Below are 72,089 nucleotides of genomic sequence, written 5' to 3'. Positions count from 1 at the left end.
CACAATAAAGGTTTTACAGTGGAAAAGGTATATCTCATTTCTAATGGAAATTACATGTATGCCATAGTCCTTTGTGGACTTTATACGTGAAAATCCAATTCTAAACTGGATTTGATTCATAAGTCTTTCATTAACATTTTATATATATACTTTATATAAATAAATATTAATTATATATATTCCATATATATTTTAACCAAGAGATATAATTTAATTTTCTATTCCAAATAGAAAATTTTAATGTGTTCACAATATTAATTATATCCTCTGTGCTAGCAAAGAATATAATAATATTTCATTTGGACTAACTAACTAAATTTATTTGACTAATTAAATTATTTAATTTAATTAACAAATAATAAAGTAATTAATCCTTTAGCAAAGATCAGAACACTCGTTAGTGTGCGACCCTATAGGTTCAATACTAAATCGATAGTAAATTGATCACATCAAGGGTGGCGTCTAGCAACACTCCATAACGACCGGATAACATGAAGTATACAATTTACTCTCAAGAACCAGTAGAAAAATAATGTAGTAATTCCTTCTGTCCTTATAGCTCTAGATCACCCTAGGATATGGTTCAACTATCAAATCCTAATAGGCGACTAGCTATGTGTTCATGTCAAATATAATCGACCATTGAATAACCTAAGAAACTCTTTTCTTCTTTCATTCAATTGCCCTGGCCAGGGTCTTAATTTGGTCGTTTATAATTCATGACAACATGGAGCTTAAACTCATTATCAAGAGTTGACAGATTCCATCTTGATCAATCACTAATTCTACAAGTATTCAATTGTACCCAATATCCTTTCAACTATCGCCCTAGGGCCCTAAGTGTCTAGTATTAAAGTACAACAAATAACTTGTCAATTACTATGATGATCTCAGGTCAAAGGAAACTCTTACATCACATTCTTCAAGAGAATATCTTATTGACAGTTTATGGTAATTCTAACCATTAGGAATTATCCAATGAGTCGGTTCAATGATCATATCTCTATATGCATCATCTTTCTATATGATTCAGTTAATGAGATCAACTAATCTTTATCCCATAAAGACAATTACATAAATATTGATCTAACCGAATTACTAATATCCAAAATAATAATCCTACGATCAAGAACAAATTTAGATTAAATTGTAAGAGACTTTGCTCTTATTATCATTATCTCTATCACGATGACAAATCTCAAAATTTAATAAAGGACCTTATCAAATTAATCAAATAATTAATAATAACTATGATAAAAGAGTACCATATATTTTTATATCAAATAACGTTCACAAAAATATGTTTAAATCATCAAATATGAGTTTGTGATCACGCCCAACTATGCCTTATAAAAGGACAATGCTGACGTTGCAAATATAACCTGAGTATTTATGCCCAGAGTCGAATCCACAGAGAATTAACCTATCAATTACTTTCGTTGGACTTACTAAATTCTTTATAATCAACTTTCCCAAATGTTGTGAATAACAGTTGATGGTATATTTAATAACTAAGATTGAAAGTCAATAAACAGTTGTAAACTAAATATGCTTAAGTTGTGAACAATAATGAGAAGGTTCTAAGGTAGTGATTTCCCTATTGATGGAATCCCTTCTGTTTATGTTTCATATAGATTTACCAACACATCTCTATCAACCATGAACACTCTTTTTACCGTGAATATCTCCCGAGTAATCACGATAATTTACTAGACGCACTCTTCCGAGATATGCTAGCTGGCTTTGTTTATTACAGTTCACTTTAGATTGCACCCAAGACTTCGTTATCCCTAATCCCACCTTTAAACCCGCAGTTATAAATCCCTCTTATACTTTGGGAGTGGTGTTGTTCAACAATCACCTAAATATGCACTCTCTCCCGAGTTATGCATACTAAATAGGCACAGCTAATTGAGGATCCTGTCAATTAACTACAACAAACACGTAGTTGAACAAATAGAGATTAAATTGGCAAACTATATTAACATAATCAAGAAGTTCATCCTTCAAAAGGTTACATCAACACCCTAGACAAAAGATTTAGCTACTCATGACAATGGGTAAATAAACTATGAAAATATTCATGATCAAAATTGCAAGAAAAATAAAGAGAAGAAGAAAATATGATGTTTTGGGTGATCTCTCACACTTGTTTCTCTTGCCAAAGTACTTTCTAAAACATTACATGCCTCCCTTGGACGAGTTCTATTATTTAATATAGGATTTTGGGCTAAAAATCCCGTGTTTTGCACTTCAGTCCCTCAATTTTTCGCTTCTTATCGCGGTTACGCCAGGACCGCGGCCAACTAGCTTCTCAGAATCCGCAACAGCCTTCTGCCGCGGTCAGACCGCGGTTACGCCGGGACCGCGGCAATCCATCTCCAGTTCTGGTTTTGCTGTCTTCGCGTGGTACACTTAGCGGATATTGTAAGATTGGCCTCTTTTTCTCTGTAATTGATCCCAAAAGTACCCCATAGACTTCTTTTATTGTATATAGCCTGCAAAGCATGAAAAGCACTAATCAGAGCATTTTGTTATCACTTTTTACCATAAAAACTATACAAGAAGGTGGTTCTTTAGGGCCTAATTATAGTCCAATTCACCTATTATCAGTTTGGATCTAGGGCATGTCTACTATATCCCTAACAATCTCCCACTTGCACTAAAGTCAATCGCTCTTGTACTTTATTCCCAATTTTCACTTGTGCTTGTCAAACTCCTTTGCACCAAGAGCTTTAGTGAATGGGTATGGAGCATTTTTCTTTCCATCAACCTTTTGAATCTAGACGTCTCCACGTCCAATGATTTCTCTTATCAAGTGATCCCTTGGCATAACGTGTTTGGATTTTTTGTGTGATTTTGGTTCTTTTTCTTGAGCAATGGCTCCAGTATTGTCACACAACAGTGGAATCGCACCTTCTATTGAAGGAACCACACCAAGTTCAGTTAAGAACTTTTTCATCCATACAACTTCCTTAGCAACTTCATTAGCTGCTATATATTCTATTTTAGTCACTGAATCAGGTACTGTAGCTTGTTTAGAACTTTTCCAACTCACTGCACTTCCATTTAAGGTAAATACATAACAAGAAATAGACTTGCTATCATTTTTATCTGAAGAGAAACTTGCATCACTTTAACCTTCAAGTTTCAACTCAGAATATCCATAAATGAGGAATTCGTCTTTAGTCCTTCTTAAGTACTTAAGAATGGTCTTCACCACCTTCCAATGTTTCTCACCAGGATTTGCATGATATCATCTAGTCACTCCAAGTGCATAAGCCATATCAGGACGTGTACATGTCATGGTATATATGATAACTCCTACTGCACTAGCGTATGGGATCCTACTCATGCGTTCTCTCTCTTCAGGTGTTTTAGGACAATCCTCCTTACTGAGAGTAATTCCAGTGCCTATCGGTAGATAGCCTCTTTTGGAATTATTCATATTATACCTTTTCAAAATGGTATCAATGTACAAAGACTGGGAAAGTCCAAGCAACTTCCCTGATCTATCTCTATAAATCTTTATTCCTAATATATAAGCTGTTTCTCCCAAGTCTTTTATGGAGAACTGTTCAGATAGCCAAATTTTGGTACTTTGCAATTCCAGTATGTCATTTCCTATGAGCAATATATCATCAACATATAATACTAAGAATATAATTGTGCTCCCACTAATCTTCTTGTACATACAAGGTTCTTCTTCGCATCTAACAAAATTGAACTTTTCAATTGTCTTGTTAAAGAGAATATTCCAACTTCGAGAAGCTTGCTTTAGTCTATAAATGGATCTTTGTAGCTTGCAAATTTTATTATGATTAGACCGAGATGTGAAACCTTCAGGTTGTGTCATATACACATCATCTTCTAGCTCACCATTAAGGAAAGTAGTTTTCACATCCATTTGCCATATTTCATAATCAGAACTTTGTATAGCTTCTTTATAGGTCTTTGGATCATCATCATTATGATCACCCTCATTTGATACATCATCTTGTACCATTAGATTTAATATAGTTGGTACATGACGTTCTCGTGTAGACCTTCTAAGAGGTTCTTGTACAACTTTTTCACCTTGTACTGGATTTGGTTGTTGTTCTATTTGGTTTAGAACTGGTTCATTAACCTGTTCTTGAACTAATTTAGTTCTTGAACCTCAACCGTTGAAGATGGCAACTTCAATGTCAACTTCAAAACATCCAATTAAGGTTCTTCAACTTGTGTCTCATGATCTTGATTTTGTGTCGATTCATTAGTTTCTTGAACTTCATCAAGTTCTATTTCTCTACTATAATTTCCTTCCAAAAGAAATTCCCTTTCCAAAAGGTTGCTCCTCTAGCCACAAACACTTTATGGTCAGAAGGGTGATAGAAATAATATCCCATTGTTTCTTTGGGATACCCAATGAACCTACATTTATCAGATCTTGAGTCAAGTTTATCAGACTGCAGTCTCTTAACATAAGCTGGACAACCCCAAACTTTAATGTGTTTAGGGTTACGCTTACACTCTTTTCATATCTCATATAGTGTTGTAGAGACCGACTTAGTGGGAACTTTATTAAGTAAGTATGTTGATGCTTCCAAAGCATATCCCTATAAATTTGTTGGAAGATCAGTGAACCCCATCATAGATCTCACTATATCTAATAAGGTTCGATCTCTCTTTTAGACGCACCATTTTGTTGTGGTGTTCCTGGAGGTATCCACCGTGAGAGAATCTCATTCTCTTTGAGATATCTGGTAAAATCTTCACTAAGATATTCTACACCTCTATCAGACCTTAGTACTTTGATACTTTTACCAGTCTACTTCTCAACTTCACTACGGAAACTTTTGAACATTTCAAAAGATTCAGACTTATGTTTCATAAGATATAAAAATCCATATCTTGACATATCATCAGTGAAGATGATGAAGTAAGAATATCCACCTCTACCTTGAATTTTCATGGGCCCACAAATATCTGTATGAATTAGTCCCAATAATTCAGAAACTCTTTCTCCACTTCCAGTAAATGGAGATTTGGTCATTTTTCCTTTGAGATAAGATACACAAGTTGGATATGATTCAAAATCATACTTGTCAAGGTACCCTTCCTTGTACAACTTGTTAGTTTTTTTCTCTCCAATATGACCAAGCCTACAATGCCAAAGGTATGTATAATTTACATGATCATCTATTTTCCTCTTAAGACTTGAAACATGCATAATCGAATTAGCATTTACATGAGGTAAGACATAAACATCATGTTGGAGATAGTCATTCACATATAAATTATCACCATAATTAATAGAGCAAATACCATTGCCTATAATAATGCGAAAAACATGTTTGTCTAACATAGAAGATGAAATTATGTTCGAAATAAATTTAGGAACGTAATAATAATCATCCAACATAAGTACTTTGTCCGTAGGCATTATTAAAGAAATTGATCCTACGGCTACGGCCGCAACTTTTGCACCATTTCCAGCTTGTAGATTAACTTCTCTTTTCTTTAGTTTCCTACTTATCTTGAACCCTTGCAACATATTGCAGATGTTATAACCACTACCAGTATCTAATACCCACAGTGAAGAATTAATAGTAGCTAAAGAAACCTTGAAAACATTTTTCATTAATGTCTCACCTTGTTTCTTGTCCTTTAGAGTTGCAAGATACTCCTTGCAGTTTCTCTTCCAATGCCCTTTCTTCTTATAGTGAAAACATTCCGCATCATATACTGACTGCAAGATCAAATCTTCAGAAAGCTCTTTAGCAAGCTTGTACCCCAACTTCTCATGTTCGTCGGTAAGAACAATCACATGATTGACAAGGGGTCCAACTAGAAAGTTTTTAATGTCCTACCGTGTATCAAACATCTTCTTAAGATACTCAATAATGGCAATTGGATCCATATTCTGATGTTTCCTCTGGAGTTTAGAACTCATAGAAGCGAGAATGATGCGTTTAATAGCAAGACATTCTTCCAAGTATTTCTGATAAACTTTGGTGCCTTGAACATCATTCTCTGGTGGGATTATCTTTGCAAGGTTATCGATCACATCAATGAGCTTTTCATGCATGAGAATAATTCTCAAATTTCTATACCAGTTATCAAAGTTTGGTCCTACCAACTTGTTGGTCTCAAGTATTTTACGCAGTGATATAACAGACATATTGAAAAATCTAAAATATAGAAAAAAGGCAATGATATAAGAATATATTTGCATATATCATAAAGATATGGACTTTTATCTAAGTGATATTTTCACTAATTATTTTAAACTATTTACCCTCATTATAGTTTACGAAATCTTTATTTTTATTAGTGGAGTAAAGGAATCCTTTAACAATATGTATGAGCCTCTTGGAAGTCAAGTCGTTTCTCACATATATTTTAAAGGTAGGTACTCTTACCAATTATATCCCCATACAATTTTCTTAAATAGCTCTATGTCAAATAGTCCCCTGGTAGTCAAGTCGATCTTATTGGCATAGTTGAGTTCAACCATCATGATAGCAAAGAACTTATTAAATTTTATACTCTCCGGGTAGTCCAGGCATCTAGTAAAAAATTGAATAATTCTTCCAATCTATGCATCTAATGCAATAAATAATTTTAACATATTCTCGAACTATAAGTCTCCTGGTAGTCAGACCGCTCCTTATAAACAAGAGATAAGTAAAATTATTTACTTTGATGGATAGCTCTATAATAAAATATCATATATTTTATTATTTAAGAACTCAAATTTTAGTAAGAGGGAATTGTTACTAAAATAGTTTTCAATAACATGAAGATCAAATCTTTTATAGCATGTGAATTTAGTTCAAATTGTCTACATGCTTAGTCCTAAATTAATTTACATCACATGTAATAAATAATTCAAAATTATGTAATGAACAAGCACGTGACATAAAAACAAAAATCAACATTCTTCTAACATGTTTAATCTATATTACATAAAAATAATTCATGCCAGAAAATTATTATTAATTAACATCTCATGAACTAATAATAATTAAAATAACAGTAGAATCCAATAACCTATTATATGATTTTTCAAATTCAAGTTACGAACTATCTCAATAATTTAACTTATATGTATATATATTTTATTCACAATAAAATTATATCAATCCATATGCATTCAAACAATTTGAATATTGCAGAATACACATGTATTACGGTTTGAACTCTTCATATATAATCTTAAAATATTTCATAAATAAATTTTGGACACAATAAACCACGGCTCTGATACCACTGAAGGATTGCATATAGGTGTTCATAACACGCAGCGGAAGACAATAACAATCCTAGGCAGATCTTATAGTGTTTAAAATTTATTTACATATCAAATATCGGATCTAAGACGTACCTGGTGAAGAGAGTCTCGTTTCAAAATTTCTTCGATAATGCGAAGACTCTATGCGTATCCACACCGAGACCGATCCTTGCTATCAACTCTTTGAATAATGAAACACGCGAACAAATTGATTGAAACCTTGTGCTGAATTTTTTTTCTTCAAAAGTCTCAACTCAACTGTAGAAAAACAAGAAACACTTTTTCTTATAATTGTATTTTCTCTCTTGGCTTTGTATTGTATTCTCACTTCACAAAGTGAGTTTTCTTCTTAAGAAAAATTGTACAAATTTTGTTCCATCACCCTTTATATAGCATCATCTATAAACCCTTTTCTTATTTGGTTGAAGTAATGATTTACTTAGGGTAAAAGTTTATTCCAAAAATAAACTTATGAAAAATTTGATAAATCAAGTTAACGTGACTATTGAAGATACTCTATTGACTTTTATAACTCCAATTCCAAGTTAAACACTTTTACAGTGGAAAAGGTATATCTCATTCCTAATAGAAATTACATGTATACCATAGTCCTTTGTGGACTTTATACCTGAAAATCCAATTCTAAATTGGATTTGATTCATAAGTCTTTCATTAACATTATAAAATAAGTGTTAATTATATATATCATTATATATATATATATTTTAACCAAGAGATATAATTTAATTTTCTATTCCAAATAGAAAACTTCAATTTGTTCACAATATTAATTATATCCTCTGTGCTAGCAAAGAATATAATAATATTTCATTTGGACTAATAACTAAATTTATTTGACTAATTAGATTTTTTAATTTAATTAACAAATAATAAAGTAATTAATCCTTTAGCAAAGATCAGAACACTCGTTAGTGTGCGACCCCATAGTGTCACGACCCGGATTTCAGACCCTCGAGAGCCGTGATGACGCCTACTGGTGAAAGCTAGGCAAGCCAAATTATCCTAATTACTTAACTTTTTTCCAGTTTTAAACCATTATCAGTGATGAATAGATATCATGCAAATAACAAAAATAATTAAGCGGAAGACAAAATCTGACAATTTATCTTAATACAAAACTTTGGAAGTCTAAATACAACTCTACCCAGAATTTGGTGTCGCAGCTTCACATATGGTCTAAGATACTACATACAAAGTCTGAAAGATAAAATAAATATTGTTTCTGAAATGAGTAAAGGAAACAGGATTAAGGAAAAGATAGGAGGTGACGCCAAGTCCTGCGGACGTCAACAGGACTACCTCGTGTCGCATGTGTGGGCTGAAGATAGCACCCTCACTGCGGTCCAAGCACTCCGGTATCAGTATCTGCACACAGTGCTTAGTGTAGTATCAGCACAACCGACCCCATATGCTAATAAATGCCTAGCCTAACCTCGGCGAAGTAGTGACGAGGCTAGGACCAGACTACCAAATAAACCTGTGCAATATAGCGTACAGAAATAATAGGAAGCAGATAACAATGATGACAACGATGATCAACCAGTGGTGTAAATAGCATGCCACAAGAACACCATAAATGTTTCTCAACAAATAATAGATACAAGTGCAATCAATTTATCAAGTCCTTCAAATATAAATCTTTCGCCTATAAATCCTTCAAGTAATAATCTCTAAGATAATATGCTTTTCAATGAATATATTTCAAATATATTTCCTTTAAAAAAATATCTTTCAAATAAGCATCTTTCGAAAATAATTCTTTCGAGTAAATGTCACCTTGAGACGCCTCATTCACTTAATATAAAGTAGAGTACAACTTCCAACCCAATTAGAAAATCAACAAGGAAAGATGAAGTTATTTTTAGAAATCATTTGATAAAGAAGGTACCCTTTTCAATTAAAGTACAATATCAAATGAATCCTTTACCTTTAATACGAGAAATCAATAAATCAAAACATAGTAAAAATTCCTTTTTAAGTAAAGTACAACCTCAAATGATTTAAGAAAAATTTAGTTGAGAAATCAATTGAGTTAAAAATGTAACAATTGTTGAAATTTGGAGTATTGAACATATATATATATATATATTAAGCTAAAAATATATATATATATAAAGCTAAAAACAGAATATCAAGAGAATTATAAAGGAATCAAAATTCAACCACTAACAAGAATAAGGAAAACAAAGGCATATTTTACTTTCTTTTCACATCTTGTTGCAGGCGTGCAACCCGATCCCATTTCCTGTATCTCGTGGCAGGCGCGCCACCCGCTCCCATTTCATGTATCTCGTGGTAGGCGTACCACCCTCTCCCATTTCATTATATCTTGTGGTAGGCGTACCACCCGCTCCCATTTCATTATATCTTGTGGTACGCGTACCACCCGCTCCCATTTAATTATATCTTGTGGTAGGCGTATCACCCCCTCCCATTTCATTATATCTTGTGGTACGCGTACCACCCGCTCCCATTTTATTATATCTTGTGGTAGGCGTACCACCCGCTCCCAATTACAAGCCAACAATAATTACAAGGAATCCCGGCAAGGGAACAAGAGCAATATAACAACTTCCCGGCAAGGGAACAATGATATTTCAACAACATCCCGACAAGGAAACAATACTATCAAAACAAACATCCCGGCAAGGGAACAATAATATCAAACAAACATCCCGACAAGGGAACAATAATATCAAACAATATCCCGACAAGGGAACAATGGTGATAATAACATATGAAGCGCAATAAACCACAACGGAGTCATAACAATTATAATACAAGACTCACGAACATGCTTGACACCAATGTATAGATACTCGTCACAATGCCTATACGTCGTACTCCGCAATTAACATGTATCAAATAAGACACAACTCCTAATCCCTCAAGCTAAGGTTAGACCAAACACTTACCTCGCTTTGCAACCAATTCAAAATTCCAACAAGTTTTTGCCTCGCGAATTCGTGCCCGAAATTCTCAATTCTAGTAATAAGCAATTCGATTCAGTCAATAAAAATTATAGGAATTAATTCCATATGAAATTCTACATTTTTTATTAAAAAACCGAAATTGCACTAAACATTCACCCGTGGGGCCCACGTCTCAGAACCCGACAAAAATTATGGAATATGAAACCTCATCCAACCACGAGTCCAGTCATACCAATTTTACTTAAATCCAACATCAACTCGACCCTCAAATCTTCAAATTAAACTAAGAGGGTTTTCAAAATTTTCCCAACTATAATCACCAATTAAATGCCAAAACTAGAAATAGATTCGGGTAATCTAACCAAAATTAAGTTAATAACACTTACCCCGTTATTTTCTCTGAAAATCTCCCGAAAATCGCCTCTTCCCGAGCTCCAATTCGCTAAAAATGGAAAATGGGACAAAGTCCCATTTTCTGAACTTAATGTTCTGTCCTGAAAAATTCCGGGTAATGTTCACGCGTTTTTACTATTTACGGGGCACTGTACACGATTCTGTTCACAGTACTGTATGACACTGTTCACGGGGTACTGTACACAGTACTGTTCACGGGGTACTATTTCTGCAATTTTTCTGTTTCCTAAGTCTGAAATCACTCCGAGACACCTCCGAAACACTCCCGAGCCCTCGGGGCTCCTAACCAAAAATATGCACTAACTCAACAACATCCTACAAACTTAACCGTGCGATCAAATCTCACTTTCTAACCAAAATACGGGCCCGATACCATCACTTTCTAATCAAATTTCATTTCCATTTTTCTTAAATATTTTGATAAAACAATTTCTACTCAAAAATTCATTTCTCGGGTCTGGGACCTCGGAATTCGATTCCGGGCATACGCCCAAATCCCATATTTTCCTACGGACCCCCTGGGACCGTCAAATCACGGGTCCGGGTTTATTTATTCAAAATGTTGACCGAAGTCAAAGTTATTCATTTTAATATCAAAACTTAGCAAATTTTCACAGAATTTCATATTTGAGCTTTCGACTATGCGCCCGGACTACGCACGTAAATCGAGGCAACTATAAATGAGTTTTTCAAGGCCTCAGATGCTCGGAATGAATAAGAAAACAGGTGATGACCCCTTTGGGTCGTCACACATAGGCTCAATACTAAACCGGTAGTAAATTGACCACATCAATATACTAATCAAGGGTGCGGTCTAGCAACATTCGGTAACGACCGGATAGCATGAAGTATACAATTTACTCTTAAGAACCAGTAGAAGAATAATGTAGTAATTCTTTCTGTCCTTTTAGCTCTAGATCACCCTAGGATATGGTTCAACTGTCAAATCCTAATAGGCGACCAGCTATGTGTTCATGTCAAATATAATCGACCATTGAATAACCTAAGAAACTCTTTTCTTCTTTCATTCAATTGCCCTGACCAAGGTCTTAATTTGGACGTTTATAATTCATGACAACATGGAGCTTAAACTCATTACCAAGAGTTGACAGATTCCATCTTAATCAATCACTAATTCTACAAGTATTCAATTGTATCCAATATCCTTTCAACTATCGCCCTAGGGCCAGATGTCTAGTATTAAAGTACAACAAATAACTTGTCAATTACTATGACGATCTCAGGTCAAAGGAAACTTTTATATCACATTCTTCAAGAGAACATGCTATTGACAGTTTATGGTAATTCTAACCATTAAGAATTATCCAATGAGTCGGTTCAATGATCATATCTCTATATGCATCATTTGTCTATGTGATTCAGTTAATGAGATCAATTAATCTTTATCTCATAAAGACAATTACATAAATATTGATCTAACCGGATTACTAATGTCCAAATTAATAATCCTACGATCAAGAACAAATTTAGATTAAATTGTAAGAGACTTTGCTCTCATTATCATGATCTCTATCACGATGACACATCTCAAAATTTAATCAATGACCTTATCAAATTAATCAAACAATTAATAATAACTATGATAAACGAGTGCCATATATTTTTATATCAAATAACGTTTACAAAAATATGTTTAAATCATCAATTATGAGTTTGGATCTAGGGCATATCTATTATATCCCTAATAGGCCCATATCTGACTTTAGATCACGAAATTTGTCGGGGCCGCCCTTGACTTCACCTGCTACATCTATCACAGCTCGAGACGAGAACCTTTCTAGTAACTCCATCTGGCGAATATTAGGCGGCCCATATTGTGTTTGGGTCTGTTAAATAGCCTTTCATCTCATTAAGCCTAAAGATATGTTCTTTCACAAACAGACACATATGTTTATTTAAATATATTTAAAATTTAAATTTTAAATAAAACAAATTTTAATTTAGAAACAAATAAAAATATAAATTATTTATTTTAGGCTCGATCCGGCCCAGGTCTAAGTCCCAAGTTTATTAATACTTCATTTTTCACAAAAAAAAGTAATAGGCTAAAATGGTGCAGTACAAATGAGACCTATTAAATTAAGCTTTTAACTCATGATGCATCTAGAGGGCAGTAATATTATAAGCACTACCAAATAATAGATATATCTAGTAAGTTGGATCCCCAAATGCTTGTATTTTATTTATGAACTTGACAGAGTATGGTTAAATATTTTTCTTTGTGGATTGGTCAATGGCATTACTGCAACTGTACCAAAATGCAAAGCTATTTGGCACAGTTCATTTTCAACTCCGTTTCAATTTTTTTGGAGCAATTGGTATTACTATGAATATTTTAATTTGCACAGAACCCCAACTGCAAAGTCAAAACCCGCAATATCATCCTCTTCCAAATGCATTACTACTTAAGTAAAAACTTGCGATTTTTGCAAGTTTGAAGATGACATGTAGTTGTAAACAGGACCGTACATATGCGACTACTCTCGTGTATCTTCCTAATAATCCTTTTTCCTTTATCTTTCTATCTTTATTGCTTTGTGTTCAAATAGAGCATGTGCAGATCACGTGTACAATGTTAGTTACAACTGTTAGGTAGTTAATGACAGCTGTCAATGAGCTGTAGTAGTTTGTTAAGTTAATTAGTGGAAGTGATTAGTTATGTATAAAAAGGATGTACAACGTTAACAATAGAATTGAATGAACAATTGCCTTCTTCAATACTCTGTTTCTCTTTCTCTCTTCTGACTCCATTAACAAACAAGGTGAGAGCTTCAAACCTTGCATTTTAGCATGGTATCAGAGCGGGACTAATCGATTTGACGCATCGCACCTTGCTTCACATCTCGTTTAGTTCGAAACTTACAAAAAGTCTTCAATTCGATCAATTCCTGTCAAGTTATTCTGAGCAATGGCAGAAACTTCGATCGACCACACACATCCTTTATACCTAGGTCCATTTGACACTCCAAGCTCAGGTTCTATACTAGTGAAACTCGCTGGATCAGACAATTACGGGCTTTGGAGCAGATCGATGAGGATAGAACTTTTAGGAAAAAGAAATCTAAGGTTTGTTACTGGCACATGCAAGAAGGATCTGTACGGAACCGCTGAATTGCAGGAACAATGGATGCAATGCGGTGGTGCTGTCATGGATCATGAACAATGTGAGTGCAGAACTCCTAGGTGGCATCGTCTATGCATCAGATGCACATCTCGTTTGGGAAGACTTATGAGAAAGATTTAACAAGGTCAATCGAGTGAGGATTTTTCAGTTACATCGTGAAATTAGAGCAGTATCATAAGGAACTAGCTCAGTTTCAGTTTACTTTTCGAAATTGAAGGAGCCTTGGCATGAATATGATGTTTTAGCCCCATTCTATAACTATGGGTGTCCAAAATCAAAGGAGAATGTGGAAATGATGCACCAGCAGCGAATAATGCTATTCCTAAGTGGCTTAAATGATTCGTATGATCAAGCACGCAGGAAATCCTGATGACCACCGCACCAAATCTCAATCAAGCCTATGCTATGATTATACAAGATGAGAGTCAACAAACAGTTGGTGCTAATATTGTGACTGATAAGGCTGATGCTATGGCAATGCAAGCAGGACGAGATAGAGGTGTTCGAGGAAGAAAGAAATTTATGCAATGTGAGCATTGTCACATGAGGAACCATACCAAAGAAAATTGCTATAAACTCATTGGCTATCTATCTGATTTTGATCAAAGGAAGAAAGCTCATGCTGGAACTCAAAATTATGCTCAGAATTATGATCGAGAAAAACCAGACAACTGGAAGAGAGAGACACTTGCTGTTATGAATCATGCAGATGTAGGCTCATCCTCTCAGGCAACTGAAGGTGGATAACTCATGAAGTCGGTTGACAAAGGAAATTACTTCACTGATGAGAAATATAGCCAGCTACTCAGACTTCTCAGCGAGGATTCTAGAGAATGTCAAGAAAATACAACAGGTAAGATCACTAGCCTAATGTCTAGATTTGATCAAAAATTCTATCAAAGGGACACAAATTGGATTGTACACTCAGGGGCAACTCATCACATTGCTTCTAGTATAGAATTGCTTGACAATACCAAAAGCACAGATAGGTTCATCAGAGATAAAGTACACCTACCTACAGGGGAGAAAGATGATATTACTTACATTGATAACACCGGACTATTTGACAAAGAAGTAATCAGAGATGTGCTTTATGTACCTAACTTTAGATTCAACCTATTATCAGTTTCAAAGCTAACCAAGGCATTATCTTGCAATGTCAATTTCTTCCCTGACTTCTGTGTATTTCAGAATTTTTGGAGTGGCAAGGTGAAGGGTATTGGTAAAAAAATGGAGGATTGTATGTGCTCAAAGATAGTAGATTGGCTAACAGAATAAAGGCAATAAATGCAGTAAGCAGAGTAGTTGAAGGAGACAGCAGCCCGTGGCATACGAGACTAGGTCATCCTTCACTGTCTATCATAAAAAATATGAGAACCTTACATGTTGATATTAGTAGTATAGCACAAAATACCTGTTTTGTATGTTCATTGGCAAAGCAGACAAGGTTGAAGTTTCCTCTTAGTGAATCCAGATCAAATGTTCTGTTTCGCCTTTTACACATGGACTTATGGGGACCTTACAAAACTCCAACCTTTGATAGAAAGCATTATTTCTTTACAATTGTGGATAATCACTGTAGACACACATGGATATATTTTTTACAACTGAAAACTGAAGTTATAGTTGTGATGAAACAATTTTTAACAATGATTCAGAACCAGTTTGGAAATATAGTCAAGCTCATTAGGTCAGCTAATAGGACTGAGTTTTTCAACACTCAGTGTGCAGAATTTCTAAATAGTCTTGGAATAATTCATCAAAGCAGTTGTGCCTATACCCCTCAGCAGAATGACATAGTTGATAGGAAACATAGACATATTTTGACATTGCTAGAGCATTGAAGATTCAAGGATCAATACCTATCAAGTATTGGGATATTTGTGTGAAAATTGCAGTATACCAGGCCTGGGTAAGCTCTTATATGTTACTATTATCAGGGCTGATATCAACTATCCCGTGCAAACATTAAGCTAATTTATGCAAAGGCCTAAGAAGTCTCACCGGAAATCAGCAATGAGAGTTGTAAGATACTTGAAAGGAGCACCTGGGCAAGGCATTTTGATGAGTTCTGGAAATACAGAAAGACTCACATGTTGGTGTGATTCAAATTGGGCTGCATGTCCCAATACCAGGAGGTCTATCACTGGCTATGTCGTAAAGTTTGGAGATAGCTTAGTGTCATAGAAATCAAAGAAGCAGCAAACTGTATCCAGAAGCTCAGTCGGTGCTGAATATATGAGCATGGTTGTAGCAGTAGCAGAAATAACATGGCTACTGGGGCTATTTAAGGAGTTGGGAGTTCATTTTCTTTTTGGATTTTTTGGGAATAATTCTCATATTGGGCAAAAATCACGTGCTTACAGTGACAGCAAATCAGCCATAAAGATTGCAGAAAATCCGATCTTACATGAGACAATAAAGCATATTGAAATCGATTGCCACTTCATTCGAGACAAGATCAAGGAAGGAGTAGTCAAGGCAATTTATGTGAGTAATAAGGATCAACAAGCAGATTTGCTGACAAAGGGGCTAGGGACTACACAACACATACATCTACTTGGCAAGCTTGGTGTGCTCAATTTCTTGCACCTTCCAGCTTGAGGGGCATGTTCAAATAGAGCATGTGCAGATCACGTGTACAGTGTTAGTTAGGGTGTTAGTTACAGCTGTTAGGTAGTTAATGACAGCTGTCAATGAGCTGTATTAGTTTGTTAAGTTAATTAGTGGAAGTGGTTAGTTTTGTATAAAAAGAATGTACAATGTTAACGATAGAATTGAATGAAACAGTTGCCTTATTCAATAATCTGTTTCACTTTCTCTCTTCTGGCCCATTAACGAACAAGGTGAGAGCTTCAAACCTTGCATTTTAGCCTTTTGCAAAAGCATTATTAGAAATAATTCTTGATTCAGCTAATCAAAGTAGTTAGCCACTGTTTAAAAGAATAAAATTAAAAGCATTTTATAAATTATTTCACATTTAAATGATAAAAAAACGACTCTTTTATTAAAAAAAAAATGTAACTTTCTTGCAAACAAAAGCAAGACCCGACTTCAAAAATCACTTCACTACAAGTCGTTTTTTAAATGTCGTTGTAGCCCTAATTTCTTGCAGTACTTGTCTAATAATAAAAAGTCTAGATTCTCTTCATCAAAAAAAAAATACAGTTTACAACAAAACTTTCCAAATAAAACAAAATATCCAATATCAAGTTAAAATGCATAAGATTACATGTCCTGTCTGTAGCAAAATTTGAATAAAGGAACATAGACCAACTATTACACTAAGGAAATTTATTTGAGTAGAAAATATACGACACCATAGCAAAATCAAGTTAGAAAAGCAAGAAATGATCAAAGAATGGGGAGATGACTTTTTAAAATAATCAAACAAAATTTATAGCAAATCAGTAACCCACCGGAAGGCAGAAGGTTACAACAAAAAATCCCGGCATAACAAATTTTGATGAAGAGAGTCGTATCCCCAGAGGAACCACCGAAAAGCTTAATGAAGGAAGCCATATCCCCAGCAGACCGAACTAGACAGTGAGAATTGGTATTCAGAGTAGCAAAAGGTTGGTGTCACCCCATCAGTGTTCGGAAGAAAGCAGCACCGGAACAGACGCAAGCCGACAAGAAAGCAAGGCGTCCAGAATAAAGGGAAGATGGATGGGATCTTGTAATCCGTTATCTAGCCTAGCTTCTTGATTTTTCTTTTAAGCACGATGTAATAAGGAGATCGGTAAGCAGTAGTAACAGCATGCAGCAGCAGTAACAGCAAATCGCAATCCCATGGTAGTCCCAGCTACCAACACTTCCCGAACTACATTAGCCTGATTCCCCTTTAGCCGGGGATATGTAGGAAACTTTTGAAGCAAAGGTTTGGTTAAATATTTTTCTCAAAAAATGCTCCACACGGAGTACTCCAACAGGGCAAAAATCACTCGTATCCGCTCACTTCATCTTTGCACGAAAGCTCTTTGTGTTTTCAGTCAAAGAGGGGTAGCTGTGAGCACGTGATTTTTGCTTCACGGAAACTACTCCAAAAGAAATAAAACAAGTTACCTTCGGGTACAATTTTGAGAATTTGCGTGACATTTTGATAATTTTCTATCCGTAAATGCTCGCCTTGCTATAGTTAAAAATACAAAAATACATGTTGCATGCATTTAGGGAAAAATGGTACATTAATTAACCATTTTAAAAGCGAAAATCACAAAAAATATGCATTTTTATTCTACTTATTGTCATGGTAACTTTATTAAATGTTTTAATTCGTGCGATAATTGTTGTTAGGTGTTAATTAATATTTGTGTAGTTTAATTTTGGTTTTAGGAATTTTTGTTTAATTATAAGAAGGAAAATATCGGATTTGGGCCAAAAATTCAACTGAAAATCAGGCCCAAACCAATACAATGACCCAGTCCAAACCAGGTCTTCCAGGGACGCCCCAAACGCCGCCGCATAGGGCGTTTGATCTGAGCCGTCCGTCCATTCTAATCTAACGATCCCATGGCCTTCCCCAGCACCCGACCCGTTTAAACCTTAGGCCGACCCAGTCTTATTTAAGGGAGACGACGCCGTTTCCTATTACAAAATAGATCCTGACCATAGATCCAACTCGATCTAACGACCAGGGTCTAATCTCTTACCCCATATATAAACCCCTCATCACACCCCACGCCCCCAAACCAAACCCCCCCCCTCCCCTCGCCTACTGTGCACCATTCGTCTCAGACACAAACCCAGCATCCCCCATTCAAACCCTAGCCTCCACCCTTCACCCTCGCCGTAAACCCGGCAACCATGACGCCGGTGACCGCCAAAATAACACCCCGGATGCACCCAACCCCCCTGAACAAAAATCTGTTAGCAGCTTGCCTCGAATCATCCCCCATCGTCTCGAATCTTCGTTTGAAGGTTCGAGCAAAACCCCGATCTACACCAACCCACCCCAAATTCACACCTGTCACTACCCTAGCTTCACTCGTGACCAAATCCAGTTTGGTTTGGTCCGAATCTACCCACAAACCCTCAAGCCCCAAATCGGATTGTTCAAACCCTAGAACACAAGAACTTTGGGAATCCGGCCAGTTTAAACGGAGGGTTGGGGTCTAATAGACCTTAATCGAAGTGTTCTCGGTTGAGAACACCTCGATTAAAGTCTGTTCGACCTCAAATGGTCAAATCCAGTCAAAGCTTGGGTCGTTTGTTGTTGAGCTTCCAGAGTGAGTTTCCTTTTTCTTTTCTGTTTCTTGTTTGAATGTTGTCTGAGTTTGTTAACATGTTTAATTAGTTTGTTGATATCTGATATGTTCTTTCAATTTCCTCTTCGTAAGACCTTTTTTATTTGGTCGACTATTCTTCTGTTTATTGTTAAATACGTATGGTGATATACATACTCGATTTGATCAGTGTTGTCAAGTGTTCCATTCATGTTGTTCCTCTGTTTTGTGCAAAGTTGTCTGAAGCCATTTGGGGCCCTGTTCGTATTATTTGTTTAATCGACTGATTGTTCTATGTTATAATTAGTATAGTCGATTAGATAAACGTTGTCGATTAGTTTTATAGGACTGAATGTTCAAATATTCTGATTCGTATAGCTTCATATGATTGATCGAACCATTGTCGTTTAGCTGATTGTTTGACATTATCTGTGAATGGTTTGTAGCTGCAGTGCAATAGCTAGAACTCAGTTTAGGGAAGTTTGAGTTTGAACTTTCAGAAGTTCAAATTTCAGGCTGCTGAAGCTTAGGTTAAAACAGTAATAACCAGGGGTAAAAAGGGGTAGTTTGGGGTTTGAAAAGATCAGAAAATGGTTAGTTTAAGTTGGGCTGACAGTAGGGTACTGAAGTATGATTAAACTAATACAATAGTGGGAAACAAAACTTGATAGCATGGGATGTTAGTTGAGTATTATAATAGGCCCATAATAATAAAATGAATTGATGGGGGATTAGTTGGTTGTTGTCAGCTGCCCATACCATTTTGGGCACGAAACACCTGATAATGGGGTATGGGCAGAGTTGAGGTTTGAAGGGAACGAGGCAGCCTGGGGGCTTGCCTATTTTGCCTATAAATAGGCTCATTTAAGAATAGAGTAGGGGGAGATCAGAAATTGAGAGAGGTAGAGTGTTAAAGCCAAACTTCTACATTAAAGAGTTTGAGGCTGCTTTTCTGGAGTGTTTGACAAAAATCAGAAATTACTACTTTCGTGCACCAGTCTGTTGGGTTGGGACACCGCTGGGTTTCAGTTTAGTTATTCCTGGTTTCTCTACTTGTTGAACACTATTTCAGTTGAGTGTCTTGGTTTTTCTGTTGGTTTGAAAGTTCACTGGTTTTCTGTTTTGGTTTAAACCTGTCGTTGGTTCCTCCTACTGATTATTATTGGATTTTCCTGTTGGGTTTGTTCTGGTTTTAAAAATCTGCTTGCTGGGTTGTTTGTTGCTGAGTGTTGTTTCTCTTGTTGTTGCTGTTGCTGTGTATGCTACTGTTTCCACTGATCATTCATCTTCTTCTCTTGCTTTCCCAAATACCAGGTACACCCCTGATACATTGATCAATGTAGGCTGAAATTTGAAGCATGAATACAAAGAAATGAAGAGTTGAAGTTATTTTGGATTCACTTTAGAAATATACTGAACATTAGTTTGTATGTATGATAGTTCGCTTTCTCTAATAGAACTATGTAGTAGCTGTGATGTAACTGAACCTTTATACATATCATTTAGTTGGAAAACTCTATGTGTTGCTTATAATTAAAAGAGACTAATGTTGTAGTAGCCATGTTCTATTAGTTCATTATTGTTTGTCAAGAAGCATATTAGGTACCCAATAGTTACTTCCTTAAACAAATGGCCTGTTTTTAAGTTGGTAGGAATATTGCTTGATGAGACAAGTAGTAATTACATTTCAGCCCCCCCTTATAAATGTCAAACATATACCAAATAAGTTAAATAGGCCCAATTGGAATAAGGATGGCCCAGACCGAGTTTCACGTTATGCACATTGGGCCTGGGCCCGTAATATCTAAACGACTACCCATATGCGCGTTCATGTTCGGATCTTGCAAATCATATTCGGAACCCGACTATAACTAACTTGTAAGCATGTAAATAAAGTTGGATCGTTCTTCTTCTTTCATTATTAGAGACAAACTCAATAGAAAACATAGCCACTATAGGACGACCTTTTAAATAAAAATGAGGCGAGCCTCGCCAGATAAAACGCACAGATTGCGGGGCCCTCACAAAAATGTATGTGTTAAGTACTTAGAACTCGGGATAGGCCGCTTAGCGAACTCCACGGCCTTACCCAAAATAACAACACGCTAGTTTCTTTAGGACGCGTCTTAATTAATCTTACTTTCTTAAACTCGGGTGCACATTTATGTGACCCAAATCCAAATCTCAGCGGAGTCGAAATGTGTCTCTAATCACGGGTACATTGATTGTGATGTGGTTTGAGATGCGTGTCCATGATGTTGTAAATTCCTTTTAAAAAATAAGAATGAGATGAGCCTCGTCGAATAAAAATACAAAATTGCGGGGCCCTCAGTAAACATTTGCTCTAAAATGTACCCGTGTCTCTAATCACGGGTACATTGATTGTGATGTGGTTCGAGATGCGTGTCCATGATGTTGCAAATTCCTTTTAAAAAATAAGAATGAGATGAGCCTCGTCGAATAAAAATACAAAATTGGGGGGCCCTCAGTAAACATTTGCTCTAAAATTTCTTAGACTTCGGGATGGACCGTTTAGCAAAATTTCACGGCCCTACCCAAAGTAAATGATACGCTAGTCGCTTTAGGCGCGCCTTTAATAATTTAATTTTCTTAAACTCGGGTGCACATTTATGTGACCCAAATCCAAATCTCAACGGAGTCAAAGTGTGTCGACGACCACGGGTACATTGATTGTGACGCGGTTCGAGATACATTTTCACAACGTTGCAATTCCTTGTAAAATAATAATAATAATAATGAAAGCGGTAAAGAGTTAAAATCTGCACATAAGTTCATATTTGTATAAAATCAGATAATCAAGCCGAATATGACAGTTGAGCGACCGTGCTAGACCCACGGAACTCGAGAATGCCTAACACCTTCTCCCGGGTTAACAGAATTCCTTATCCGGATTTTTGGTTCGCGGACTGTAATACAGAGTTATTCTTTTCCTCGATTCGGGATTAAATTGGTGACTTGGGACACCCTAAATCTCCCAAGTGGCGACTCCGAAATAAATAAACAAATCCCGTTTCGATTGTCCTTTAATTGGAAAAACTCCTTCACCCATCGCGGGGGCGGAAAAAGGAGGTGTGACAATAGTTGTGATGAAACAATTTTTAACAATGATTCAGAACCAGTTTGGAAATATAGTCAACCTCATTAGGTCAGCTAATAGGACTGAGTTGTTCAACACTCAATGTGCAGAATTTCTAAATAGTCTTGCATAATTTATCAAAGCAGTTGTGCCTATATCCCTCAGTAGAATGACATAGTTGATAGGAAACATAGACATATTTTGGACTCTGCTAGAGCATTGAAGATTCAAGGATCAATACCTATCAAGTATTGGGACATTTGTGTGAAAATTGCAGTATACCAGGCCTGGGTAAGCTCTTATATGTTACTATTACCAGGCATGATATCAACTATCCCGTGCAAACATTAAGCCAATTTATGCAAAGGCCTAAGAAGTCTCACCGGGAATCAGCAATGAGAGTTGTAAGATACTTGAAAGGAGCACTTAGGCAAGGCATTTTGATGAGTTCTGGAAATACAGAAAGCCTCACATGCTGATGTGATTCAAATTGGGCTGCATGTCCCAATACCAGGAGGTCTATCACTGGCTATGTCGTAAAGTTTGGAGATAGCTTAGTGTCTTGGAAATCAAAGAAGTAGCAAACTGTATCCAGAAGTAGCCACTGTTTAAAAGAATAAAATTAAAAGCATTTTATAAATTATTTCACATTTAAATGATAAAAAATACGACTCTTTTATTAAAAATATGTAACTTTCTTGCAAACAAAAGCAAGACCCGACTTCAAAAATCACTTCACTACAAGTCGCTTTTTAAATGTCGTTGTAGCCCTAATTTCTTGCAGTACTTGTCTAATAATAAAAAGTCTAGATTCTCTTCATCAAAAAAAAAAAAAAATACAGTTTACAACAAAACTTTCCAAATAAAACAAAATATCCAATATCAAGTTAAAATGCATAAGATTTCATGTCCTGTCTGTAGCAAAATTTGAATAAAGGAACATAGACCAACTATTACACTAAGGAAATTATTTGAGTAGAAAATATACGACACCATAGCAAAGTCAAGTTAGAAAAGCAAGAAATGATCAAAGAATGGGGAAATGACTTTTTTAAATAAGCAAGAATATGACAATGGTTTTGAAAGACAAAATTTATAGCAAATGGCTAGCAGTCGAAACGAATAAACTATGATCATGAAAAGATAAAATACTAAAATTTACATTGCAAATTTGCAATGCATCATTCATTTGGAAGAAGCTAAAATTGAATTTACAAAAGTAAGTACATTAGTGTTTATGAATATACTAAGAAAATCAAATATGCATATTTTACGTGATGTAGTGTTTACTTGTTACAACAAAGGTAAACTCCTAGACTTAAAGGTAATTACATTTCCTTTTTACCTTTACTATTTATGAGATTTTGTTTCAAATTTCCCAGCAAATAGATGCATGGATCAAAATAACTAAAAAATCTCTTCTTGCCACCTATTTTTTCAACTTCACATTTCACACCCATATTTTTCTGATGCCTTGATTGTATTATTATGTGTTTATTCAAGAGTTAATTTTACTTGCATATACTTATCTAGTAAATTCTCACTTCCTTTTTGGTTTAAAATTTAACATTGTACCTCAATAGTTAAAAACGCTAGAGGAAAAGTGATGTTAGTATAGTTTGATAGTGCTTTAATGGAAGTATTCATATAAGAATATTTACTAAGATACATATTGTAGACACATATTTTTTTTATCATCCTTTATTTTTACACCATTTTAATGTTTGTATACTTCTTTAAAATCTAATTTTAATATTCTCGTTTTACTAATTTCTTTTAGGTTTATGCGTGTTAGCTTACTTTCGACTGTAAACATGTTAGATTTTTCACACATAATATCGATAATATACTCTCTTTTTTCTATCCACATATCACTTTAAGTTAAAAAATTTAATTCATAATGTAGGATATTGAACGTTGCAGTTAATTACATGAAGCTTCTATTGCCCATGTCCAATATTCCATTTCAATAGTAATAAATTATTTAGTTAACTATTATATTACTCTCAAAAAAAATTCGTTCTTCTTTTATTGTATATATGTCTATGCAGTAATTTTAATATGTCAACTTTCATGAATATTGTTAATCACAATTAATAGCGTGCATGAACTACTACCATGCTATCAACATATCAATAAAGTAACACAAAATAACAACATATCTTATGAATTTACCCAAATATATTTCAAATTCCTGTAAAGAGAAAAGGTCAATATCACACAGAGAAATATGAAATTTACTTCGCATAATTATAATGCTAAATATAATTATGAAAATACCTCTTTTCCATAACATCTATGGAAAAAAAATCATAATCAAGCATAATTAATTCTAAATATTAGTAATAGATTATACTTCTCTCAAGAGATATGAAATTTACAAAAAGTCATTAATAAATAAAAAATATCTACATTAAATATAAACAATGTCTAATCTCACGATAAAATAACTTTCAAGTACAAGCGCGCGATACTTTCAAATAACATATTTTATATCATTCCCTGTAATGATCCGATCAGTCGTTTTAAGCATTTACACTTTGCTCGGTAGTTTACGGGCATGAATAGTTCTGTAAGATATATTATGACTTATGTGAATCATCGGTTTTGATTTTCAGGTTATTCGGAATTGATTTGGAAGAATGATTCTCAGCTAGAAGCTTTAAATTCGAAAGGGTTGATCAAGTTTGATTTTTTAGTATTTGACCTCGAATTGGATTTTTGATGGTTCCGTTAGCTCCGTTGGGTGATTCTGGACTTAGGAGGGCGTCCGGATTGTGACTTGGAGGTCCGTAGTAGAATTAGGCTTGCAATGCCGAAAGTTGGAATTTTGGGAAGTTTGACTGGGAGTGGACTTTTTGATATCGGGGTCGGATTAGATTTTGGGAAGTTGGAGTAGGTTCGTGGTGTCATTTATGACTGGTGTACAAAATTTGAGGTCAATCAAACGTGATTTGATAGGTTTTGACGTCGTTTGCAGAAGTTGAAAATTTCAAAGTTCACTAGGCTTGAATCCATATGTAATTCGTGTTTTTGATATTGTTTGAGGTAATTTAAGGGTTCAACCAAGTTCGTATAGTGTTTTAGGACTTGATGGAATCTTTGGTTGAGGTCCCGGAGGCCTCAGATGTGTTTCGGGGTGAGTTTTGAGCGAGTCTAGACATTTCGGCACTCTGATGTTGTTCTGGTACTTTTGAAAGTGCGGGCCGCATGTTTTAGAGTGCTGAGGAAGAAGAAAAGTGCTGAGGCACAGAAAAAGTGTTGAGGCAGAGGAAAAATGCGGACCAAAGAGGAAAAGTGCAGACCGCACAACTCTATTTGCGGCCGCACTTCAGGGTTTTTTGCAAGTTCGTTGGTCCGACTTCGGAATCTTTTATCTTTTGATCCACAAGGAATTTGGAGATGATTTAAAAACAAAAGTTGTAGCCCTTCGCGTTTAGATTCCAGAAAGATAAAGAAATCATCATTTGGAAATTTACACAAAAAGTTATGGCCATTTTTCTAAAACTTGATATGGCAGAATTTGCTGAAGTGCGGCCGCACAATTTGGATTGCGGCCGCAGGACCTGGGATGTGCGACCACACTTGAAAATGTGTGGTCAGCACTTTGTAAGGCAGCTTTGGTACTATATAAACGAGGGTTAGGGTATTATTTGACATTTTGAACTTTGGGAGCTTGGTTTATGATAATTTTTTGTAGGTTTTTCAAGAAAATCATTGGGGCAAGTGATTCTAACTCACATTTTGTTAATATACATGAATATATCACTGATTTCATCATTTAATTAGTACTTTGAGATGAAAATTTGGGAAATATTGTAGAAACTTTATAAACTTCAAATTGGGAATTTGAAGGTCGAGTTGCGATCGGAATTGGCAAAACTACCTAAATATGTGCTTTCTCCCGAGTAATACACACTAAATAGGCACAGTCGATTGAGAGCACTTCAACCAACCACAATATAAACATAGTTGAACAATTAGAGAAAAAGCTACAGCAAATCTATATTAATGTTACAGGAAAATCATCCTCCAATAGGTTCCATCAAAAGCCTAGATAACAAATTAGCTATTCATAATAGTATGCATAACTAGAATACTAGAATTCATAACCAATAATGAAATAGGAAGAAGGAAGTGAAAAAGTTGTAGAAGAATTCTCCGCCTTGCTCCTAGTGTGTTCTTGCCTCCTTAGATCGAATCTCCGGTCTCCACGACAACTTCATGCTCTTCCTAAGTCTAAAGTGTGTCAAAAGTGACCTTTTTAAGTCTATTTATATGTGTATGAAAAGACCTAAACGTGTAGGCCAAGTCCTAGTCAAAACCAGGAGACGAAATAAGTCTTCAAAATTAGGAATGTGCACACCCCAGGCCTGGCCTTTGGCTGGCTTCGCCAGGCTAAAGCCTAGTTAAGCTGGCATTAGCCTGGCCTCGCTAGGTCTCTCCTTTTCACTGTTCTCGAGCACACTTTTAACGTTTAAGTATCCCTTTTGCTTTACCTTCATCTCTAATTTATCTACACATAAAATAGACTCCATTACGCGCAAATAAAATATAATTTATCATTAAAGTATGTAAAATACAAGGTACACAATGTACTAAACTATGAAATTATAACCACACATCAATATAAAACCTGATTGTCACCAATTTATTCGATATTAATCGTTTTGATGTTGTCAAAAAGAAAAACTTATTAAAGCGAAAGAACGTACATTCCTTCTGCCATATAATTTATTTTCAAATTGCCTAACAAACAACTATTTTGGATTCTTCTTTTCCATGTCAAATTTCAAGAAGTGGTTCTTTGTAAACTTTCCCTAATATCCATGATTTGTTGGACACTTTACCATGCAAAGAAATAACTGCTCTTTCCAATTGGTTTTGTCCATCTATGATTGTGATGATGAATGGTTTTCACGCTGGCATATGCACCTTATTTTTGTATATTTCATTTTTCTTCTTCTTTCCTTTATATGCCTTTCTTCATTAATTTCTTGAAGAGAAATGTATTCTTCACTAATAAGTTTTTAATTCAAACGTTGCATTGTTTACTCCATTGCCTTATCTTATAAGTTTTACCAAGAATTTGGCGGAATCAGAACTTTTGTTAAGAGGTATCAAAATATAAAGAATTCAATACACTAAAAAGTTTAGGGGATTCAACTTATAATAAATATGAATAAACAAAAAAATTTATCTAATAATATAGTGTAATTTTCCGACAAAGAGTTGTGAATTGACACCCCTGATTAAATCATTCTGTGGAGAACTCTGATCTCCAGCGACTCCTCAAGATTTATTCTTCCATACTATGGATGGCATCTTTGTACAACTATGTGTTACAAGAGCATCTTTTAAAAATGATAAAATACTTTTTCCAAGAGCCATGTTGTGTGATGATCCAGAGGGTCATCTTTTGTTTTAGAATTCGAATTCGGGTTCCAGGCCTTGAAAATCTCATTTTCTTCTTCCTCGATTTGCGCACGCAGTTCGAGCGCGTTTCTGGAAAGCTTTTATGTGAAATTTAAGAAAAATATTGAAATTTGCCTTTAAAAATGATTAAAGTTGACTTTGGTCAATGTTTTGGGTAAACGGACCCGGACCCGTATTCCGACTGTCCCGGAGAGTTCGTAGTAAAATATGGGACTTGCACGTATACCCGGAATCAAATTCCGAAGTCCCTAGCCCGAGAAATTAATTTTTGAAGAAAATTATTTGCTGGAAAATATAAGGATTTTTAGAAATTGAATAATGGTTGAACTCGTTGGTATCGGGCCCGTATTTGATTTCGGAGATCGGTACAAGTTTGATATAATATTTAAGTCGTATCTTTGAAATTTGGTGAAAAACGGAAGAGATTTGATATAATCCGGACCCATTTCAATGTTCTTAAGAATTTCATGAGTTTTGGTGTCAAATCCGTTGTTTAAGATGTTATTTTGGCGATTTGATCGCACGAGCAAGTCCGTATAATATTTTTAGACCCGTGTGCATATTTAGGTTGGAGCCCCAAGGCTCGGGTGAGTTTTGGATAGGCCATGGAGTGAGTTTAGACTTAGAAAAATTTCTGTTGCATCTGGTATTTCTTTGCAGGCTCTGATCTCGCAATTGCGAGGTCAGGCTTCACAATTGCGAGCCTCACAGGCTTGGCAATTGCGATAGCCTTATCGCAATTGCGAAGAAGCCCAGGCCAGCATAGTTCGCAGTTGCGAAGTCAACAGGGAGGGGTCAACCATCGCAATTGCGAGAGGAACAGACTTACAGCAGGTTCGCAATTTCGAAGCCTGTCTCGCATTTGCGAGTTTCGTAATTGCGAAGCTCCTGTCGCAATTGCGACATCTGCACCTGATCAACACATCCCTAAGCTCTCATAGGCGATTTTCCAAAGGAGAGTTCTTCCCCAAATCATAGGTAAACGATTTCTAATTCATTTTCTTCAATCTGTTTCGTCTTTTTACATGATTTCATCTCAAAATCTGGGTTTTTCATGGGAAATTGGATGTTCTTGGGTAGAATTTAGGAATTTCGAATTTTGGGGATTTGGACCTCAAATTGAGGTCGGATTTCAAAACCAATTGCATATTTGGGTTCGTGGGTGAATGGGTAGTCGGGTTTTGGTTCGAACTTCGAGTTTTGACTAAATGGGCTCGAGGTCGATTTTTTACTTTTGGGGAAAAACATTGAAAAATCTATACTCATGCATTAGAATTGGTTTATTTGGCGTTGCTTTTAAATTGATGTTAATTAGTTAATTATGCATAGATTCGGGCGGTTTGGAAGTGGAAATCAAAGGAAAAACGGTAATTGAGGCTTGATTTTTGGCTGTAGAATCGAGGTAAGTATTTGGTCTAAACTTAGCTTGAGGGAATAGATGTTGTTGTCTTATTTGCTACGTATTAGTGTTGAGTACGACGTATAGGTGTGGTGACGAATATCTATACGTTGGCGTCGAGCATACAGACTGTTATAACTCTTATTATGTATTGTTCATGCTTAAATTAATGATTGTCCATGTTGAACAAGGCTTATGATATTTTCTTGGTAATTTACCATTGTTAAGTAGTGACTCAAGTTGACACTTATTTTGTGAAGTTAACTGTTGAAACAAGATTGATTATAGTTGATTCCCTTGCCGGGATGTTATTGTTTCTATTATTGATTCCCTTATTGGGATGTTATTGTTTCTATTGTTTGGGTGAGGAAGAGCGTAAAGCACGAAGGGTGATGCCGTGCACGATATTGTGAGAGAGCGTTAAAGCACAAAGGGTAATGTTGTGCCATATTCAGTGAGTGTTAAAGCACGAAGGGTGATGTCATGTCATATTTCTGTGAGTGTTAAAGTATGAATGGTGATGTCGTGCTGTGATTATGAGAGAGTAAAATCACGAAGGGTGATGTCGTGCCGTTTTTGTTGATTCCTATGGTGAGGACGAGAGTAAAAGCACTAAGGGTGATGCCGCGCACTTATTACTGTTGTCACACCTCCTTTTTTACCTACACCCCACAAGAGGCGTAAAGGAGTTTTTCCAATTAAAGGACAATCGGAACGGGATTTAATTATTAATTATTCAGAGTCGCCACTTGGGATATTAATGGTGTCCCAAGTCACCGGTTGAATCCCGAACCGAGAAAATTTATGACTCTGTTACAGTCTGTGAACCAGAAATTCGGGTAAGGAATTCTGTTAACCCGGGAGAAGGTGTTAGGCATTCCCGGGTTCCGTGGTTCTAGCACGGTCGCTTAACTGTTGTATTTGATTTTATCTGATTTTAATACAGGCTAGATTATGTGCTTTTTATTCGTAAACAGCTTTCTATCATTATTTATTTTAAAAGAATTGCGACGTCGTGAAAACACGTTTCAAACCACGTCACAATCAATGCACCCATGGTCGTCAACACATTTCGACTTCGCCCAGATTTGGATTTGGGTCGCATCAATGCCCACCCGAGTTTAGGAAGGTAATTTTATTAAGAGCACGTCTAAAGCAACTATGCGTTCGCACTTTGCGAGGGCCATGGAATTTGCTAAATGGCACACCTCGAGTTCTAAGGATAAACAAGATTAATTAAACGAGGGCCATGCAACTTGAGATTTTATTCGGCACGGCACACCCCGAACTATTAAATCGAATTAACCGAAAACGAACAAAGACCTCTATTTGTTAAATAAAAAAACTCAAGTCTACAATTGGAAAATAACAGAATGAAGGCTAAAGATTTTAAAGGGAAGGGCCTAATCTCGATGCAAAGCCCAACAGATAATCCTTAAGGCTCAGCGTACTGGTCCGCATGACCAAAGTCTGCAATTCATTTCAAGCAGACCCTCGGTCCATTTGAATTCACGATTTCTCAAAAGTTTGAGACAAATTGATTTGATAGATGAAATTTGAAACTAAATGCAATTAGCAATATCTGACTCGAATCCAACTCCTAACATGGACTAACATAATAATTCCTCTCTTAGATGTAAGGACAACCTTTATTCAGCTCACTTATTCAAACACCCCAGCCCTACAAAATCATAACTTTCAGTACATGGGAGCATATCATCAAATACCAATTCATACTAGTTGTTCGAATCAAATCAGGCAAAACGACTTTAGAGAGCATGACAAGCAACAGGACTCATGCACTTTAAATAGCAAGCATTGTGTCACCACACTCCCAAACCCAAAATTCAGTGACTACAAACCAATTGCATTTCTGCACACATGCTAATGATGACCCTAAAACTATAACAGAAGCCTTCCATTTATCTATATGCACATGAGAACACCAGGTTCATTACCCCTTTTTGTAAAATAAGGCAAATAGAACTCTGCACCCAATTAAGACCAAACAGAGAGAACTTAACCAACATCAAGAAAAATCTATGAACGAGAACTGAAGCTTAAGCTAAACCTGAACAGCTTGGCTCGTGGCTGTAAACTAAAGGAAATGATCGATTCATTTCAATTCGTCCTAAACCAAGAGTTGCAACATATCTTAAAAGAATCTAGCAAAACCATTTCATCACATTTCAGCACTTTAAGGCATGTAAAAGCAGTATCATGGATTTCTGGACAATGTGAACAATGACTAATTAAACTATTCTTGTATAGACACGCATGACCTACAGGTTAGCATCTCAGAGAACTCGAATGCCAAGGGAAGAATTCCAACAGATGACTGACAACAGTTTCAAAGTTGATCTTAAGAGCTTAAGCTTGCATCCAACTTGTATTTAGCATGGAAAATGACAAACCGGGAATATTCCTTAGCCAAACAATATTAGATGTGAGAAATTTGCTTTTAACCAAGTTTCCAGAAATTGTGATTTCAAACAAAAGTAAGCAGCTGAAGGGAAGCGCACATAGACAGACAAAATGGTTTTAGCATTTCTAGCAGACTTCTCGTGAGAGCCTATTTCGACAGAAACTAATATCAGCTCAAATGCAACGTTTTATATTCATACTGTCATGTTCAAAACCAAGCAAACCTATGATTCATCTTCCAAATTTAACAAGACAGGAGTGACTTCCCACTGTCAAACTGACTAAGTTATAACAACTATTTGGAATCGACGAAATCTGGACTCAAATGAAAACTCGACAACATAACAACATTTAAACCATATAAGCGAAAAACGACCACTCAAAATCGACTTCAACTAGTTGATAATACTCAAATACATCACACTGTCACGAATAGATTTAGTCACCAAGGAATTCGATCATACCACAAATAGAGCACTCGAGACAGAAACACATAGTTCAAAATACTGAAACGGAATAGAATCGCAAGAACTGAGAGATGAAGGATGAACCTGAAATTTCGAATTTCTTTTGATAACAAAATCGAAGACGATTACACAGTTTCGACTCCAAAAACTATCACAAGAACACGATGGCAGATCAAAGCTCGAAGAACAGCAAATCAGTAGCAGCTGAGTAGAAGTACGAAGTTTGACCAACGACGAACTCAGCAATTCTCAAACGAGCTCCATTTTAAAACCAAAATCCAGACTGGAATGAAAATTAAACTAGCTTCACCACTAACTGTTCCTCTCCGGTTTTGACAGGGAAAACAAAATTAAACTCGAAAAAAGTAAAACTCAAACTATTTTTTTTTTGTGTATATTGGAACTAAACTAAAATTAACCATAGAGAAGAAGAAGAAGAAGAAAGACTATTTTTTAAAACCCCAGTTTTCTTCTCCAAAATTCTCCCCCCCCCCTCCCCTCTCCCAAAAATCTCTCTTCTCAAAGAATCGGATTCAGTCCTTTTATGAAATGAACCCCGGATGAATGTGGGGCTCGGATTGAACGAAATAGATCTAATGCCTCACATTCATCCAACGAATCATCTCTAGGACCTTCCAATCACGTGAGATGGATCAAAATCGGGCGAGTGAGAGGGGAGGGGAATCTCACGTGGGAAAATCCGTTAGAACGGTGAGAGGAGGGATGGGGGAACGCGTGGGTTGTGGATTTGAGGCTCACTTGTCATGGATTTGGACAGGATTAGGGTTGAATTCGGATGTTATTGGGAGAAGAAGCACAGTAGCGGCTGAGATTAGGGGTCTGGGGGGGTTGATCGACTGATTAGCTTCTGAGTGTATATGGACGGGTCGGGTCAGGCGTCTGGGCGGGTTATTGAGAAGAAGGGGGTTGGGCTCGGTTTAAAGAAGAAGAGGGGTTTTGGGCATTTGGGCTGGTCCGAAATTGGGCACTATTTAGGTATAGGATTTGGGTTAAATTGAGATGAGCCCAATTTTGTTCTTGCTTGCTTTCTTCTTCTCTTTTATCTATTCTTGTATTTTGTTTTCCACTTTGTAATTTTGTATCTATTTATCTGATTTTATAAAATTGTAACAATTAAAATAAAGTCCTAATATATTTCAAAACTAGACTAATTAAATTCTAAAATTATTAAAAACCTATTTTATGCCAAATTTACGGTTAAAACAATTAAAATGCGAAAGTGAGCTATTTTGTAATTTTTCATGTTTGGTTCTAAAACAAACTAACCCCTAATCGGTCCTAAAAATATAAAATTATATCCTAAATGCAAATGCATATTTTTGTGTTTTATATGAATTAACATGCACAAATAAAATGCAACCATTATCAGAAAAATGATACCAAAATGCACAAAAAATTGTAAAAATAAAGAAAATTATTTTGTTTGAATTTTTGGGAATTATTCATATATAGGGCAAAAATCACGTGCTCACAACTGTATTATCGTTCTGTTGGTTCAAAGTTGATATTTATCTTGCATCTTTACTTTATAACTGTCATAATTTGATATACCCTTTCCCGTCTTTATTTGTTCAATTTTGTTATTATTGTTTCTCGTATATGATTTAACTGCACAGGTTTATATAGTTGTCGTGTCCTAGCCACGTCACTACTTCCTTGAGGTTAGGCTCGACACTTACCAGTACATATGATCGGTTGTACTGATACTGCATTCTGCACTTTCTGTGCAAATTTTGGTGTTGGACCACGTGAGTAGTGTTGCGGTTGCTGCCTTCAGTCCACGGGAGATCCTAGAGTCTCCCATTCCCCCTATTTTGGTTTATCTGTCTCTTTCTATTCCGAGAACAGTTGTAATTTCTTTAAATCAGTATTTCTAGAACTTCTTAGACATTTGTGAATTGTGATACCAGATCATTGGGGTAGACATGTATTGGAGTATTTTGAACTGTTATAACACTTCCGCATCTTAAATTTGTTTAGCTTTAGTTATTATTTAATTCTGTTTGGGGTTAATTGTTAATGTATTAAAAATCGAAATTGTTGACCTGCCTAGCTTTCACGAGTAGGCACCACCACGATCCTGACAGGAAAAAATTTGGGTCGTGACATGTTGTATAAGTGTTATTGACGGGGTGCGACTGTTAGTTCTCTTCCTGAGAATTAGTTAATTAGTGTCATTTTCTAGGAGCAGGGAATTAGATTTATTTAGAAGGTTTTTCTTTTATCTCTTTGGTGAAGGGTAAAATTGTCCATTAGATTTTGATGGGTATTTTAGTAATTTAACTTTAGTCTTAAGTGCTTCCCATATATATATATATATATATATATATATATATATATATATTATTATTAAAGATTTGAGAGGTACTCCCTCTTCTTCCACTTTAAGCGATTTTTTGGTCATTTTTTGTGGTTCACAATATTTGATTTTTTCAGATATCAAGTAGAAATTAACTTCTTCTTTTCAAAATTGTCTTTGGAGTAAAGAGTCTAGGAATAATTTGTTATATTTTCAATGAGCAAATTAAGGTCAATATGGTCAATTTAATTGTTAACTAATGCTAAAAGGTGAATTATTTAATATGCGTGAAAAAAAGCTAGAAATCACTTAAAAATGAATCGGAGGGAATAATCTATACTATATTAAAAGTACGAAGGCCCTTAGCGAAATGTCGTTCGCCTTTTTTATCCTTTAAAGATAGATCTCATATTAGACAAAATAGTAATTTAATTATTTTCCTAATAATTAAGACATTTTATTTTCCTAATATTTAGGACTTTGAAATAAACTAAAATTATAGTTATTAAATATTTCCTTATTTGAACTATTTAAGAAATCCTAATACTTAGGAATTTAAATCAAGTAAGCATTTATTTATGTAAATTCTTTTTGTTTGAATTGAATAAAATAACTACTTGCGTATAATTATAAGTATGTTTCTTCCATAAAGATTAGATAATCTTAATTCCACACAAAGAACGTTTGATATACAAAATTAACTTTGTAATTATGAGTATGTATCTTTCTCTAGATACAAATGAACCAAAACATTCTTAATAAATTATGAATCTTAACGTAAAAGAACAAAACCAAATATTATATTTATCGGAAAACAACGTAAGTTTTGGCTTTAAAAAAATTAGTTAATGTTAGTTGGAAGAACTATTTTGAAAACTAACATTTTGGTTAGTTGTCATGTTTGAATTTGAAAAATATATATTCTCAAAGGATAAAAATAATTGTTCATGTTCGGGAAAATGAACATAATAATAAATATAAGTATTTAAAATACCTAACAACCTAAAATTTTATAGAGAGAGTTATATAGAGTTAACTGCCACATAGTGAAAATTGATCTATATACTAACTTTTATACCTTTTGAAAACTAATTTTTTTTTTCCTTTAAAAAGTAAATCTACGTTTAAAATATTTGAATAACATGTAGAACTAAACCTAATTTTAATTTTAACATGTATTACATATTGTTACTGCTTCCAAAATAGTATTAGCATAGTCTTTTTAGAACCCGTGAATTGCATATAATTTTATTACAATCATAGACACTGGGTTCTTTACTAATTTGTTGAAATCAGTTACTATATTTTTTTTATTGATAAAAGTATATATCACAATTTGTATTTGCGAGAAAAAAAAAGGCATCTTTTGCAAGTTAGTTGAATTATTTGTGTTTTCTATAATGAATTTAAGAATATATAACTTTTCAAATAAATTTTACGTAATAACTTAAATATTCAAGGATTAATGCGTTCTTGCTAAAACTAAAATTGAAGAATGATAACTTGTGAAATTAAAGTAATGATATTATAAAACTTATAATAATTTTAAGTTGAATATATTGACTCACATGATTGGGGGCTTATACGGGGTATAGTTTCTTTGCTTATTGTGTTAGCTAAGATAGGTTCAACAATTACTATTTTCAAGAACTTATATTTTTTCTATAACTTTTATTTTATCTCTCAAACATAATTTTTTAATAGAATATTTATGTAACATTTTAATAGTTCATACTCATCTAGATAGTATTCACGCGCAATGGTTCATATTTTTTACTCTTTAAAACTAGCTTTTATATTAAACAAAATAATAATTTATTTTTTTAATTGTAGGAATTATCATTTAATTATATTTCTATTATTTAGGAATAATCAGGTAATTATTTCCCTAGCTCTTAGGAATTTGATCTAAAAAGTTATGTTATTTAATTGGAGTCCTTCATATAAACTCTATTTAGATTTAGGGTATTGAATTCCAAGCATTTCACGAGTATTTTTTTATTTATTTTGGGTTTACGAGTATTTTTTTTATATAAAAATTTAGGTTTAGTAGTCCTTAAGTGCAAAGATTAAGTGGTCCAAGGTCACAATATGAATAATTAAATACTGTCACGAATAATAAAGAGAAATTATCAGCTATGTTCATTTATAGGTAACTCATTACAAAAATTAGCCAATTGATAAAATATTACTAATATTAGTCAAATTAGCCAATTAGCTATTTGTAGCAAAAAAATATTAAATTTTTGCTTTGTTTTGAGTGGTGTTATTAGAATAGATTGGGCACAACTTAAGGAGCTTGAATCTTAGTTTTGGGATGATTTGGTGAAGTTTTGAGGTGGCTTAAATTGAAAATTCGAAGTAAAAACTGAACATGAAAAAAATGATATGTGTATTACGCTGTGTATCATTTGTGTATCGCATATGTGTCATATTTGTATCAATTGTGTATCACATGTATATCCATATATACATGTGTGTGAGATACATGCGTGATACATATTTGATACATGTGTCGGAGAAGAATTTTTTGAACTCGATTTATTTACGAATTTTGATACAAAACCAGTCCAAATCACCTCCAACCTTTCTCAAATTTTGTATATTGACTTATCTATATGTTTTCAATGAATTTCAACTATACCCATTTAAAAAGTTCCTTTTTTTTGAGTAGGTTTTTGGAATATTGTATTTCTTTTGTGTGTATTTCATCACCTTATTTGCTAGCTCATCCATGAAATTTTCTTTCCGGCTTTCATCTAATGTTGTTAATCACGCTTAACAGTATGGAAGGTGATTTTTGCATGTGATTCTTTGAGAGAAAGAACCTTATTTATTTGATTTTTCAATTTTTATATGCATTTGGCTAGTTTTGGTAAGTCTATGACTAATGACTAGAGGTTGGTAAGTTGAAACTTATTTGGGGCATTTATGTAAGTTTCCCAATAAGAAATCTTAGGCTTATGACGACCTAATTGAACTTTAATATTTCAACTATGTGAAATAAATTCAGCTACAATATGTCTACTTGCTTGTAAATCCTTTTTTTTTGTGCGCAAGAGATACTTATATATTTTAATAATAAGTAAAAGTTATTTAATATTTTCTCCGGTCCACAATAAGTGGCCATTTGATCTTTGTCACACTCATTAAAAAAATACAAATTCCAAAAAAAAAATATTTATTAAATTAACCTTAATTAATTATTACATTGACACATTAAAATATATAAATATAGATACATTTTGAAAAAATAAGATTAATTTCCACTGGAGGGAGTACTTATTATAAAGCTTGACTTTTTGGTGGAGCATAGTCCCCAGGCAATCATTATATAAAAAGGAGAAGCAACAAAAGAAGGGGTACATGGTAGAGCATTAATTCTTAACAAAAATAATCTTTGCTGCATTCACGGGCTTACCTAGCCTTCTAATATCGGGTTCAATCGAACTCATAATTTTAATATGGTATATAAATTTATGTGTAAAAATTTACTAAAATTGTAACAAATAATATATATAAACCCGTAATTTTTAAAAATACAATAAGTCAATAATAAAAACTTTAAAAGCTGAACCAATAGCGTTTGAATCCTAAATTCGCCTCTGCTTAGAAATTAACTGCTTGTCGATGCGTTATAATTGTCAATTATGTCACTCTCTTATTTGGAATATAGAGTACATATATAACAAATATAGTAGTTTTTAATAACTTTAAAAAATGTAATAAATATTAAAAGAGTCGCAGTTAAAAATAATTTAGTAGATCGACTTCCAAATAATAACAGTGATATATATTATGACACACGCGAATAAGCTCTTATTATTGCAACTTCCTGGAGATAATATGTTTATGTCGCCTTCTAAAGTTGTTTCAAAAATAAAAATAAACTCGTGGATAATAAAGAAGAGAAGATATTCGATAAATTAGAATGTTATATGTAGGTCACTTTGTTTATCCAAAAATGAATAATAATTAAATTTATATGTGGTTTAAAAAATATGTGATTTAATTTAATATAAATAATTAAGAACAACAGGTAAATGAGTTAAAGACAAAATAAATGATCAAACCAAACACAATGAATAACCAAGCCTTATCTTAGACTGATAGTGAAATTTGTCCTCGATTGGACCCTCGGTGCAAGCTCGGTCGGGAGCGAAGAAAAAAACAAATGAGTAATGCTTTTAAGAATAGTTAGAACACAAAAGTAAACTTTTATTCTTTTGCTTTGCGTGTCACAATGTGTCTAAATAAATAAAACTTTCCTCTTTATATAGTAAGGGAATTTTAATCCTACTGCACTTCTAAAAAAGATAAAAATCTTCTTTTTTCGCTAAATGTTGATCTACAATTGATATTGAACGGGATTCGCGCCGTAATCACTAATAGAAATTCGGGAAAAACCGACCTTGGTCAACCGGGTCGATCAAAAAATCGGCCAAAAAACAACCAAAGTCGGTCGATTTTTCAAAATATTTTATGTTTTAATTTTTTTACGAAACCGACCAATTTTGGTCGGTTTTCTTTGGCGTAAAAATGCGGGAAACTATTTTTGAGTCCTACAAAATTTATTTTTTAAGAAATCGAACAACTTTGGCCGATTTTTTTTTGAAATAAATTAAAATTAAAATTAAAAAATACCGAATTCGGTCGGTAATTTTATTTTTTTAATAAAACCGACATATATCGACCGGTTATTTTCGTGCGAAAATACAATTAAAGAGTATAAAATGAAATAAAAGACAGTCTTAAAACAAAATGCACCAATGGTCTAGTAGTAGAAAAGTATCCTACCATAGTACAGACCCCGGTTCGATTCCCAAATGTTACATTTTTTAATTACATAATTAAAATACCGACCGACTTTGGTCGGAAAAAACCGACCCACTTTGGTCTGAAAAAACCGATCAACTTCGGTCGATTTTTTGGGCATTTTTTTAGTTTTGGCCGGTCGCAAAATATGCTCTTCCAACCTTTAAAATACAGACCACATGTTAATGGTCGCGTTTTGGACGGTTATTAGCCAATACCGATCTATTTTGGTCGGTTTTTGTGGACGTTTTTTTTCGGATTTCTAGTAGTGAATATCTGATTGAGGGCGAATATTATGGCCCCGTGTACGTCATGCGTAACCATTCAGCGCGTTCCTCGAGGTCCAGAAGCTATACGCTTGGCCAGGCCTACCATTTCACCGTGTCCCTCAAACATATCGTTCATTCCTCCCGATTTTCGATGTGAGGGGCTCCTAGGCTTCGATTATAATCACTTCGAGTTGTGCTTCCCCTTTGTTACTTTATCGGAGAATCAGGAAAAACTTTGCCTCCGATTTCACCCGTACACACACTTAAAGTAAAGTTGCAACCATTTCGTAACTATGATTATAGCTACGATGTGAATAGATGGATACCAAACAAAAATCATCAAAAGCCGAAATAACAATTACTCAAGTTTGCTGCGGTGGGGCCTATAACCTATGAGGGCGTTTGGTCGACCGTACATACATAATTAATCACAACATAATACAATATTTGATTGGCCCCACAAGATAAAAATAATCGTTCTAAGACAATACTCCTGAGTACAGTATTTGATTAGTGGTATTTAATGGCCTATTTGGCCATAATTTTTTTGATCATGAAAATCTAAAAATGCAATTGAAGTTGAATTTCAGAATTTGAAAAAGTTCTTTTTCAAAATTTTCACCTCAAATCACTCATAAAAATTCAAAAATAACACCAAATTATATTCATGTCTAAACATAACTCTAATTTTTAAATACCAATTTTTTACTTCGGCTTTTTTTCTTATTTTTTCCAAAATTTCACAATTTTTATGTCCAAACGTCCACTAAGTAATACATGGATAACATTCTCTCTTTATTATTAGTCAGCGCACAATAATCCTTTCATTCTTTATTATAAATCATCACACAAACAATTTTCACATTATAATCCCTTTATAACTAAGATGAACCAAACAATCCCTGGATATTTTGTGATCCATTTTACTCACATCTTTGTTCTATTGTAGTCTTTAAAAAGGAATTTCACATTAGACAAAAATGTAATTTGAGTTATTTTTCTAATATTTTGGATTTAAAAATCAAATAAAATGTTAACTTCTTAAATCTTTCCTTATTGACTGACATATAAAAGTATTAGGACTTTAAAATTAACTATAATCCTATATTGAATATAATTACAATACTTATTATTTCGAACTGTCTTATATTACAATTCCTTCAAATTAAATTTTAGCTCCTCTTTTTCGTTTGGACTAAAAAATAGAGTTTCTTCGTCACTGCAATTCCAAGTTTGAAACTTTTATAACTTTAACTTTTAATTTTTCATGGCGCAATTGTATCTCCTTGCTGAACATCATTGAATTGTTAAGTGTCCGTTTGGACACATCTGATTATAATGGATCAATATTAACTTCTCTTCGTCTTCTTATTATTATAGTCGATGTTCTATATTTTCAGAAGGTGAAATCTTATGCATTATCTTTAAGCTTTTTTGTAGTGAAATATTGTTCGCTTTTTTTACCATTTAAAAATTAGTTTCACATTAGATAAGAGTATAAATTAATAGCTTTTATAATATTTAAGACTTTGAAATCCGCTAAATTTTGGTAATAAATCTTTTCTTATTTGAACTATGTAAAAACTCCTAATTTTAGGGTTATATAAATTTATTCCTTAAATTCTTAAATATTAAAGTTTACTATACAATGTGACCACACATATAAACACATTAGGACGAGAAATACAATATCTTTAAATAAATGACATGCAAAATATACTTTAATTTTTTATTTACATATTGCAATTATTCCCATATGAAATCACAAATTCAGTTATAATATTCGACAAGTGAAGCATAGATAAGATATTCAAATTTATATATTGAGATTATAATTGAATCGTACTGTTATTTATAAGAAATTTAGGATTATTTAAAGTATAACTTACTGCATATATCTTTTAAATCTATGCTTACTTAAATATAAAGAAGTCAAATAATAATAAAACTCATTGATTTTTTAAAATTTATTGTCATCGATGAGAATTCAGGTGCAACGTGCGCACTTTAAAATTAATACACATAAAATGTGGTTTTATGTGTATTTTGTCCATTAATTGATTTAACCTATTTGACAATGCTAAAAATACTCCTAATTTGATGTAATTCTATTTGAGTGCGCCATCTGAAAAGTACAACTGGATGTAGCTCTTTGGTGAGACATTCAGGAATGGTCCTTCATAAATTCTTTTTTGTTTGACAGTAAGTAGCATTGCGTATATTCAAGAATATGCAAGTTTATGCTAGTTATGTACAACAACAACAACAACAACAACAATAATAACCCAGTATAATTCCACTTGGTGGGGTCTGGGAGGGTAGTGTGTACGCAGACCTTACCCCTACCCTAGGGTAGAGAGACTGTTTCCAAATAGACCCCCGACATCCTTCCCTCCAAAAACTTCCCACCTTGCTCTTGGGGAGACTCGAACTCACAACCTCTCGGTTGGAAGTGGGGGTTGCTTACGATAAGAGCAACCCCTCTTGTCTTCATGCTAGTTATGTAAAGTTAAGAAATTTAGTTCCTAGAGGGAGAATGCCTAATATTTCCTTCCTCCTCAGTTTAACTTCCCACCATAGACACTCCACTAATCTTTATACCTTCTGCTGCGTATAAACACAACATATATCCTAAATATGTCTGTTCCTAGCAACAACCTTTTATCCAATCAACAACTTGAAGAACCACCCGACCTCACTTCTATGCATATAGATGGCAAACTTATAAACCACAAACCAACATCTTTCCTCCAAACACTACTTGCTAATAAATATATCTCTACATCTATCAACAACCATTCCCAACCGTTACCTAACCCTGACCTATCTATGAATTCATCCATGACAAAGATGAGGATGATACTTTCATACCAATTTCAACTACAGATAAGGCGCGTTTATATGAACCTTGGAAATACTCAGTAATTATTAAGCTGTTTGGACGAAGAATTGCACACCACCTGCTAAAGACCAAGCTTATAGAACTATGGAAACCCACAGAAGAATTCCCTATTATTGACCTAGGGTCAGATTTCTTCCTTATCAAATTTCAACAGGAAGACAACATGCTAAAAGCTCTGCAGGGTGGTCCATGGTTTATTCTAAATCACTTCTTATCAGTACGTAGGTGGGAACCCAAGTTTATTGCATCATCCACACAGCTAACCTACTCAGCAATCTGGGTAAGGCTCCCTAAGCTACCAACAGAGTTTTACGATGTAGAGATATTACAACGAGTTGGATCTAAATTAGGACAACTCTTAAAGATTGATACATGTACTTCAACAACTACAAGAGGACGCTATGAACGTATTTGCATTGAAGTACCCTTGGAGCGACCCCTCAAAACTCACATAAACATAGGAAATCACAAGCAAATCCTCCTATACGAAAGTATCAATGTACTCTGCACTAATTGTAGCCACCTAGGTCATATAATTCAGAACTGTCCAACTCCGAAAAAAACTATACCAATTCCTATAACAAATCAACCATCCACTTCTGCCAAACCTGAACCAGAGTGGAAAACAGTTGTTTTCTCAAAAGATTCAACTCTTCATATAAACAACGACAGAATAGTAGACCCACCAATACTCGGCCACTGGAACAAACGCCGGCACATCTGCTACCAGGTAAGTCCTCAAACCCTAAAGGCCCATCTTTGGGCTCCTCTCTTTTGTTAAACGAAGATGAGCTGTCTAAGCTCAATAAGGATTTGTCTAACAAGTTTAGTCCTCTTATTGGGCAATATAGACCACAAACGGATCATATGGACTCAAGCCCACTGAATAGTACTCCAAACCGAGTTGGTTCACCTACTAAAGTAGTAATAATGCAAACCGACGTCACTTTACACCATTCCAACATTTCATTATTACAGCCTCCCTTTTTACTCAATCAAAAAATTACTCAACCTAGTTCTACCTTATCTGATGCACCACCTAAGCCTATTAATCTTTCTCCAACCTGTACCACGTTTCCTCAGCAACAGAATCCACATAAGATGGATTTTCTACGTAACACTCCACCTCTTCATATAGACCTTGTCACACCTCCTTTTTCCGCACCCGAGGGGGCGCAAGGGAGTTTTTTCCAATTAAAGGACAATCAAAACGGGATTTGTTTATTTATTTCAGAGTCGCCACTTGGGAGATTTAGGGTGTCCCAAGTCACCAGTTTTAATCCCGAATCGAGGAAAAGAATGACTCTATATTATAGTCTGCGTACCAGAAATCCGGATAAGGAATTCTGTTAACCCGGGAGAAGGTGTTAGGCATTCCCGAGTTCCGTGGTTCTAGCACGGTCGCTCAACTGTCATATTTGGCTTATTTATCTGATTTTAATACAATTATGAACCGATGTGCCAATTTTAACTCTTTACCACTTTTATCATTTACTGTTCTTATCAAGAATTGCAACGTTGTGAAAATGTATCTCGAACCGCGTTACAATCAATGTACCCGTGGTCATCGACACACTTTGACTCCGTTGAGATTTGGATTTGGGTCACATCAATGTGCACCCGAGTTTAAGGAAATTAAATTATTAAAGGCGTGCCTAAAGCGACTAGCATATTTATTTTGGGTAGGACCGTGGAATTTTACTAAACGGTCATATTCGGCTTATTTATCTGATTTTAAATACCATTATGAACCAATGTGCCAATTTTAACTTTTTACCGCTTTATTGTTATTATTTCAAAAGGATGTGAACATCGCTTAAAACATGTCCTTGGACTGCGTCACATGAAATGCACCCACAATCTGGAACATATTTTATTTGATGTTTTGGGATTTGGATCTGGGTCGCATGAAATGCACACCCCAAGTTTTAAGAAAGTAGATTATTAAACACGCACCTAAAGAGACTATCGTGTTATTATTTTAGGAAGGGCCGTGAAATTTGCTAAACGGCCCGTCCCGGAATCTAAGTATTTAATATATACATTTAGAGGGCCCCGCAGCTTCTACATTTTTGTTTGTCGAGGCTCGTCTCATTTTTATTTTAAAGGATAAACCTATAATGACTATATTTCCTATTAAGTTCGTCTCTAAAATAAAAGAAAATCTCTTAATTATTTACATGCTTGCAGATTATTTATAGCAGGATCCGAAATGCTTTTACAGAATAAGGAAACGTGACCATGCATACGGACAGCTGATCGAACATTATGGGCCCAAATCCAGCTCATGCGGAATGGGCCAGACCTGGGCCACTGTTTATCCGAGGCGGGTCTGTTTGGTCTGTTTTGACCTGGGCTCGACCTTCATAAGGTTGAGGGGCGCGGACTTGTGCTAATTGTTATAAGGGTGTGGCTTGATAATTATAACGAGGCAGTTTATCAAAAGAGAATGAAAACTAACTGAGGCGGATAGTTTTATTCTTTGACATGCATTAAAAGAGAATGCTAATTACAAAACACAACTAATTTCCAAGACATAGCCTAGTATACTGCCAATCCTTTTGTCTGTCAACCTAACCAACATATGATATTAAACCATACTACATTTTTTGTATTCACTATATGAAAGGACCAACTCCAATACCCAAACAAGATTGTAAACCATTACACACTACATGATCATCTATATAGCAACTACATGTGGACATAGATGTCTTCAAATCTTCCCTTTTGTATTCATGCTCGACTTTCAAATTACATGGACAGTATTAGTTGTGTACCTGGTATAGAGGAACAAAAGAAGAAGGAAAAGGATCAGCTGAGTAGTACACAGCAAACAACAGCAACAGCAGATTCACAGCAACAACACAACAACAACAACCAGCCAACAATGATGAAGCTCAGCAAGGAGTCGAGCAACAAATAAACAATCCAAGTGTTGTCCACAGTCCACAGACAAACAGCAATAATTCCTAGAACAAAGAAAACCAGCAGATGGTCGAGCACCAAACGAACAATCCCAGGAAAGAGTAATGAAACAACAGGAGGGACAAAGTGTTCAATGCAGCAAACCAACAGTTTGACAATCACAAGCAGCTCAGTCAGTGCCAAAGAAACAGAACTTGGCCAAGACAGCTTGACCAATATGAACTCTTATATAGCTCTCAGACAGTATTTGGTTACAGTGTTTTACTGAAATTTTCTTATGTTTTCAGTCTTTTTTTTTTTAAAAACTCACAAGACCTCTCTCAAGACTAAAAATTCCAGCCCTCTTTAAGTTCTGAAATGGCCTATTTATAATCCAAACGACCAGTGCAGCTAAGCTGCCTGCATCCTCCCACTTGCAGACTGCCCATACCCTTTAAACCCATGCTTAAGCATCTTTTGGTGCCAGCCATTTGCTCCCCACGCCTAGCTTATTCTTTAATCAAGAGTTATGGGCTCATTTTATTATTCATTTTAAAACCCATACTCTTGTGTCTTGTTCTCCATTGGTATTAGTTTAATCTTAATTAGTACCCTACTTGTCAGCTCACTTAAACTAATTATTTCTGTTCTTTTTAAACCCCAGACTACCCCTGTTAGCCCTTGATTATTACTGTCCTACATCACTGCAGCCTCAGGACATTTTGAACTTCTGAGAGTTCCATTTCAGAACTGCCCTAGCCTGGTCCTTTTAATTGTTTACAATGCAGTTAAAGACTAGCATCCATAGATAATGTCCAACATTCAAATCACAATACAGGTCCATTCAGTTCAAGTGAGGTTGTACGTATTAGAGTATTTGAACATTTAGTCGTAGGAAGTTAATCGACGACATTTATCAAGTCGACTATACTAATTATAATAGGTAGCAATCAGTCACTCATATAAACAATACGTACATGGACCTAAAGGGCTTCGGACAACTTTGGTCAATCACTGGGAACCTATAAATTATTCATGCGACGACTATCCTAATCGGACATGTATATCACAGAATACGTTCAAAACATACACAGAAGACAATCGACCAAATAAAAGGTATTTACAAGGACGGAAGAAATCAGAAAAATAACAAAAGAACAAACAAACACAACGAAACATGCTGGCAACTTAATTAGAACTAAACAAAGGGAAAGGAAAACTTACCGAAAAATGTTTAAACCAAACAGACCCAAATCAGACTCAACTTTGACCATTTGAGGCCGAACAAATTTTAACCAGGGTGTTCTCACATGAGAACACCTTGGTTAAGATCCATTAAACCTCAACCCCTTTCAAGACCGGCCGGATTCCCCAGGTGCATGTGTTCTAAGGTCTGGATTTTCAGATCTGGTTTTTTTGGAGTTGTGGGTAGATTCGGACCAAACCAAGTCTGGTTTGGTCACGAGGAGGGTCCGGGGAGTGTCTGGTATGAAGATGGGGTGGTTTAGTATAGGTCCGGGTTCGACTCGAATCTTCAAATGAAGATTCGAGACGAGGGAAGGTGATTCGAAGTTAGGGGGTAACAGATCCATGTTCAGGAGAGTGAGGGGGTCTTAGGGTGTTCAGGAGGTGGTCACCGGCGTTCGTGCCGCCGGGTTCTGGTGAAAGGGGAGCTAGGGCGGCTGCTAGGGTTTGGGGGGGCTTCAGTGTTTGGGTGAAGACGATGAGTGGAGGGGGGTTCGAATAGGGGCGTGGGGTATGATAGAAGGCTTATATACGGGGAGGCTGATTCAATCCTGGCCGTTGGATTGATCACAATTGATGGCCAGGATTGGGGAAGCTTAACCATACGGTGTCGTTTGGTTAAGTAGGGGGGTCGGTCAAAATGGGAATGGGTCGGGTCATGAGGGCCAATAAAGGCCATCGGATCAATGGAAATGAATGGCTCAGATCAACCGTCCCTGAAACGACGTCGTTTGGGTTCGTACTTGGACAGGCCTAATTTGGACCGGACTTGTGCTGGTTTGGGCCCATTTTTTTGTTTTATTTCCTGGGCCTGACCCTATTTTCATTCACTCTTTTTGTTCTCTATTATATTTTTATTTTATTTTTTCTTTTAAAACAAAAATGAAATAACAATAATAAAACAATGAAATTAAAACCAACAACAATGTAACATTTTAACACAATTATCACAAAAATATTTAAGTAAGTTAACTAAAAACCTAGAACGAACGATGCACATATATTTTTGAATTTTCTTTTAACGACCGAGTTACGGTTTGATTACCAGGACAGACATACTTTGTATTTTTGATTGATAGCATCAAATGTAACATGGACCGAACCACCAATGACTGACAACACGCGTCACGAACAAACGAAAAATTGTACAACGGAGTCATTTGTCACTATTTTTGTTTTCTTTTGGAGCAACTGTCCATGAAGCAAAAATCACGTGCTTACAGACCTATCAATAAATGATTTATTACCTCTAGCTATCCCACCCTTAGACACGTCCTCCTCATTCCCCAATAGCTCTTCAAGTAATTTGCATGCCACAGTAAATCCGGATAGTAATGAAACCGATCCATGCAAACATAATGATTACTATCCATGTGATTCATCCATTCTTACTCATTCTATACCACTAAATCCTTCCTTGATAATTCTGCCTCTTAAGCCTTTTCATAAGAATAATACAGAACCTTTAATAACTACAATACCATTACTTCCCTCCTCTGAGACCATACAAAATGCAAAGGCCAATTTTCATCAACGACAGTCAAAACCAGTACTTCAGGGAGAACATGTAGGTGAACAATCACTTTTTCCATCTACCAAGGTTGATCATGCAGGGTCCCCAGGTTCCACATATCTCCACACCGATGATCTACACATCTCAACAGATGTCTATGGATCAACCCTTCAATCCTGGCTGGAGATGGGTTTGCAGGGTTATGCCCTAATATTCACCTTGGAGTTAAACAATCAGGAAGTTGTGTTGCTCATTCAAAATCCAACTCACCGTGCAGAGATAGTGACAGAGGGAATGAGGATAGGAATGGAGTCTTACAATCAAAACCAATGGTACTCGACTCAGACCCCATTGTTCTTAGAGAGCCAAGCATCTTCCTCAACACAAGCACACTGGCAGTACCCTCCAACTCCTCTGAATCCATTAGGAAATCAGAACTTCCAACTTCTTCCATTCTACCCTCCTCATCACATAGGGCAAATCTATGCCCCTTGGTTTCAGGCACTAGACACATTCAACCCTCTCTCTCCCTATGCGAGCCCCCTGAGTCCCTTGGAGAACCTTACACCACAGGACAGTCCACAAGACACTCCTTCTCGATCTCCACCCGCACTAGATACTCAAACAAGGCAAGAATTAGCAGTGATACTAGCAGAAATAAGGGCAACAAGGACGGAGTTTTGGTGGTTAAAGGGAATCCAACTTTACAACCTAGAAGAACAGTTTGAAAAAAAAATATTCTCAAATGCCCCCCGGAAATGATAAGATGCAGTCTAATTTTTCGTCAAACAACACATCCAGAAGTAGGCAAATATGCGATGGTGATCATCCTCACACTACTTCAGTTCACTCATTCTCTGAGTCTAGGTCAGATCACGACTCAGGCAGCCAGTCCGACAGTTCGACCTCCCATGAGGGAGATAACCTCTCCTAACTCTTATATGAATTTCCTAATATGGAATTGTAAGGGGTCACACAATCCTGAGTTTCGTAGGCATTTTCGATCTCTCTTAGATAATCACAGGCCAATGTTAGCCATTCTACTAGAAACTCACATGCAAGATCACACTAGGCTTCATGATGACTTTAATTTTACTAATATGTCGTAAGTGCCAGCCAATGGTCTTGTAGGTGGATTACTTATTTTATGGAATGAAGCTACTATCAATGTTACTGAAATGAGGCTTTCACAGCAAGAGATCCACTGTGTGGTCCGGGTAAGTCCAAATAAACAACCGTGGTTTTTATCTACAATATATGCTAGCCCTTATTATCAACTCCGTGATATACTGTGGAATAATCTACTGAATTTGCATAACACGGTTTCTACGTCGTGGCTAATTGGGGGTGATTTTAATGAAATTTTAGAAGCAAAAGAAAGGTTTGGTGGACTTCCCATTAATAATCGAAGAACTGATAACTTTGCCAATTTTATTAACACTTGTAAGTTAGTTGACTTAGGATTTCAAGGTAGTAGATATACTTGGACTAATAAACGTAGACATGGGTACACAATCCTAGAGCGACTTGATCGTTTTTTGGCTAACTATGATTGGTTGAACTTATATCCTGAAGATTTAGTTAATCATCTACCTCGTACTTATTCAGATCACTGCCCTCTTTTAATTACTTTAGAACTCCCAACAACAATACATCATAATATTTTTCGTTTTGAAACTATGTGGGCTTCACACCCACATTTTCAACAATTAGTTCATAATATTTGGTCTGACGACCAACTTTTGTTTGAAACTATTCGTAATTTTCAAGTAGTAGCAACTAGATGGAATAAGCAAACTTTTGGTAATATATTCCAACAAAAAAGGAGAATTTTAGCTAGACTAGGAGGTATACAGGCTTCAGTTCATTATCTTACAGGTCAATTCCTCCAAAACTTGGAAATACAACTCAATTTAGATTATAATAACCTCCTACGTGTTGATGAAGAATTTTGGAAATTAAAATCACGCATTAATTGGATAAATGATGGAGATGCTAATACTAAGTTTTTCCATATGTCTACTCTACAAAGGAGATGTAGGAATAGAATTACGGCTTTAAAGGACACAATTGAAAATTGGGTTGATGAACACTTTCAGCTACATAATTTTATCCTACAATACTATAAATCTTTGTTCAACACTAAAGATATAAGTACGGCTAATTCTCGTTAGAACCCTAGTACTTGGAACATGTCTTATACTAACATTCAATTGGTCAGTGCCCCAATTAGCCATGAGGAGATAAATGAAGCTATGTTCACCTTTAAACCTTATAAATCCCCTAGTCCGGATGGTCTGCACCCGTTCTTTTATCAAAGATACTGGGCAGAAGTTAGAAGTAAGGTTATTCATTTTTGTGAAGAAATTTTCACCACTAATGTTATTCCTGAAGAATTGAATAAAACACTAGTCTGTTTAATACTAAAAATAAAACATCCATCTACAATTCAGCAATTTCGTCCCATTAGTCTTTGTAATACTTTATATAAGCTTATAACTAAAATTTTTGTTAATCGTCTTAAACATATTATCAATAAAATAATTGGACCTACACAAACAAGTTTTCAACAAGGAAAGAGGGCTTCTGATAATGCCATAATAGTTCACGAATCTCTAAATTATCTTGCAAAAATGAACGGTAAGTCTTCTGCCATGATCCTAAAGTTAGATTTAGAAAAAGTGTTTGATCGCCTGGAATGGTCTTTCATCAAACAATTTCTTCACTATTTTAATATTCCAGAACCTATGGTTTCTTTAATTATGTCGTGCGTCACTACATCTTCCATATCAATTATCATTAATGGATCCAAAACTCAATATTTTACACCTACTAGAGGAATAAGGCAAGGAGATCCTTTATCGCCATATTTATTTATAATGTGTATGGAAATGTTATCGCATAATATTTCAAGAGCTATAGAACATCTCCAATGGCAACCTATCAAGATCTCTAATCAATGACCAACACTATCACATTTATTCGTTGCAGATGACATTATTTTATTCTCAAAAATTACTACTAAAAGTTGTCATGCAATGGTTGATGTATTAAACCAATTCATGCATCATTCAGGACAACAAATTAACTTTGACAAATCAAAAAATTACTTCTCCAAAAATTGCAAACAGGCAGATAAACAATTTGTTATGGACTCCTTTAGTATTAAAGAGGGGATATCATTTGGTAAATATTTAGGATTTTCAATGTTCCAAGGGAAACCAAAAAAGGAAGATTTCCAATTCCTGCTAGATAATTTTAAAAATAGACTTGCTGGCTGGAAAACTAAGTTCCTAACAATAGCAGGCAGAGCAACACTTATAAAATCAACTTTAAATAACTTACCTAACCATATTATGCAATATATTAATATTCCACCTACAATTATTGCTAAAATGAATCTATACCAGCGGAATTTCCTCTAGAGTACAACTGCTACAAAGAAAAGAATTCACCTTCTGAAATGGGATATCATCACTACTTCAAAAGATTTAGGAGGCATAGGAATTCAAAAGCTAGACATAAAAAATTCAGCACTCCTTGCTAATTTAGCTTGGAGAATGTTTAAATCTCCTAACATTTTATGGGCTCAGGTACTCCTTAATAAGTTTTTAACCAGGAAAAACAGCTTTAAATACTCCAGGATTTGGTCTAATATTTTAAAAGGATGGGAACACTACTAAAATGGTTTACAATGGAAAATTGGAACATGTCAACACATTAAATTCTGGAATGATTCTTGGTTAAATCCTGGACTCACAATTCGTTCCTTAATTCAAGGACCACTTCCTCTAAATCAAGATAATATCAAAGTATCTTCTTTCCTCCACAATGCTGGTTGGGATTGGAAGGTAATGCCTTTTGAATTACCAAAAGATATCACAGAACAAGTACACCAAATTTATATTTCTCAACTTCACAAGACTCCGGACATCCCATACTGTGGATTAACACAAACAGGTACTTTTCCATCTCACTCTATGTACCATAATTTGGTAGATAAATTCACAACTTCAACAACACCTCCTCTAACTTTTCATGGATATGGAAGCTACCAATCTTAGCAAAGATAAAAACGTTTCTATGGCTGTTATACCATGATAGATTTACCCACCAAAGCTTATCTCACTAATATTCATTTAATTCAAAACAACACTTGCATTTACTGCCAAGATACTGAAGAAAATATTAGGCACATCTTCCTTCTTTGCGACAATGCTACTGCCTATTGGGAGGAATTAGGACTTAGAAATCTCCCGATATATATACGCACCATCCAAGGGACTAAGAATTGGTTATATACTCTTAGTTCTAAGAATGTAATCCTCCCTTATAATTTAAGCCCCAAAACATACTTGTCGCTGAGCTTGTGGAATATTTGGTTAACTCGTAACAAGAATAATTTTAATTCTTCAAATGAACGAGATAATGTTTCCATAACAACCTACCAAGCTACTGAGTACGCTTATTTGACAGCCTATTACCATAAATCTAAGAAACAGCGCTTGCCTAACCTTGGATGACAACCTCCTGCGCAAAATAATTATAAGCTAAATACTGACGGAGCCAATGACACAAATGCAAGTGGAATTGGAGGATCAATTCGAGATTCAAAGGGTGAATGGATACTAGGGTTTGCACAAGCTATCCACAAGGGATCGTCGTTATCAACGGAGTTATATGCTTTAATTACAGGACTTAAATTGGTCTTACAACATAATTTATTACCTATTCAAGTTGAGTTAGATGCTCAACATATTATTACATTGTTGCAAACCGACAACCTTCTATTTGCCAATATGCTAAATGACTGCAGGTACCTCCTTCACCAGCTTAATAATATGTCTGTCCAACATGCGTACAGAGAGCAAAATAATGTAGCAGACCACTTAGCAAAGGCAGCCAATCCGTATGTCTATCCTGTAGCACCACTTTTTGTGAACCAAGCTTTGGAAGCTGATAAGAAACACATTTTGGATATAAATATAAGCCAGAGAACAGGCTCTATTCCCAGTTCCTATGTAAACAATATGATGCTTGTTAATGATAGTAGTAGTATTAATGTAGCTAGTGTATTACAGTATGACACTAAAGCCACTTGTAATTGAAGACTCTACAACAACAACAACAACAACCCAGTATAATCCCACTTAGTGGGGTCTGGGAAGGGTAATGTGTACGCAGATCTTACCCCTACCCTAGGGTAGAGAGACTGTTTCCAAATAGACCCCCGGCATCCTTCCCTCCAAGAACTTCCCACCTTGCTCTTGGGGAGACTCGAACTCAAAACCTCTCCGTCGTAATTGAAGACTCTTTGTACGCAATACTTAAATATATATAAATATTATCTTTTTGTACCAAAAAAAAGAGTGCGCCATCTGCAGAGGATTCCTTTAACAGGATCCAAACACGTGTACACTGTTCCCAAGCACGCTCTGTAAATAGACCCGGGACTCCCCCTACTAATTTCAGTCCGACACGTCACTCTCACTATTCCAATTCACTATACTAATTACCCTTCCGATTTGTAGCCAAAACACAAATATTATTGGTCGACGCTTCAGTATCAGGGGTTAAAATGGTAAATTGAACCTCCCTAAGTCACTGCCGCTATGCGTATAATTACCCCACAGCTGCTATTTTCCGATGAATATACACCATAAGTACCCAAAAAATATAAATAAATAAGGGATGCGTGACAGTTCATCAATGGCAGCTCTGCAGTCTGGCACTGGGTTTTATCTTCTTCCTCTCTCTTGAATCTAGATTAATGTTGCTATAGATTACTGCAGTTTTCTATGTATAAAAAAATATAACTATTAAATTCATAATATTTATGTCACTTCGGTGAGTTTGGCGGCCTGTGTTTATGCAAATTATTTGGTAGATGTATTTGATTTGTGTTTATGGAGGTTAGATCTATGTGATATGTCACAAACTGAGAGCGGGATGCTGTTAATATTTTTCTTTGTTCTTCTTTTGGTTGGTTAAGAACACTGGAGGCAGCGGTTCATCGATCTGTTCCCTGAAAGGCGATAAACAAAATATAGCAACAGGAATCGGTCGATAAACCTCTGCATCCAGCGCTTAACCCCCTTCTCTCTCATATTGTTTTTCATTTTTCTTCTCTTTAATTTTTTTTGAATTAATTGCTTCCGCAGTTCATGATATGTTCATGTTTGGTCTTTTAAGATGTATTAACTGCGTTTTGTTGGATTTTCTGCTAAAATGTGTAGATTTAATTTGCACAATTTTCACAAAGATTTGTCATCTTAAAAGGATAATTACCGTACTAAAGGCAGAAAGAGAACAGTAATCAGTTCCAGAATATGTAATTAAGGTCTGGTTTTGGTTTAGTTGTGTAGAGAAATACTCACTCCGGTCCAAAATAAATGATTTTTTAACTGTTTTCACACAGATTAAGAAATTCATCTTTTAACATTAATTAGCAATAAAATTGATCATATTAACCTTTACTATCTTTTCATATAAATAATCCAACACTATTTACTCCAAAGGTAATGTAGAAAAAAATAATAATTAATCATTTTTGAAATCTGAAAAAATCGCTTATTTTGGATGACAAAAAAATACCTTATAAGTTTGTAATTATATACACATGTAGATATTTAGTCCTATTTGCATAGTTTTTCTATCCGAAAAGAGTGCGGTTTATATCTTTCTTTCATTTTGGTGAAAAAAGCATATCGGTAATTGCATTTGAACTTTTCGGGGTTCTGAGGGAAGCTTTAAGATATATTTAATGCATCTCCGTGCAATTGCACCTATTATTTCGATTACTGTTCCCTTCCATAAGAAAAAGTTGCTATCCAAGAACTAATTAAGAATTGTTGAGTTGCTCTTACTAGTTGATATGGGTATTTTCTTGAGATATCTTATAATCTTAGCCGCTCACAAAAATAATAATCGATAAAAAATATCTTTTTTATTATATACAAAAAATTTATGTACTTTATACACTTTTTGGCTAGCGAATGTAATTACTAGTTTTAGTCGACTGGCCAGTTATGTATTTTGCCCCATTTTCTTTTTCTTCTTTTTATGCCTCATATCTATTCCTGGTTGCCGTAAGTCATTTTTCTACTGATGTCAAGTTGAATACTTATGATTCTTTGCGGAAAATCTATGCAATTAATTTGATCCCCATTTTGCCCACTGCAGTGACACTCTGCAAAAAAAGAATTAGAATTGGTGAATATACTCTTCCTTTGTCATATCTGGAATTGGCTGGTGATACTTCATTTCTTTTTAACTGGCACTTTCTATGGTTTTGGATTAAATGTGCTATTCCAATTTCCAACTATCCACGATTGATTGGAATGCTACATTTGAGATGAATGCACCCACATGGATTTATCACTTAGATTTAGTTTAAAAGTTGAACTATATTTACAAAGAATCAATTCGTTACCAACTATGTGGTTGGATGTCACTTTCACAATTAGTGAGTCAAAAGTTGTTTTTACTAGTTTGGGGGGTTTCTTTTGTTTTCCTTCAGGAGAGAAAGTTTACCTTCTAAAGAAAGTATTGAAAGTGGGGAACATGTTGTGCCTGTGAAAGTAAAGAGGAATTGGAAAATTGTTGTATAAAGTGCCAAATCGTCAGAGAATCTTTACAAGTGATGGGAACTCTTAGGAATCTGGTATCACATTCCTTTTGCAAAGCTAGAAACCTAGTCAAGAATTTAGTAGGTTGGAGCAATCAAAATAGTAGTAATTTTTTTGACTGTACCTCTGAATAGCATCAGTTAATGGAAAAGAAAAGAGTCTCTGTCACTTTCAATATTGAGGATCTTCTTTTGCTTCTAGCTTTTTTGTGTTGTAATTCATAGAGTGGTGATGTGCCCACACAGCTGCTTCTGAAAGATTATTCTGCCAATAATATTTCTTCCTTGAAACTAGCCCCTGAGAAAAGAAGGATTCTAGGTCGCCTAAACCATTTGATTTTTTTTTGTTAGTTTCCCACTCTATGTCCAATACTTGGTTTTGGGTCTCCTATGAATTTGGGTCCGGACAGTTTCACTATGGGTGGTAAAAACGTTCGTTACATATGGTGATTTCATTTTCATGACTCGAATCCAAACTATTAAGAATTGAGGAGTATGAGTATTTACCACCGCACCACAAACCTTTGGTAGTTAAAACTTAAAACCACTTGATTCTGAATTCACATTTTCGCTCTTGTTGAAGGCCACCCACTAAATTCAGAATTCATTACCAGCAATATTAAGTTCTCTCTCAATATCTGGAGAAATTTTTCTCGTTTGTTATCTTCAAATTATTACCTGAATGTTTAGCACTTGTCAATGGTGTGGAATGCGGCCTCTTGTGGATCATTCACATGCTTTAACGTGCAACAAGCCTTTATTCTATTATTAGTAGATAATAGCATCTATACTACTATATGTGTATTGGTCAAAATCTGACCGTTGCCGTCAAGCTGACCAACGTCCCGTCTAGACGGCAAGGAGGTGAAAGACGACATGGCCTATTTCACATCAAGTATTCTCGATACCTGTCGAGCCAGAAGAAACGATATTTAGAGGACGACCAAGACATAATGTAAGAGCGTTAGACCAACTAGATAGCAAAGGTCCCATGACTATATATAGTAAGGAAAAACCTTCGGTTAAGGGGATCTGGGGCTTTTCCCTCTCTCCTTACTTCCCTCTTGTGTAATCTTCCTAAACACAAAAGGAACAATATAGCAATCTCGAAAGGAGGATATGTAAAACAACCTCCCCCATTGATTAACGAGAGACATAACGAAAGTTTCAATAAGATTGATTACCTCTGTTTCATCTTATATGCTACTTATTCAGTTAGCTCATTGATGTAGAATTCATTATGTTTAACTAAGATTTGCCCTTTCACTTTCTTTGGTTGATTTGTCCTTAAAAGATTCCAATATCTTTTGAGTCAAACAATTTGGCGCCGTTTGTAGGAATTTCTTAGTAAAATTTCCTAGTCTTTTCCAGATCAAAGATAAGAAACACGATTACTTACCAGAAAAAGCGATAGGGAAAAATCCAACCCAGGCGGGACAAAGGCGCAGCATAGAAAGGGAAGGAGAGCCAAGTAGAGTCGTCGCATTTAGAAATCCTCGCCCCAACAACCATCGAAATGCCAAACAAAACGAGCAACGTTACAAATCTGCTCTCATTCACCGCTCCATCGAATGGGGGTGTGGAAAGTATCATTTTAACTCACCTTCTGCTCTCTGCTCAAGCAGGAACACAAATGCCGCGCGGGTGAGCAAGCAAAGAAACATCTCGATGAAAGAATGAGAAACTACTACAAGACAACCGAAATACCGCCCGTCGGTGACACCTCCAAGCCGGAAGGCAGGAATCAGACAAGGCAACTACAATGTGTGTGCAGAACGAACATAAGCGAAACAGCAACGTTTCGTACTCTCCGACATTACACTCTCTGATGCAAACAATGTCAAACGAACTAGGACTCCCCCAGAGGATGTTTGATTCTCCAAAAACTGGAACGACGACGGATTACTATTTCGATAAGTTCGAAATAACACCCTTTAAGGCCAAGGGCATTCGCCAAAAAGAAGAGTTCGACCTAGATCGAACGACGACGGGTTACTATTTCGATTAGTTCGAAATAACACTCTTTAAGACCAAGGGCCTTCGCCAAAAAGAAGAGCTCGACCTCAATCGAATGACGACGAGTTACAATTTCGATAAGTTCGAAATAACACTCTTTAAGGCCAAGGGCCTTCACCAAAAAGAAGAGCTTGACCTCGATCGAACGACGACGGATTACTATTTCGATAAGTTCGAAATAACACTCTTTAAGGCCAAGGGCCTTCGCCAAAAAGAAGAGCTCGACCTCGATCGAACGACGACGGGTTACTATTTCGATAAGTTCAAAATAACACCCTTTAAGGCCAAGGGCCTTCGCCAAAAAGAAGAGTTCGACCTCGATCGAACGACGATGAATTACTATTTCGATAAGTTCGAAATAACACCCTTTAAGGCCAAGGGCCTTTGCCAAAAAGAAAAGTTCGACCTCGATCGAACGACGACGGGCAACTATTTCGATAAGTTCGAAATAACACCCTTTAAGGCCAAGGGCCTTCGCCAAAAGAAGAGTTCGACCTCGATCGAACGACGACGGGCTACGATTTCGATAAGTTCGAAATAACACCCTTTAAGGCCAAGGGCCTTCGCCAAAAAGAAGAGTTCGTCCTCGATCGAACGACGATGGGCTAATATTTTGATAAGTTCGAAATAACACCTTTAAGGCCAAGGGCATTCTCCAAAAAGAAGAAGTTCGACATTAATCAAACAACGACGGGTCGATATTTCGACAAAAGTTTGAAATCACACCCTCAAGGCCATGAGCCATCGCCAAATGGGAAAGTTTGAAATATATCTAAGGCCAAGGGCCGTCAGTAAACAAAAAGGGAAGAAAAGACCGGGACTCGCCATAGGAGAATCCATCCCGCGCCAAAGTCACAAAAGGCAAAAATAAATATAAAATACGGGGCGAATAATAACGAAAGAATTCTTCTTTATACAAGGTCACCACGCTAACGGCCGCAGATTACATACGGCCCAAGCCAACAATAAAAAAAAGAGAAAGGAACATCGACAATCAACGCTGAATATAAAAAAACAGAAAACAGAGTAAGACAACATTCTTTCACTCGGCGTCATCACTGACACCATCATCTCCAGGAAGCTCTCCCTCATAATGTGCACCCTATTTGGCCTCCGGAGTCGCAGAGTCATAACCACAGTTGATACGGGCCTCCCGCGCCTTTGCTCGTGCTCCTTCATATGCGGCCTCAGTAATATTACCCGCCTCCCGCAGGCTCTTGTATATATGCCGATGAGCTTCAGCATGAACCTAAAGCTCGTGCAGGTGGCGGGGAATGGCGACGGAGGAAGACTCAATCTGAGCTAACAGTCGTTCCTTTTCAGCCTCAAGAGCGGCGACCCGGTATCCTAAGGTCGAAGCTTCCCGATCGATCTCACCAATGCTCTCCTCAAGCCTCGCCTCCATTAGCATTGTCGTTGCTCTCTCCGACTCTTGCTCAGACTAGAGGATGCAAATAGTGTTCTCCAGGGCCGTTGCTCCTGCTGAAGCCGCAGACTAGGCACTCTCGATACTCTCCAGCCCTACGACCTTTCTCTCCAACTCGGCAATCTTTCCCATCCACTCTGCACTCATCGCCTCGACCTTGATAAGGTTCTGGTACATTTCGGCCTGCATTGACCTCAGCCTCCTCTGCAGATAATCACACTCTGCGGCCACCCCTTTCCCACCTCGAGCTTTTCATCCTTTACGCGAAGCTGCTCTTCGAGCACATTGTTCCTGCGAATGGCCTCCATCAACTGCTGATCTCTCTTCTCCAATTTCTCGCCGAGGGATCGAGAAACAGGATTCTCCCTCAGTCGCTCGTGCATCTCACGGCACTTATTGTGATAGCGTCAATACTATTCCAACATCTTCAAGAAAAGTTTGGCCCAAATGTCGGCCCTACGCATACTCTTCACTTCCACTATGTACATCTGAAAAACGAGAAGATGGGTTAAAGCCATGTCAACAAGAAAAATGAGAGAAGTATAAAAGAAAAGTGCAACGTACCCTCAAACCCATAGCGGCCATTTCATTCATCAAATCGACATCAGGAATGTTCCGGAGAGCCTCGTTCTCGGCTGCAGAACACAAAATGTCGAACTATGGCACCCGATCCTCCATGTACCTCAGGAGATTAACATCCAAAGAAATTTCAAGAATACGGGTTAGCCCTCCCGCACGAACCACCGAGTGGGTAATACCCCCATCAAACATCCTAACATCATCAGAATAGAGGTCCGACTCGGATTCATAAGACCACAACGCCTTTTCCTCTTTCAGCAGTTGAGGAGGAAGCACGACCAGGTACGGAGGACGAAGGCACGTCCGAAACTACAACGGAAACCTCGGAAATCTCGCCCCTGTCACGACAGGATGCTGATCAACAATAGTAGTAGGAATCTCCGTCGACGGGGCAGATACGACGGATGTCTCCATCTCTATGGGCGGAACGGTATCAACCCCGCACCCCAGATTCTTTCAAAGGAGAGTCGTCCAGGTGAATTACAGTCGGAGGGGCTGCCTCGAATTCCACTCGCCGCCTCTTGGACGACCTTTCTTCTTCCTCAGCACGGGGAGATTCACTCGTCTGACGAGCAACACGAGTTGGGACCTCAGTCTGAGAAGTGGCCTCCGCAGGAATAACCATAGCTGTCGACTTGACTGAAGCAACCCTCGATGAAGGCCGAGCGACAGGTGCTGCAACAGGGCGAGCAGACGAGGTCGGCTAACAAAAGGCCAACGGAGGAGCCCTCGCTCTCCGCACTCTCCCTAGCATCGACAAACAACACATGACAAACTAAGTAAAAAGAGAGAAAAAATAGCAAATAGAAACGACATCTCACCTGTAAGGGGTCTGCGTCCAAATTTTTCATAAAAGGTCGACCATGTGCGAACCCCCGTCGTATGGGGAAGGATGGCGCTCACCCACTCGCGGATACCTTCGACAGATGGAGGAGGCAATTTCTCGGTTGCGGAGACATAACAGGGTTTAGTACTGTAACAGATAGTGGTCAGATATATCTCCTACTAAAAACATAAGAAACTTACGTGCAAAGTTCCACTTCTCTGGGAACCCCGTTGGATCCGCCACAATGTGCTCGGTCCGCACATAGAAATAATTCTCGTAGAAATGACGGTTAGCCTTATCGTCCATTTTCACCACCATACTCTTCGACCCCCGAGGACGCATGTGAAGCATCGTGCCGCGGATAAGATGAGGGTCAAAGATATTAAGCATGTGCTCCAAAGTGACCTCACGGTCGGCGAGTTCAGCAAACTTGAGCAACATAAGGAACTAATTGTAGAGGTACGACAAAAGTTGGGCGGGGCATACCTCATAAAAACGGCAGAAATCTACCACTAGGAGGAGGAGAGGAAGTGTGTATCCGATAAGAGATGGGCAGGTGTCAAACACGCAGTACCCAGGACAGTCAAAATGAACTATGTCGTTCCCTATCGCCGGTCGCATGTTAACATAACCGGGAATCCCCCACCTAGCTTTCAACTCTGGAATGTCTTCTTCTCTTATAACAGAAGGGACAGGTTCCGGCTCCGCCCCGGCACGACTGCTGAAGTCGGTCAATTCTCTCCCAGACGAGGCAAAATCTCAACTACAGACGGGACCTCCTCGTCTTCCACTACTTCTGCCCCTCCAGTGGCCTGAGCAATATTTTTCGGTGCCGGAATTGTGATAGGGAGATCGGTGCGAGAGGAATCACCAGCCATTTTGTCAAGATGATGTGGCAAAAAGACAACGGAAAGAAAGGATAAAAGTTTTCAGATTAACTGAGGACAAACGAAAACTCAGAGTATCCAGAAAAAAGTATATCTGCAGAATTCTTTCAAGCAAAAGGCAGAGAAGTGTGTCAATCGAATGATGAGTTCCTTCTATTTATAAGAGACATAAATCCCCCAAGCACGAAACCAAAGAGTCGCCAATCAAATATGATAGGGCACGAAACGTTTTGGTTCCCAGGAATGTGTGTCATAATGGCGGCAGTCACGAAACAACGCTTCAATGCCAAACGACGTTTCGGTTCTGAAATAGCAGCAACGATCCGAGGATATCGAAAGAATGTCGTCATCCCACTTGAAACCTAAAAAGAATAACCGAGGAACAAGCGGTCAGATTTCTCTCGAATTCGTAGCAATCATAATCCGTGTGCCTGGCCCGACAGGGGATGACCCCGACAGACGGAGAGACTAACTGTATTGGTCAAAATCTGATCGTTGTCATCAAGCTGACCTACTTCCCGTCTAGGCGACAACACGGTGAAAGACGACATGGCCTATTCCACATCAAGCATTCTCGATATCCGTCGAGCCAGAAGAAACGATGTTTAGAGGACGACCAAGACAGACATAATGTAAGACCGTCGAACCAAGTAGATAGCAAAGGTCCCATGACTATATATAGTAAGGAAAAACCTTCGATTAAGGGGATCTGGGGCTTCTCCCGCTCTCCTTACTTCCCTTTTCTGTAGTCTTCCTAAACACAAAAGGAACAATATAGCAATCTCGAAAGGAGGATATGTAAAACAACCTCCCCATTGATTAATGAGAGACACAACGAAAGTTTCAATAAGATTGGTTACCTCTGTTTCATCTTATATGCTACTTATTCAATTAGCTCATTGATCTGGAATTCATTATGTTTAACTAAGATTTTCCCCTTCTCTTTCTTTGATTGATTTGTCCTAAAAAGGTTCCAATATCTTTTTAGTCAAACAATATGATTTACCAACCCAAAAAAAAGAGTAAAATGTTGTTTCGGATATTACTTCAGAAAATGGTGCCCCTTAGTGAGAGACGTAATTGTAAAACAGTACTCGAATAATTTGCATATAGGTCTCTTTCGTCACATGTGACAAATTTATCACATTGCACAGTTGTTTGAGTAGAAAGTGTCCTCATTTCATGAACATAAATATTTCGCTTAAAATACTTTCTATAAAATGGTCCTTGCCCACCCCCCCCCCCACCCCGGCGGCGGAACATGATGCAATTGACAAAGAGGTGATAATGGACATGACAATAATAACAAGATTGACATTAAACAGATCAATAATTCCAAATGATATATGGAGCATACTGTGACAAAACACATGTCCGTCACAGCAATATAATGACTTGTTGATAGTGAGATAATTTTTGTTTGCGTGCGCTATTTGATGATTAGTAATAATGATAAAACTTAAAAGAGACAGCTTATATTTACATGACAATCATTTCATATATTTTCTTTTACCTTTCATGATACACTATACACCGATTAAATCATAAAAAAGTTTAAAAAAGAAAAAAGATGCATCGAATTCATAGGTCGCTGATTAAAGAAGCATCCTACCTGAAATTTTATTTACCTAAACCAACAAGAGACCTACCGTTAAGTATAGCATGGCAACTTGAGGGAGACGGAAATCGATTTCACCTAAGTGAAACTTAACTCACGTTTGGCCATAGATTCTGGCTTTTTTTTTTAAATAAAATTTATGAAATATTCAGAGCTGTAACAATTATAGGGGTATCAAATTACTGAGTCATACTATGAAAGTTTGGCAGAGAGCGGTAGAAATGAGAGTACGAAGGACAGTGTCTATTTCAGAGAACCAGTTCGGATTCATGCCGGGGCGTTCTACCACAGAAGCTATCCACCTTATTAGGAAGATGGTGGAGCAATACGGGGATAGGAAGAAGGATCTCCACATGGTGTTTATTGATTTGGAGAAAGCGTACGACAAGGTTCCTAGGGAGGTCCTATGGAGCTACTTGGAGGCTAAAGGGGTTCCGGTTGCCTATATTAAGGTGATTAAAGACATGTATGATGGAGCTAAGACTCCGGTTAGGACAGTAGGAGGTGACTCTGAGCATTTTCCGGTTGTTACAGGGTTGCACCAAGGGTCTGTGTTCAGCCCATTCCTATTTGCCCTAGTGATGGATGCACTCACTCATCATATTCAAGGGGAGGTGCCATGATGCATGTTATTTGCTGATGACATAGTTCTAATTGAGGAGACATGAGGCGGCGTCAATGAGAGGTTGGAGGTTTGGAGACATGCCCTTGAATCTAAAGGTTTCAAGTTGAGCAGGACGAAGACGGAATACCTCGAGTGCAAATTTGGAGTCAAGCCGACGGAAGAGGGAGTGGACGTGAGGCTTGACTCTCAAGTCATTCCTAAGAGGAGTAGTTTCAAGTAGCTTGGGTCGGTTATTCAGGGGATCGGGGAGATCGACGAGGATGTCACATACCGTATATGGGTGGGGTGGATGAAGTGGAGGTTAGCGTCGGGAGTCATGTGTGACAAGAAAGTGTCACCGTTACTAAAAGGTAGTTTTTATAGAGCAGTGGCTAGGCCTGCCATGTTATGTGGGACTGAGTGTTGGCCGGTTAAGAACTCACACATCCAGAAGATGAAAGTAGCAGAGATGAGGATGTTGAGGTGGATGTGCGAGCATACAAGGATAGATAAGATTAGGAATGAAAATATTCGAGAGAAGGTGGGCGTGGCCCCCATGGAGGACAAGATGCAGGAAGCATGACTCAGATGGTTCAGGCACATTCAGAGGAGGAGCACTGATGCACCGGTGAGGAGGTGCGAGCGACAGGCTGTGGTGGGCATGAGGAGAGGTAGAGGGTGACCTAAGAAGTATTGGGGAGAGGTGATCAGGCATGACATGGCGCGACTTAGGATTACAGAGGACATGGCCCTGGACAGGGAATTGTGGGGGTCGAGCATTAATGTTGTAGGTTAGGAGAAATTTGTGAATATTTCTACGGTGCACCAGGGTGAGATTAGCCAGTTAGGAGTTACTATTTGGATGCTAGTGGTCATCAACTGATGCAGGGCTTTATCTGCTGGTTATTATTGTACTTTCCATCTATTTCATATTTCTTATATTTTTGTCATTTTATTGTGATTCTATTGATGGCACTAATATATCGTCTCTTGTGGCCTTCTTGAGCCGTGGGTCTCCTGGAAACAACATTTCTTCCCCTAAAAGTAAGGGTAAGGTCTGCGTACATATTACCCTCCCCAGACCCCACTTGTGGGATTACACTGGGTCGTTGTTGTTGTTGTTGTTGTTGTTGTTGTAATGTTTATGAAATATGATCATATCTTGAAGAAAAAAAATTAAAAAATTTCAAGTTCCCGAATGGTTTAGGCAAATTTCTTTCTTCCACTTACAAAACTTTAACTTTTCTTCAAATAAAATCCATATCCAAACACAACTTTAACTTTCAAAAATTATTTTTAACACAACTTCAAAAATTCTTTTTTCAAGTTTCAATCAAATCTATGTCTAAACGCTAGCTTATATTTTGTTATTATGGGTAAGGTGGACGAAAGATTAGCAGATGACGACTTTTAAATTTAAAGTGAAGATTTAAATTCTTCATCTAATTTTAGAATTGGGATTTTTTCATTCTTATACACTATTGGAAACTTTATTATCCTAAATGTTCATGTTTAGTAAATTACCTTATCTACACAAGTTTTGTTTACAAAATATATACATTTCACCTTAAAAGGCTCCAAATCCATTATTAGTACCTTCAATTAAGGGATTTAGTTACACTCTTTTCCTTCTTTTTTCACTTCTTTCCCCTTTTCTCTCCTGATCTTCCACCCACATTCCAAATAATTTTTTGCGCGAGTTTAAGTGAATATATCGCCAATATGTTTTCCTATCAAAATGAAATAGATCACGCCCTGAGCTATTTTTGAAAGTTATCATTCCTCCTTCAAGTTTTAATCATTCATAAGTATCTGAGAGTTTGGACTATAAACAGATAAACGGTAAAAGTTCAACTGCTTGTGCTCACAATCCTGCACAGTGCATAATCTTAAATTATGTAAACACAAACAAAAATTAAAACAGCGATGAACATAAAAAGTGAAAAATATAATTACTTTACCTTTAGCATTTTATTTAATTACTTTTCTTGCTCGTCAGATTCTTATGAAGGTATTTTATGAAGAAATAGTGATATAAGTGTCGAACTAAACTTAATTTGTGTCCAAAATAAATTTCATTATCCTAAAAATGAACCTTTCCAACATATTATAATCTACATAAAATCATCCATGAACTGTTTCATATTGTGTCGGGATAACCCCACATCCCTATGGCTTGGGTAAAATTGATGGCTGGAGTAGATAGAAAGGTGATTACAGAACCAAAACTAAATTGTTATTGTAGTAGGTGTGAGAGTTTGGAATTAAGCTGCAAGGCACTATACGTTCTTTCTATTATGTTCTAAGCGAACTTCGATACAACTAAACATTTTTTATACATTTTTTATACAATTTTATAAAATATATCTTTTATATATTTTGTATCTAATTTATACATAGTAAAAATAAATTTCATACAATTAGTTATATATTATACAATTTATCTACAACTTTCATACATTATTTCTACCTAGTTATATACAACTACAATAAAATACCACTTAAATATAAATTTTATATAAATTTTATACAATATGTCTTTTGTATATTTTGTATCTAATTTATACATAGTAAAAACAAATTTCATACAACTAATTATATATTATACAATTTATCTACAACTTTCACACAATATTTCTACCCAGTTAAATATAACTACAATAACATACAACTTAAATACAAACTTTATATAATATATCTTTTGTATATTTTGTATCTGATTTATACATAATAAAAATAAATTTCATCAACTAATTATATATTATACAACTTATCTACAATTTTTATATATTATTTCTACTCAATTATATACAACTACAATATCATACAACTTAAATATAATTTTTATATAATGTTGTTCAACTTTCATACAATAGTTAAATGAATAAAAGAAAAATAAATAAACAACATAATACATCTTTTCTACAATTTTACTACAATTTCTGCAATATAATGTATGTCATGTCTTCTTCTTCTTCTTCTTCTTCTTCTTCTTCTTCTTCTTCTTCTTCTTCTTCTTCTTCTTCTTCTTCTTCTTCTTCTTCTTCTTCTTCTTCGAGTTTCAATCTGAAATTCAGCCAAAACCAAGTCTAATCTTCACCAAAACCCCTTTTTGGGTCATGTTTTAACTTGTACCCGCTTTGCAAAAAAAAATTGCAAGTGTACCCACTTTTTCGCGTAACTTCATCATACGGGGCTGAAGTAGCAAAGGTAATCACGCAAAACTTCAACATTCTAGTAGACAGGACTGAAGTAGCAAGTGTGCTGAACCAAGTGTGCTGAAGTTTTTGTTTGTAATTACTGAACTTAAGCATAGTAGCTGAAATTTTGTTCTCTATTTGCTGAAGTTTTTGTTTTTGTAACTGGCGAACTTCAGCTCTAGAGCTGAAGTTTTTATTTTTTAACTGGCGAACTTCAGCTCTAGAGCTGAAGTTTTGGTTTTTGTAACTGGCGAACTTCAGCTCTAGAGCTAAAGTTTTTGTTTTGTAACTGGCGAACTTCAGCTCTAGAGCTGAAGTTTTTGTTTTTGTAACTGACGAACTTCAGCTCTAGAGCTGAAGTTTTTGTTTTGTAACTATCGAACTTCAGCTCTAGAGCTGAAGTTTTTGCTTGTAATTGGCGAGTTTCAGCTCTAGAGCTCTAGGAGGCATGTTGTACCACACAAAGTAACTTAAAGCAGCATTAGCAGGAACCAAGAAACATCAACACATTACCAATCCAATCGACAACTGAAATCTCCAATTTTCGCCAGACCCAATTCACCAAACAACAATATAAAATAAATAATTAATTTCTCTTGTCCCATTTTCACATTAAAATTGTGAATAAGATTCAAGTTGCAAAACCAAGATAGAACCTTTACAGCTAAGGGTGTCAGCGAAAATGATAAAATGATTGAAAATTTATAGGACTTACCGGAGAAATAAGAAGAAGCAGATAAGGATGAACCTTACTTCTGGAAAAAGAAAAAAGAAAATTTTGAAGAGGAGGAGGAGGAGAAAAATGGGTATAGGTTAAAAGGGGCGACCAAATAGGGCGCCCCGTACAATTTTTATAACCAAGTTTAATCTTCACCAAAACCCTTCAAAATTGAGATATAAACTCCAAACCATATTTTCAATTATTTGCAACAACACCCAATTCAAATAAATAATAATTTTTGAAAACCCAAATTCGTATTCAAAGCTTTTTAATAGTTGTCAATGGTGGAATTGCTGCTCTCTTTTCCTTTGCTTTACATTATTGAAATTTGGGATTGAGAGATAGATAGAGACGTAGAGAGAATTCTCAATTCTTTGTAACAACATCCAATCCACAAATAATGTCTTTTGAAAACCCAAATTTGAATTCAAAGCTTCAAAGTTTTTTAATGGTTGTCAATGGTGAAGGGGTTACAGATTTTCGCTGGTTTTAGAAGAGGAAATAGTGGGTGATTGAAGAGGAAATCGTGGGGTGTGGTTTGATACGTGGATGAGGGAGTGAGATTTGGAGAGAGAAACTTGGGGGGGAGGAATATACGGTAGAGTTAAATTAGGAGACTAATTAATACCATTAAAACTCCTAAAATGTACATAAATGATAATTAGGTATATAAAAGGTAATTATATTAAAAGTTAAGCATGAAGGGTAATATAGTTTAATATATGGCATAGAAATGTAAAAATCTCTTTAGAATTCAGAATTATATGTGTTTATATTGGCCCAATAAAGTCGAGAAACTAGCTCCATTTCGTAAGTTGGATCATAATGGTCTGTATCCCGGTCCATTGAAGCATGGGCCTATCTTGACAATATATAACTTGTAAATATAGATATACAAAGTAATTAATAAGGAACCAAAATAAAGATGGTAAATTGGTTTCTATTATTGTATAGTTAGATAAGAATTCCGCCATAGGGCCAAAGGTCACCTAAACAGTCACTTATCCAGCGTTTAAACTAAAAATAACCCACAAATCTATAATTGATGTACAATATTTGTATAATATGCACAATCATGTACTATAATTTATGTAAATCAGCTAGGAAAAGTAAAAAGGGAATCCAATTGGCTATTTATGTAAAGATCTCCGCAGCCCAATGGTCAAATATGCTAAATGGGAAGAAATTCAAAAATAGCCAGATTTACAAGTGGTCATTCAAAAATAGCCACAGTTTCAAAAGTAATCGAAATATAGTCACTTTTCATGTAAAGATAAATCTGAACGAAAACACTATTCAAAATCCGGAAAAACACTCCAGTATAATATACTAGAACTCCAGTATAATATATCGGTCCAGCATAATATACTGGAGAGTGGAGCAGCGGTGCTCCAATCTCCAGTATATTATACTGGAACTTTCCGCGTATTGGAGTTCCATCATAATATACTGGAAGTAAGGGTGTTCATAAAAACCCGAACAACCGAACCAAACCGAAAATCGAACCAAACCGACCAAAAAAACCAATACTTTTTAGGTTTGGTTTTGAATTTTAAAAACCGATCAAATTTGTTTTGATTTTGGTTTTAATAAAAAAATAACCAAAAAAATTCGAACCAAACCGACTATAAAAGTAACTATTTAAAATTATTATTACACCTACATATATGTATTTTTATATAAAGTTTCTAAAATTTTGTCGTACATATTAGTCTTTTGTATTTTTAGTCTAGTTCTTTGCTATTATAATAATCTAATTCTTTGCCTTTACATTCTAGTTTGATTGGTAGTTTTCTTTTGCAAGTACAAGAATTTATTTCATGATAAAAATAATTAATTTTTAATTGAGTACCTAAATTATTCATCACTATTTAATTCAATTATCATCAATATATCTTGGTAAATGATAGATTTCTCAAAGAGCAATTGATTTGATAGTATTACGTTAAAAATGTAGTCGCCGGAATATGCGTTTGGTAGTGTATGTCTCATATTTAAGAAAAAAACGATAAATCACCGAAAAATGACAAAAACCGATAAAAACCGAATCGATAAAAAACCGACTTAATTGGTTTGGTTTGGTTCCAATATTTGAAAAATCGACTTACTTGATTTGATTTATTTTTAGGAAAAACCCGATCTAAACCGAACCAAAAACGCCCATGCTAGGCAGAAGAATAAGAAGAGAACAGCAAATAAACTTTGGTGTCAAAAAGTAAATATGTATTGCATTAAACTGATCTCAGCAGAGACAAGCAAATATATTACCCTCCCCAGACCTCACTTGTGGGATTACACTGGGTCGTTGTTGTTGTTGTTGTTGTTGTTGTTGTTGTTGTTGTTGTTGTTGTAATGTTTATGAAATATGATCATATCTTGAAGAAAAAAAATTAAAAAATTTCAAGTTCCCGAATGGTTTAGGCAAATTTCTTTCTTCCACTTACAAAACTTTAACTTTTCTTCAAATAAAATCCATATTCAAACACAACTTTAACTTTCAAAAATTATTTTTAACACAACTTCAAAAATTCTTTTTTCAAGTTTCAATCAAATCTATGTCTAAACGCTAGCTTATATTTTGTTATTATGGGTAAGGTGGACGAAAGATTAGCAGATGACGACTTTTAAATTTAAAGTGAAGATTTAAATTCTTCTTCTAATTTTAGAATTGAGATTTTTTCATTCCTATACACTATTGGAAATTTTATTACCCTAAATGTTCATGTTTAGTAAATTACCCTACCTACACAAATTTTGTTTACAAAATATATACATTCTACGTTAAAAGACTTCAAATCCATTATTAATGCCTTCAATTAAGGGATTTAGTTACATCATTTTCCTTCTTTTTTCACCTCTTTCCCCTTTTTTCTCCTGATCTTCCACTCACACTCCAAATAAGTTTTTGTGTGAGTTTTAATAAATATATCGTCTATATGTTTTCCAATCAAAATGAAACAGATCACGCCCTGAGCTATTTTTGAAAGTTATCATTCCTCCTTCAAGTTTTAATCATTCATAAGTATCTGAGAGTTTGGACTATAAACAGATAAACGGTAAAAGTTCAACTGCTTGTGCTCACATTCCTGCGGGGCACGAAGTTACCTCCACAGTGCATAATCTTAAATTATGTTAACACAAACAAAAATTAAAACAGCGATGAACATAAAAAGTGAAAAATATAATTACTTTACCTTTAGCATTTTTTTTATTTGCTTTTCTTGCTCGTCAGATTCTTATGAAGGTATTTTATGAACAAATAGTGATATAAGTGTCGAACTAAACTTAATTTGTGTCCAAAATAAATTTCATTATCCTAAAAATGAACCTTTCCAACATATTATAATCTACATAAAATCGTCCATGACCTGTTTCATATTCTATAACACAATGTGTCGGGACAACCCACATTCCTATGGCTTAGAAAGGTGATTACAGAACCAAAACTACATTGTTATTGTAGTAGCTGTGAGAGTTTGGAATTAAGCTGCAAGGCACTGTACGTTCTTTCTATTATGTTCTAAACGAACTTCGATAGAACTAAATATTTTTTATACAATTTTATAAAATATATCTTTTGTATATTTTGTATCTGATTTATACATAGTAAAAATAAATTTCATGCAACTAGTTATATATTATACAATTTATCTACAATTTTCATACATTATTTCTACTCAGTTATATACAACTACAATAAAATACTACTTAAATGCAAATTTTATACAATATGTCTTTTGTATATTTTGTATCTAATTTATACATAGTAAAAACAAATTTCATACAACTAATTATATATTATACAATTTATCTACAACTTTCACATATTATTTCTACTCAGTTAAATACAACTACAATAACATACAACTTAAATACAAACTTTATACAATATATCTTTTGTATATTTTGTATCTGATTTATACATAGTAAAAATAAATTTCATACAATTAATTATATATTATACAACTTATCTACAATTTTTATACATTATTTCTACTCAATTATATATAACTACAATATCATAAAACTTAAATATAATTTTTATACAATGTTGTTCAACTTTCATACGATAGTTAAATGAATAAAAGAAAAATAAATAAACAACAGAATACATTTTTTCTATAATATTTCAACAATTTTACTACAATTTCTGCAATATAATGTATGTCATATCTTCTTTTTCTTCTTCTTCTTCTTCTTCTTCTTCTTCTTCTTCTTCTTCTTCTTCTTCTTCTTCTTCTTCTTCTTCTTCTTCTTCTTCTTCTTCTTCTTCTTCTTCTTCTTCTTCTTCGAGTTTCAATCTGAAATTCAGCAAAAATCAAGTCGGGTATTTGCATCTATACCCGCTTTTTGGGTCACGTTTTAACTTGTGTCCGCTTTGCAAAAAAAATTGCAAGTGTACCCACTTTTTCACGTAACTTCAGCATACGTTGAACCAAGTGTGCTGAAGTTTTTGTTTGTAATTGCTAAACTTAAGCATAATAGCTAAAGTTTTGTTCTCTATTTGCTGAAGTTTTTGTTTGTAATTGCTGAAGTTTTTGTTTTTGTCACTGGCGAACTTCAGCTATAGAGCTGAAGTTTTTATTTTTTAACAGGCCAACTTCAGCTCTAGAGCTGAAGTTTTGATTTTTGTAAGAGCTGAAGTTTTTATTTTGTAACTGGCGAACTTCAGCTCTAGAGCTGAAGTTTTTGTTTTTGTAACTGGCGAACTTCAGCTCTAGAGACTGGCGAACATCAGCTCTAGAGCTGAAATTTTTGTTTGTAACTGGCGAACTTC

General features: G+C 35.7%; 1 protein-coding gene across 1 annotated transcript; it reads left to right on the top strand.

Moving 5' to 3' along the window:
* Positions 1 to 42,773: 42,773 nt before the first annotated feature.
* LOC104240845 (uncharacterized) lies at positions 42,774 to 52,718 on the top strand. The gene is made up of 2 exons (XM_070171515.1): positions 42,774 to 42,873; positions 48,940 to 52,718. Exon 2 carries the CDS (start codon positions 48,987 to 48,989, stop codon positions 49,980 to 49,982), a length of 996 nt encoding a protein of 331 aa, XP_070027616.1. The 5' UTR covers positions 42,774 to 42,873; positions 48,940 to 48,986; the 3' UTR covers positions 49,983 to 52,718.
* The last annotated feature ends 19,371 nt before the right edge of the window (positions 52,719 to 72,089 follow it).

Source organism: Nicotiana sylvestris, chromosome 3 (assembly GCF_000393655.2).
Source record: "Nicotiana sylvestris chromosome 3, ASM39365v2, whole genome shotgun sequence".
NCBI classification, from domain to species: domain Eukaryota; kingdom Viridiplantae; phylum Streptophyta; class Magnoliopsida; order Solanales; family Solanaceae; genus Nicotiana; species Nicotiana sylvestris.
This window is presented reverse-complemented; position numbering and strand designations above follow the sequence as displayed.

What these genes read in the sequence shown, in the direction of transcription:
- LOC104240845 (XM_070171515.1), top strand. Translation starts at nt 48,987, where the DNA reads ATGAGGCTTTCACAGCAAGAGATCCACTGTGTGGTCCGGGTAAGTCCA.